This window comes from Lycium barbarum, chromosome 8, assembly GCF_019175385.1.
Source record: "Lycium barbarum isolate Lr01 chromosome 8, ASM1917538v2, whole genome shotgun sequence".
Taxonomy (NCBI): Eukaryota; Viridiplantae; Streptophyta; class Magnoliopsida; order Solanales; family Solanaceae; genus Lycium; species Lycium barbarum.
The window spans coordinates 103111714-103183802 of record NC_083344.1 but is presented as its reverse complement, the minus strand read 5'-3'; the positions used below and the strand labels follow the sequence as shown (position 1 = coordinate 103183802).

Here is a 72089-nt window from a genome sequence, read left to right as displayed (position 1 = left end):
TAGGGGCATAACCCCGTAACATAATATGTCATATCAGATGGCCATAGTAAATCATATCAGAACAAACGTACATGGCACAGCATACTCCACAAACCCATGTACGCATATACCTGCCCCCTCACATCGAGGCACGGCGAACAATGCAGGGGATTACGCTTGACAACATATCCTGGCCCGGGCTCAGTGTGGGAAACATTTGGGGCATCCACGAATAGAGTCGTGAGAAACTAATGCAAGTAAAATATCATAAATGTTTCCATAGACTCGATGAGGCATATCAAAGACAAACCGATCCGATGAAGTCGGAAGGAATCATAGTAAATGAGTTTCGAGTATCAAAACAATTTATCAAACTTAATGGAATATTTAAAACCATATTAGTTAGGTAATTAAAAGGGTAGTCGAAACATTTCTTTCAAAAATCGTTCAAAAAGGGGACTTTAGTACATTAAGGGCAAAACCGGGAATAGCGGGCCCACCTCGGAACAAGCAAGGCGGTGAGCTCAAATTACGCCCTTTAAGCTTATGGGGTCACCTATAAAGGTTCTACGGACATTCTATAGCTTTTCAAGGAGTTTAGAGAAAGTTTGCATAATTTCAGGAAAAGCATATCAAAATGGTTCAATTCTACTGAAGGAAAAACTGAGATTTTCTCTTACGGATTCCGATGGCCAAGAAGGTCTTTTGAGGCCCGAATCCGATCCTAAAACACTTAGACATGCCAAAAGAAGGATCGGGGTAGCTCTACATACCTTTCAAGCTCCTTACGCCTTTCCAAACTCACTTCCCGTTTCGTCAAAAATCTGCAAATGGTCAAGTTTACCAATTGTAAGTTATAGATGCTACAAATTCAATTCAACTCTTATTTGTCTACCGAAATTTCGGCAGCACTTCCCCTATACATATAGCACCCCCGAGAATTCAACTCGGCTCACAATCATCAACAACAACCCAAACAACAACATCAACATCAACAACAAACACTAGAAACACAATATGGCACAACTAGTTCTACTTGCCGACATAATGCCATAACCTTCATTTCAACTTCAATTTCCAACCAATTTCAATGATTTCACATACATTACCAAACTAGACCATCCCAACATAGATTAGAAGCGTTTCATATGGTTTCCTTAAATTATACACATGATATACATAATATACAAACTTTCCGCCAAAATCCTAACTCGTCCGAAACTTCTAATCTTTGGCATACATATTCATAACATGTTTCCATCTTCCAAATTCATCAACACCCATCATAATTTGCAACCTAATAACTTCATTTTCATAATGTCGTAAAATCATACTTAAGCGACATAAGTTTCTACATTCCATTTCAAAGCAAACTCATATCGTTTTACTTTCATTTACATTGCAAGAATCATAATAACACAACTAACACATTACACAAACTTGATCCATTTCATTCCATACAACTCCATACCACACGGCCAAATACTCTCTTTGCCAATTCATCCAATTTTATTCAACTTTCATTCTCAATATGAATTCCATCACATTCACAATTAGAATACAACATAATTTCAATTCATCATTGGCATATCATGCAAGCATACACACGGCCATACATATATACCATACGCCCACTTTGCAAACTTCTATTCCTTCATAAAATCAACACATTTCTACATACTACAACACAAACAAGACTTCATAACACAAGAATAAGGGATAGATTCTTACCTTTTTACTCACTCTTCTTCACTTGAATATATGGTCACTTTGATGAAATAAGGCCTCCTTTCTCCAAAACAACTACACCAAGTTAAAGAGGCTACTCAATTTAGTAGGAAAACCACAAAAGAAAATTTTTAGGAGCAAGATTTTTGGTGGTGAAATTTCCACACCAAACCCGAAACCCTCTTCTCTTGTTTTGCTTTGGTTTTTTTTTTCTTTCTTCAATCTTCTAAAGGATGAAGATGATATAATAAGTATACTATGGTCCCCTTAGTTAATTTATCACATGGAAAATTTATTTGGGCCTTGGGTTTGGGCCATAGTTGGCCGGCCACCCCATCTCTTCTTGGGCCTCATTTCATTTCCCATTTTGAGTCCAATGACTTGTGAATCAAATTTTGTAATTCCCGAAACTAATTTTCAAAATTCCAAAGTTGCCCTTAGTCTCCCTCGACACTTCCACATTAATATTCTTTCACAAACAACCCATGTGCTAAATGCAATCAATTATGACTTTATTTCATACAAGTCAAGATTATTTCTAATTTTTCCAAAGGTGTGAAGACACGGGATATAACACCTGCGAACCACCGTGGCCTGTCTGAGCACCGCCCCTAGATGAAACACCGCCACGGCCATCACACAGTGCTAGAGTCCTCAGAGACTGAATATCTTACCTGGGTCGAGTGCACTTTCTAGCAAAGTGGCCAGGCTCCCTACATGCATATCAGATCCTCAAAGGCTGAACCTGACGAACAGGAAGTGCAGACTTAGATAGAACCACACTACCACCAGATTGGAGATGAGATCTCACCGGAACACCCTGCTCAGAGGGCCCACTAGATGAAGCCTGTAAAACTGACTGCACGGTATTGTCGGTATAAGGCTGATACGGCCTAGAAGACTGACTGTCGCCCTGAGAACCACCATAGCTCCTAATATATCGCTGCCTCTTCTCATTATCCCCTCAAAATGCAGGGGCCTTAGCGGCCTCAACTAAAGAAGTATGCTCAACGATGGACTAGAAGGAAGCCTCCATGGCGTCCATCTGAAGGCAAGGAATCTGAAGAGAACCGACTAACCCACTAACGAAACACCTAATCCTGTCAGGCTCAGTAGGGATCAAGGGGATGGAATAACGGGCCAGATACAGGTAACAAGTCATATAGGCCTCCACAGATATGCCTCTCTACTCAAGATGTTAAAACTCCTCCCTACGTGTCTCTCTCAAAGACCGCGACACATATTTCTCAAGGAAAGCCCGGTAAAATTGAGTCCAAGTCAGAGGAGGGGAACCTTCAGGTCTGTAAACCACGAAATACCTTCACCAAGTCTTCGCGTCGCCGTAAAACTGGTAGGACACATAGTCAACCCCATGGGTCTCCACGATCCCCATCTAGTGCAGCAACTCATACATATCTAGAATAAACTCATAAGCATTCTCAGAAGAGGTACCCAAAAACCTAAGCGGCTCTAACTTCTTGAATCGCCCAACAAGATCCTGATCCGACACGATCATAACAACGGCCTTCATGGGTCTAATATCATCACCAGGAGCAGATATCACATCAATGCAGGGAGCCATAGCTGCAGCGGGGTGTGCTACCCGAGTAAGTCCCTGTCAAGGATCTGCGCCCCGACTCTGGTTTGTGAACCTTCACCAGGAGTCGTAACCCCAGCTGCCGCCTGCTGGGCATCAAGATGACGTAAAATCCTAGCCATAATGTCATGAGTAGCTGGATCAGAAGTAACCTCAGGCTGTGCTCGCACTGGGGCCACACCATCCCCTGCGGCCTGGACTTGATCCGACTGATACTCAGGCTCGAGAGACGGAGATCTCTCATGCCACTGTCCTACTGCAAGAGCCCTGCCCCTGGCTGGGGTAGCCCCGCAGCCTCTCACTCTGTCGCGCCCTCTGGCTATCACTCGCCCTTGTGCCATCGTAGCTCGAGTCCTCACCATCTGTGAAAGAAGAGATAAGAGTCAGATACCAATCTGACCTTTCCAGATACCAATTTGAATAGAGTAGCATGAAAGAATGAAAGAATTCGAAGTTTCCTAAATGTCTTATAACCTCTCGCAGATAAGTACAGAGCTCATCGTACCGATCCACGAGACTCTACTAGACACACTTTTGTAATATAGACCGGGTAACCTAGCGCTCTGATACCAATTTGTCACGACCCAATTTCACAAAGTCAAGCGGGCACCTACCTATCCCACCTCGGTAGGCGAACCCTTAATTCGACATTCACAAACCTAGTATATATACAGTGGAAGAAAATAAAGCAACGAAGCCTATCATTTGAATATATAATATATGCGAAAGTAATCATAAACCAACCCAGTATCTGGTCTGGTGTCACGCCCCAAAACCCACCCTAGACGTTGTTGACACCCAATTTTGCCCCTTCTCTATTCTAATTAATAAATCAATATCTTATTTTTACCTTTACTTTATTATAATTTCTACTACTATATTAATAGTGTTAAGTATTAATACGTCGTACATCGCTACTTACTTATTATATATAAGATATAACTTAGGTAATATTTTACTCTATTATCGCTTCGTTTATATTTTATGTATTAATGATAAGATTACTATATTAACGCTAAATTATGAAATCTATTATTATTATTATTATTATTATTATTATTATTATTATTATTATTATTACTACATAATATATTTGATCTAATTTAGAAGCCAAAAGAAATACAAGGAAAAGGATATTTCAATCCCAAAATTCGGACCAAACGGACCAGCCCATTTCATCACTTAACCGACCAGCCCAAATCATCATCCACTACCCAATTTACCCAGATCGGCCCACCAATGTACCCGACCCGATTGGCCCAATCGTTTATTTTCCTAAACCTTGGTCTTCATTTTGAACAAAGACCAAGCAAATGATGCTCTAATCTCTTTCTCCTTTCCACAGCCGCACCTCATCACTCTTTCTCCTTCTCTCTTATCCCTCTCTCATCACCCCTTCACTCGTCCCTTTCCTCATTTTAGCAAACTTTGACCATTCTTTCAACCATGGCAGTTTTTCCTACCCATTTCCACACAAGAAAACGTCCAAACGTCTACTTTATCTAAGTTCTGTCGTTCACAGAGAAAGAGATCCCTCTTCTAGCTTCAAACATGAGTTGATCCTCACAGATCACAAATGGTCGAACCATTTTCGGTAACACCGAATCGAATCACATGAATCAAGCCCAACGTTCTGATTTTGGAATGAATTTGATTTCAAATCCCGCCTAAAATTCGAACAAAACGAATCCCTAGACTTATCCTATAAATACATCTTTAAGTCATAGCCGACGGGGGAGAAAAAAGAAGGAGAACACGGATTGAGAAGCTTTTTCGGATAAGCAAAAACCACCCAGAAATCCATTTTTTTTTACGACTTTCATTTTGTTGGATTACCATTATAACTTTAAGATTGCTTAAACATTCTGTCTTGGTGGACTTTGGCCACGACAGAAATCTTCGAATCCATTTGTGCGAGGTTCGGTCTGTTCGGAACGAAGTGTAGATTCGAGGCCTCGAAACCCGTTCACTGCATGAAAAAAAGGTAAACCTTGATATATTTATTGCTTTTTAGTCTTAATTTCTGCCTTAGTTAAAATTTTAGATTATTTCCACTATTTTTGGTACTCGTTATGTAGTTTCTTTGTTGTTCTTGTTTATTTGTGTGAGGTTTGAGAGCTGTTAAGATAGGATATTAATCGCTAAATGATTAGGATTGATATTGGTTTACTAGTAGAGATGCTGAATTTCTCTTGAATGCTTTGAAATTGAACGTATGGTTCAATGGACCATTTAATTGCCTTTAGTTGATTCAGAAATAAGGTTGTATCGATGGCATTTAGTCTTTCACCTGTTTGCCTATTTGATTTGCATTTGCAATGTGAAGCTTATGTGGGATCATGGGAGTGGGGTGCAAATCTGTCTCACTAATGCATCAATATGGTTAAAATGCTGAATTTGGTTTGCTATATCTCATTTTATAGTGAAGAAGCTAAGTGTAAATATAGTTGTTACTCCTAGTCCTCTCTTCTTTGCTTAGTTATAAATTTGGGTCCGTCTATAAGAATCAAACTTGGTATAAACGTAAGCCTGGCTCTGAAATGATAAGATAAGGTCTATGTCCTTACTCAGTTGTAGCTCTCTAGTTTTTTTTTTAATATCACGTATACCTTTGTTTCTATTGTGTGTGGACTGTACCTGATTCTGTTCTGAGGCTCATTGATCATGTTTGACCTTTCTCGGATCTTGGTTAGTGCCAATCTGACCATATCATGCCTTTATCTGGTCGTTGTGCTTGAAAATAATTGCTATAATAAACAAAAATGCACTATGCCTAGATAACGCACTTCTTCTTGAACTTGCCAAATTTTCAAATGCCTAAATACTGATGTCTTGTCCCTTGAATTGTTATGGTTTGCCTGCTTTGTGTCCAGAAAGTGTGATGGATATCCTTCCCCTGTAGTCATAGGTTGGTGTGTGAAAGTGTATATTGGTTTGTTTAGTTTTTTTTTTCTGCAGTACAACTTGTAGTTAATGCCTGGTCTCTTTGAGTCTCACAGTGCATATTCTTACTCGTCTTTTCCCTGAAAATCTTGTTTCTCCGGTGAAAGGTGGCCTGCATATAAGAGTATAGTATGATAATTGACTTTGAAGTTTGCTGGTTTGTGTTTTTTTAGTATTCTATGTCAAATTATAGGATGATATACTCAGATATACCTGGAGTATACAGCCTTGTGGTGCCCTCGGGTACATTGGGACCTGTATATTTAAGGTATACTGAGGTATACTAGTTCTAGGATGCCTTTCAGATTGTTTCTATGTTCCATATGAACGTGTACATATAGAATATACTAGGTATACATAGTATGTATATGAGTTATTAATCTGTCCTCCTTTTGAATTTACATTATGCATGTTTGGTCTTATTTATAGAATATACTAGGTATACATAGTATGTATATGAGTTATTAATCTGTCCTCCTTTTGAATTTACATTATGCATGTTTGGTCTTATTTATTGGTTATATATTAATCCTTTTCTTTTCATTTTTATGCATGACATCTCGCATACGAGTCCAAGCAACTCGTCATCCTCCTCCGCATTCGGTGTTGGGCTAAAAGCCCAACAAAATCCTATCGTGTCCAGCCCCCTGTCTGCAGCCGAACAAGAAAAAAATAAAATCTAGGCCGAAGCCCAATAGGTGATGAACAGTTCGCAGCAACATATTAAGGCTACTGGGCTGAAGCCCAACAGTCAACAGACCACAGCAGTTTTGGAAAGTGGGCTGAGCCCATTTAAATCATGTTACTCCTCCATTTTATTTTTTGCTTATGCATTTAACTCTTATTGTGTGATTGACACTTTGTTTGTTAATTTAGACGCCTTAGTAAAATTAGTGGAGTCTAGTATTAGTAATGGGTAGTTAATTTAAGGAGACAACAAGAATTAGTTCCATAGGTTCCGTTTTTTCCTTTATGTTAAAACTATTTATAGTATCATACTGTTATTCTTTCTATTATTAGAATAATTGATTTTCAAAAAATAGCACAACTATATATTTTGAGTTAAGGTAATCATGATTTACTCTTACTATCTTGAAAAACTTCAAACGTCATTAATACGCAAATATAAACTTAAGTGTATTCTATAAACATTCTCATAAGCTTCATCCAATTGTACGTATTTTTCTTAGTCAAATAATGCTAAATAAAAGTGATAAAAAGGGAAAGAAAATTCATGCCCTTCTCATCATATTTAAAAAATAAGTCTAGGCTTTTCTGCATCGCAATATTTATACAATATAATTTTTATTTAAAGTTCACGTTTATTGAATCTCCTCTACAAGTATTATTTTAAACAACACTATTATACTTTCGTTTAAAGCCTTAATAATATTTATAAGTTGTATTTTTAAAATAGCATTAGAAGTACTCTTTTATACAAATAATTTCTACAAGTCCTATTTTAAATAGTATTCTTACAGGTCTATCTATAACTTTAGTCACATTTACAAAGCTACGTTCTTTTCTATAATACTACATTTACACTTAGCCTAATTAAATTTTAGTTCGGTCGGTTAACCATTGTTAATGGATCTTAGAGGATGCCTAATACCTTCCCTCTAGATTAGTTGAACCCTTACCTAGAATTTTGGTTTCGTAGATTTAAAAAACAGAGTTAACTTTAGATATTTACTTTAACTAAATTTAGGTGTCCTAATTCACCAAAATAATTAGGTGGCGACTCCTGTACTTTAAATAACCCCGGAATTACCGGAATGTTATAAACTATTTTGACCCCGGTTAAAATAGGGTATAACAGACGTGACCGGCATTCGACGTCATGAACAACATCGGAAGAACCTAAAAGATGCAATAACAACACTTGAACCCGCCAGGTTCAATATTCACCTCCAACAGTTTATAAAATAAATACAATCAAATCATGATATATGAATTAAATCAGCGGAGGTCTTTAATATCATAAAACTTAATCAAAACGTGACGAACGCCCAATAGTTAAACAAAACTCAACAATTACCCACAAGAATGTATACTAAGGATCTTCTAAGATAAATGAATAATTTGTCTGACACATCGGGACGCAGCCTGAAAAAATTAGAATAGTAAATAAATATGATAAGAGCTGTCCTACGAATGAACATGTGGGCTCACCAAGTCAGCAGCAACAACAAGTCCTTCTTAAGCGTTTTGAGTATCAAGAACCTGCTCTTCTCCGTTACCTAACATACCATAAAAAACAACAATGGTATGCCTGAGTACTTCGTACTCAGTGAGTGTCTAAGGGGCAATATTTAACAAAACAAGATATGATGAATAAAATTAATAAAATGATATCAATGAAGATCACAATTCAAACCCAGGAATAACGTAAATCAGCAACATTAAAGAGTCATCAGAGAATCCAAAAACGAAAGACACATTAACTTAACTCCTTACCATTTACCATGCAATGTATTTCACTTACGAATTTAATATCACCACAAGCCACTCACAGGAAACAAGATACGAAACAAGCCACTCACAGGCTAATCAAAGTACGAAACAAGCCACTCACAGGCAGATCAGTCAATCGATACTCCGAGTTAGGAAACCACGGAGGCTAATCGTCCTCTGGACTAGCACAACAATAGATACTCTGGGCTAGGAAGCAACGAAGGCTAATCATCCTCTGGACTAGCACAACTATAGATACTCCGGTCTAGGAAGATACGGAGGCTAATCGTCCTCTGGACTAGCACAGCAATAGATACTCCAGGCTAGGAAGCAACGGAGGTCAATCATCCTCTGGACTGAGACAACAATACTCATATCGATACGTTAGGATCCATAACGGCTAATCGTCCTCTGGATTAGCACAGCTTGCCCATACAGGCCCAAACACCAACAAAATACAATTCATGGCATATTACCGAATCATCAATCATGGCTTAGAGCCGAATCTCACTTCTCAAATCATCATCTCAAAATAGAGGCATTTCAAGTTATAACCGATTTAGAATCTTATTCAAATCTCTTATTCAATTTCAAGTTCAAGAAACCCATTCAACAACAAAACCAGTTTAAGGTCCAACCTTTAGAAAAATAAGTTCAATCATCCAATAATGGGAAAAACGAGTTTCACAAAGTAGTATGGTTCGTATAAGGTTCGATGCGGGCTTGACCCTACACACGCATGACCTTGTCTAAAAGAAATAATCTTTAATTCCAGAATAAGTTCCACCAAACAAGAGTTATAACTTATACAAACAATCAAGGAAGGATTCTCAAATACAATTCATGCTTTCACAATTTAAACGTACTTCATAAGTAGACTTAGTTGAAAAGATGATTTTTGGAATATAGACATACTTGAAGAAAGATTTTTGGAAAAATCTAGACATACCTCAAATCCCGCTCAAACATACTTTCCAAGGTTCAATAATCACTCTATAATGGTTTTAGATGATAAAGATTAGAACTTGAATAGTTTCTTGAAGTTTTCTTGGAATTTCGAAAACTAGGGTTTTTCGCAAGCCTAAAATCTTGTTCTTGAAGCTTATGGAAATCATTGGTGGATCCTAACCTCTTTGTTCATTCTATACTAGTTCAAACAACAATAATAATCTCATAAAATCAAGAGTCTTACCTTTTGATGGAATCCCACACGCCTCTCTTCTTCCTCTTCTTGAATATACAAGAACTTTGGGTTTTAGAGAGATGATTTTCTATCAAGAGGGGATGGATATGATGTGGGAGTGATCAATATTGAGTGAGAATTCACCTTAGGGTTAGAGAGACTTTTCTGGGGTTCTTTTCCTCAGAAATATTGATTTGAAACGAAGTGGGAAATAACACAATGAATTAGGACTTAAAGGAAATTCGAAATCAGAAAATAACTCCCGATCCGTACTGAGTCCGCGTCACTGGTTCAGCACCTGATCACGTTTTTATTTTGGTCTGCAGCAGATTTTTCCGTGCTGGGTCCGCGACACGGGCCCAACACTTTTTTTTTCATTTTCGACAATTGACCTTCGCTTAGTAAAACGATCATAACTTTTTGTACGTAACTTTGCTTTGGCTGGGCGACCTAACATTGGAAATATATTTCGAAGATCTACAACTTTCATCAAGGAAGTTTTTCCAAATTGGCAACAAAATTTCATGAAAATCGCCCAGAAGACAGACCTATTAAAACTTAGGCGAATTTAAGAGCCTAAGAACTTCAATTGTTGGTTTGACTTCAAAACGACCATCTTCCACCCGAATTCATCAAGAATGGATTCATATAGATATAATATCATCTTAACACTAGATTTTACATATTCACACCTAAGTTGAATTTACGGAGTGTTACATCTGGTCATACAAAAGCACTAACTAAATACTACAAGTCTAAAGATGAAAAAGTCTCACAATACAATTGTCTCGAAATAAGAGTAAGACAAGTAAGCAAGGGAAAGAACATCCGGGCAGCGACCGTCATCGTGCTCACCCTGGAATGTCTCTATAGCAGCCTCGTCGATCAACCGCGAGGGAAAAGAATAAACCTGTCTAATACTCTGCATCCATAAAAGAATGCAGCAACCGTAGGTCAGTACAAAACAATGGTACTGGTAGGTATCATAGGCCAACTAAGACTAGTTGACATATATAAAGACAATAAGGTAAAAGAAAACAAGTAAACGATAGAGTACAAGTCATGCTTTTCCACATAATCACCGTTCATATACAACCTTGTGTTATAGCAACAAATCTCAATTGTCCCAACTATTCACATATATCAAACAAGTCTACTAGTATGATCCAACCAACGTAGTCTAACTCATAAACAACCAAGAAAATATAACCAACACCATAACCAAGTCATAATCAACTAAGAAGTATAATCAAAGAAATGCAATATGAGGTATGAATGCGATGTGATGCAATGCAATGCTTGTACTCTCGTACTCCGACGGCGGAATACCGCCACGCCTCGGCAACACAACCTATGGGGGACCCACGAAGTTCGGCAACACAACCTATGGGGGACCCACGAAGTTCAAGCACCGTCACTCCGTACACAGCTCAGAGGACCAAATATTTGAAAGTCTCATAATATCAGTGTTACATATCAGTCACTCCGCACACAACCCAGAGATGACTCAATATCAAATATGTCTCACAAGAATATCGGTCACTCTGCACACAACCTAGAGATGACTCAGTATCCAATACAATAATGTATGCAGTATGAATATGATGCAAGTACAATATCAATGAATCATATCAACCAACCGTGCCATGCAGGGGCGCACAAATAATATCATCATCAAGCCAACAAAATCAACCACAATGGAGTCACTACTCTCAATTCTACTAATAAGAAAGCCTCACCATATCATAGTCATCAATGTGTCGTTCTCATTTCCATGATCAACACCAATCACAAAGCCTAACAATTTATTATCAGTATTTCCATCTAGGCCATTCCGTATCACACAGCTTAGAATGACCTGTTATCCCGTGTCACAAGCCTAGGATGACTCAATAATCTATATGCTATGAATATGAGTATGAATACGGTACCATGCAAGTAAAATCCGTGAATAATATCAAGTTCAAGCCGTGCCAAACATAGTGCATCAATATCACAATGATACACAACTGTGCCATACAAAGCGCACCAATATCATCAACAATGATCCACCGAGCAATCATAATGAATCTCCAATTTTCATAACAATAAAGATCAAATACCCCCAAGATTTCTATACCAATAATAAGGCGTAAACTATGTACTAATATCAATATCAAGGAATTTTGTCCTTTCATTTGACTCCCAATTCACAAACAATCCACCAATTTATACACAACGTACCAAACAAGGTCCTATGGAGTCTACAGGCCACAAGCCCGATCAAACAAGTCACAAGCAATACCAAACCCTAAGGCAACATCCAACCTAAACTCCATACCCGAAGGTTTACATGAATCTCCGACAATATTATCTAAATATACGATTCGCTAGTCGAAGTCTCACCACAACGGTAAGCCATAACCTACCTGGAATGTCGAATAGGAAATCACGGACCACGAACTAATTCCTTGCCCTCGCGATGAATCTCCACACAAACAACCTCTAGTCAAATAAATATTCTATATAAGAATACTAGAAAAACAATACCCATATTGGTTATATTCTATTCGGGTCAAACCCGCTCTTTAATTTAGGAAAACGGAACTTAAGGGCAAAATGGAAATTTTATGATCAAAATACTAATTTCAACACAAATTAATCCAAACCCATCATTAAAATCAAAGGACTGTTCAACTCATCCTCAAAATCCTTTTTATATGAAGAACCCCCAATTTGGGTCTGAGAACCCTAATTTTTGATTCAAGAATTTCTATCAAATAATCATGGGTTATTGATTACTAAGCATGGAAACATGATAATCTATTGATTACTAAGCATGGAAACATGATAATCTATTGATTACTAAGCATGGAAACATGATAATCTATCCTATCCATCAACAATTTCATAATTTAATTCCATCTATTCATCAATTTCGTTTTTAACACTTTTTCTTCCAAGACCCATGAAAACCCTCTTTAATTCTAGCAATTACTAGGTTAGAATCACGCAATAATAAATTCTAGTCATCAAATCCATGCTTAATAGAGCTAACCCAACCAACAAATCAAGATTTAAAAGCCTAGAAGGAATGCTCATTAAACCCTTTCATTCTTCAAGTTCTATGGATTTTCTACCATGGATTCTTACAAGGGAAGGTAAAAGAAAGAGATTAAGATTAGGGAACTTACCCTCATGCAAAATCTGACCAAACCCCCTTCAAATCGCCTCCAAGATGTTATGGAAATGTAATTTTTGGAATGGGAGGAAGAAGGGTTTCATAAGGCATTTAAATGAAAAATCTGGCCTGTCGACCGCTTCGGCAGTTCGGCCTTCGTTTTCGTGCATCGTTTTGGCGCTTACCGCTTCGGCAGTTCGGCCATCGTTTTAGAGCGTCGATTCGGCGGATCGGCCACCGCTTCGGCAGTCACCGGACACCAAAAAATTCTGGTGTCTTCAAAACTTTAAATCGACCCTCGGAACCATCCCGGAACCTCCCGAACACAAGCCAAATATGTAGATATATATAAAAATGCGCTACAAACGTACTCGTGGCCTCGAAATTCCCATTGGAGGTCTCGTTGACTGAGTCAACCCCCGATACCTCAAAACTAACTTTCCAACCCTAGTATCAAAATGCACCCGAGTGTATCGGGAACCAAACTAATTATGCACACAAATTCTAAATGACCATCCGGACCTCTTGGAATCAACGGATTTTCGAAAAAGGTCCGTTTACCCAAAAATCAACTTTGAGTCAACCATTTATCGCTTTAAGCCTAATTTTCACAAAAAGTCACCCGAATCAAATCTAAACACTCCGGGAAGCATTTCAACAGTCCCCTCGGGTCAAAAGTGAGCTAACCAAGCTCGAGAAAGGGTCAAAAGTGTCGGAGATGCAATAACAACCAAACGGGTCATTACAAAGATGAAAATAATTTACCCCAAGTCTTGCTTTTATATTCTCCAATTTCTCCAATCAAAATAAGACCAAAATAGCCCCATATTTTCAGATTTACAAATCTGTCCACTTTTTGCACTTCTAACCGTTTTTCTCATTTCTTCAATTTGGCCTCTTTTTTTTTTTGAGTATTTGTTTTTTATTTGATTTCTTCCCGGTCACTGCTAAATCACATAAAACCTGTAAAATGGAAGTAAACGACATTAAATGCACTATCTTCTCAATTAAACATAGCAATAATCGAAGATTAAAGAAGAGATAAGTTGAAAAAATACCAACTTATCACATTGCCACATTATTATTTTGCCTCTATCGACATGCCGTGTGATAAATTCTTTATTAAAAAAAATCATATTGATATAACCTATATTTTAATAATAAAAAGTTCAAAAAATATTAAACCTATATTTGCAAAGTGTATTCTCTTTAACCATAGGGACATTTCAAAAAAATTGGGAGACCTAAAGCCACATGTTAACGGAAGGCCTTTAGCTTTTCTTAGAAAAATGATAGAAACTTTGTATATTGTTTTTATTTGAAGTCTATTTCCTATCTTTTTAAGATGCAAAGTTATTAATATTTCTTATAATGAATTCTTATAACAATTCTATTTCAATTGACAAATAGTTAATTTATAATTAAATCTTTGTTAAGAGATTGTTGATCTTAGGTAAGATTTTATCAAATTTAGTTTCGAAAACTTCTTTCTATAGAGAAAACTGTTATACGGATTGTTAACACTATTTTATACGCAATATAGATATTTGCAAAATAATAAAGTCCTTTATCTTATTGAGTTTATTGATTAGAGATTTTTTTTCTACTAACACTTTTAATTTAGAAATGTGTCTAAACCATCAATATTAGAGTGCCTACATATTGTTGTGGTTTAAGAAATTTTCAAGCAATGTTTTCAGAGGCTTTTTTTTGGGGGCAAGTCCCGAGGCGGAGTGTACCAAAAACGCTCCAGGGCACAAATGAAAGGCATAGATCCATAGGGCGTAAGTTCCGGGTGCAAAGCGTAAGCCTCGGGCGTAAAGGCGTATGCCCGGGGCGTTAAATTTGATTTTTACTGTTTTAAAAGTATTTTTGCTCTAAATTATGATTTTTATTATTGATATAATGATATTTATACTTCATGTTCTCATGTTGCAATGATTCTTCCTAAAATATATAAATAAAGAAAACAACTTTCATACAAAATAACTCTGCCATAAATAGTTTTTTTTAATGATTATGCCTGAAATTGATATGATAGATATTTCATAGCACTATGTTCCTGATGCAACTTTATTCATATTTTGTCATTGCTCTTACACTTTTTTCCCTTCTCCTTCTTTGAATATATAAATAAAAGTCAGTGCAAATATTAGTTGAGGTTGGGAAGGACTAATAGACCTGGAGATTGAAGATGAAGTGGATGAAGATTTCATTTTAAAGATTATCTAGGCTATTATCATTTTTTGTGTTGTTACCTTTCTCAAATAATATTTATAATAATTTATTTTTATATTATTGTGATTTATTTGAATTTATTTTTAGAATTTTAATGAAAACTTTCCTTTTGCTTATTGTTTTAGTAATAAAATTACAAAATTGAAGATACGAGAGACATATGCCCCGTAGATCTATAGGACTTACGCCCGGTGTCTCGAGGCTGATGCCTCGCCCCCTGCTGCTTAAAACGCCTTGTCCCACGCCCCCGCCTCTTAAAACACTGCTTTCAACGCTAGGACAATAATTTTTCAGATTCTCATCATCTAATATCTCTATTCTTTTACCACTTAATAGAAAATCGAAAATATTTTCATATGCTTCGAATTATTCAAATATATTTTTACTAAACAACAAACTTTTTTACATTAAATACTCAACTTTTTAAAAGAACAATCACACTCTCTCTCTCACACACACACACACACACACACACACACACACACACACACACACACATATATATATATATATATATATATATAATAGGACAAAGGCCCGCTGACATGGCATCACATAATCACAAGATTTGTATTTATCTATTTTATCATTTTGTTTTAGATTCTCCTTTACATTTTAATACGTTTAATGAAAGAGAAACTCACCACCCTCTTGCCAAAACGTAACCACTTTAAAACTTATTCCTGAAATGTTGCCACATTAACAGAAAGGTTCTAATTCAACCTCTTACCTCTTTATTACACATTTATTACTCTTCCAATTCCCCAAAAAAACTACCTCCTTTGCTGAAACGGTTCACTTCTTTCTTTGTGCATTAATTTTCTTCTCTCTCTTCTTTTAAGTTCCATTTTCCCTTCCGTTACTCTCTTTATACGTGACTATCTTTTAATTATTCTTTATCCCTCATTGGCTCACTCTTTTATGTGATGGTTTGCATACACAAGCATAATATTCTCTCTGTTAATCTAACTTAATTCTTGCATTTGTTTTTAAAAATCCAAACATTTGTATTGTATGATAGAACAAGTGTTGCATAGATTTCACAAACACATGCTAACATTTACTTGGTTGCTTTTCAGGTTATAAAGGCAGAAATTCGGGCGCTAGGAAAAAGCGGATAAGACAACTGAAGAAGGTGAGATAGAGATGCTCTAGATATAAACGGCATAAATTTATGTATTTAATTATATTAGATAGTATATTTATTTATATGTTATCAAAAATTGTTATAAAGGAAAATTAAAAGAAGAAAAGGGAGAATTTATCTTAGTGATAGGGGAAGTAACAAGTTAGGGGGGGAGAAGAAAAGAGGAACACAAGAAAAAGGGGGGAAAATAAGTTACGTACAATTCTTTCTCTTTTTCATCTAATTTGTCAAAACAAAGGACATTCTCTCAGTGACCGAGAAACCAGAGGGAGAGAAAGGAGAAAAAAAAGAAAGAGAGAGAAATAAATTGGGAAAAAAGTTTTTTTTTTTAAGAAATTCCACTAGGCTTTGGGGCCTAGGGCTATTTTATTAAATTTTCAAAAACACAAGCAAAATTCTTTACAAATGTGGCCAAAATGGCTTAAAAATGCAAAAAACTAAACTAATAGGCATCCTAGGGTAAACAGACCCAACATGCTACTATCTAATGTCAAAGATATAAATAAGACTAAACTACAACTCATGCAGCCTTGTCCTCTCTACATGCCTTGTGTATATCAAAACTGCATGGTGTATATTCGTGGTATATTCTGGTATATCTGCCTGGGAAATCCTGAATATAGGCCACTCTTCATTGCTGAACCTTGTATATGACATGAGAATCAAAATGGGATGAAGAATCATGCAATATGCAGCTGATATACCACAGCATATATGAAGTACACTGCAGTCTATCTGATGGCTGCTTATTACACAATTATATAGTGTCCCATCAGTCTTTCCAGCTCTAACTTTGTGTTCCTGTATGATGTGTCTCTCTTATACTTATCACTACAAGATCCATATATTAACAAATTCTCTGCAGTTTGAGCACAAAGTGCTAATACCACTGCATAAAAACCTGTCAACATACAGATCTTGAATGATGTACCACATTCTAACAAAGACACCTGATAATTGTTGATGACCTGCACTTGTTTGAATAACTTTGCTTTTGAGGTGCAACAATTTGACTATCTCAATATCATTTCCTGTGCCTATAGGATCAATGAAACAGGTGAAAAATAGTTTTTGAACCAAGCAGGTATCATCTCCTCTCTATGGCCAGGATCAATGATACACAACCAGTCTGTATATGTTGTGATCCTGGTGCAGACCATGTCCCATAAATGCAACCTCCAAGTGAACTTGTAACCTGCAAAATAGAACACAAAATTAGTAGAAAAAAAAGTCCTTATACTCTCTTCCATGTGGATTTGAGTATAAAGACCACCATTTCTCCATTTGACCACACTAGCCTCCATACTCCTCAGTACCTCCTTTTTGTTCTGATCCTTAAGTAGGGGCATAACAACTTATCACTATTAAGAATCTTCCTCCCTTTTGTGTCAAGTTCTGCAAATCGATTAGCTGTCACCTTACCAAAATCAAGAGCAACATTGGCTAGATGATCTGCAAGCTGATTGCCTTCCCTCATTATATGCAAAACTTCAACTTCAACATTGTCTATAATCTCAAGCAATTCTTCTACCACATATGCAATGTTCATGGTGGCCTCCATTCCCAATCCACTATCTTCTTCATCATCATTGAGTATGTTTCCAATATAAAGGAATACATATGCTTGGAAAGACAGAATTTAGCAGCTTCCAACAGTGCTATGGCTTCAGATTCTATGTTAGTAGCCTCTCCTATTTCCTTTGTTCTAGCATACACCAAGTCAACTAGACTATCTCTAACACAAAAAGCATAGCTACTTCTACCAGGATTGCCCCTGGTTACACCATCAGAGTTACATTTCCACCACCCTTCATGAGGCAGTTTTCACCAAACCTGAGTGACCTGAAGTTTTGGCTTAAATTGCTCCAAAATTCTGAGAATATCTGGCCACTTTAGTGGCACATTCTTAATGCCAGTTTTCCTAATTTTCACTAACTTCTGAATGTCAGTTGATGCTTGATATAACACCCTTGCATTTGATACCTTGTTCTTGTGTTTGTCTCCATTTCTTTTCTTCCATAGCTGCCACATAATGATAGAAGGCACTGCATAGTACAGCTGTTTCATCCTTGAAATAACATCTGTTGTCCACCATGTCATAATGACTTGATGCAGTTGCATTCCTACAATGTTCAGACCTGCAGCATATGAAAAATAAGTCTAAAGAGTTTGTGCAATCTCACACCTTAAGAAGATATGTGGAACAGTCTCTTATTTAGGATCAGTAAGACAGCATAAACACTTTGATGGGAGATTATAACCCCAACTCTTCACCACATCATCCAATGGTACTTTTAGATGCCAAACTCTCCACATTGTAAAAGCAATTTTGACAGGAAACCCCTTGACCCATATTTTATTATACACCTCCTGCTTTTGACCCCTACTCCTCACAAGATCCCATGCAGATTTAACTGTGAATTCTCCATTTGACTCTAGCATCCACCAAGGTGTATCCAGTACACCCTCTCTAGCAGGTGGTTTGATGTCATTAATGATGAAATCTGCTAGTTCCTCAGGTAAATGATTTCTCAATGCAGCTTCATCCCATCTTCCTTGAATAACCACATCACTCACATTCTGAATATCTTCATTGTAATAAAAATCAGGTGAGGTTAGAAAGTATAATGGCCCTTCTCCAGTCCAATTGTCAAACCAAAACAATGAGGAACCCATCATCAATTGCCACCATATGTGATGATCCATGTGATCTCTAGCTTCAAGCATTTTCCTCCACAGCAATGAACCTTGTTTCCATGGTACCAACACCTGATTATTCTTCTTAAGATATTTGTTTCCCATATATGCACTCCATAGTGATGGCTTGGTTCTGAAGTTCCACCATAGCTTGGTAAATAATGCCAATGACATGTCATACAAGGATCTAAAACCAAGGTCATCTTCATCTTGAGGTAGACAAACTGTATGCCATTTAGTCCAATGCCTTCTCCTTTCCTCCTCAAAATTGCTCCAAAAGAATTGAGCAAAGATCTTATGTAGTTTTTCAACCACAAAAGATGGAGTATATATGGCAGACAGTAAGTACATGGGCATAGCCTGCAATACATGTTTCAACAAGACTGCTTTACCACCAAAAGAGAGCATTCTCCCTTTCCATCCTTGCAGCTTGTCCCTTATTCTTTTAAGAAGTTCTGAATAAGATGACATCTTAGCCTTGTTATAATATATAGGACAACCAAGGTATATAATAGGAAATGCTTGCCTATTAATACCAGCTATCCATTCCACCCTCACAAACCATGATTCATCAACCCTGTCATGCAAGTACACATCACTTTTACCTCTATTAATCAGTTGTCCTGATGCAGTCTCATAATCAACCAGTACCTTCATAATCATTCTCAAGGACATATCACAAGCTGATGCAAATATAATAGTGTCATCTGCATAACATAAGTGATTTATCCTTGGACTCCACTTTGGCAAACCAAATCCACAAAAACCAAGATCATGATGCAATGAATTCAAAGCCCTGGAAAGAACTTCTGCAGCTAGAATGAACAAAGTAGGTGATAGAGGATCACCTTGTTTAACCCCCTTACTAGAGTGGAAAAATCCATGTGGTTGTCCATTGATCAATACAGAATACCAATTGTTGGCAACCAACTCCCAGATGTGTCCAATGAATTTCTCAGCAAATCCCATTTTCCTCAGTACAGCAGTCAAAAAGCCCCATGACAGCCTATCATAGGCTTTTGTCATGTCCAATTTCATTACTACATTAGGCACAAACTGCTTGTTACTTCTTTTAGTTCTCATCCTCATATCTGTGATAATCTCCTGAGCCAATAGAATGTTCTCAACTATACTTCTTCCCTTTACAAAACCTGCTTGATTTGGAGATATCAAGTCAGGTAATAGGGTGGCAAGCCTGTTATGAACCACTCTTGAAAACACCTTGTTGATGAAGTTACTAAGGCTGATTGGCCTCATATCACGAAAAGTCTGCTTATCTTTTTTCTTGGGCAACAATACCAGGTTAGTGTGAGTCACATACCTTGGTAGTTCTTTGCCTTGAAAAAAAAAACACTATCCTAAATATGTCTTCACCTACCACATCCCAACAGGTTTGGAAAACAAACCTGTATAACCATCAGGACCTCCAGCACTTGTAGGATTCAGACCTAATACAGCTTCCTTTACTTCTTGTTTGCATGGCATTTTGACCAACATCTGGTTTTGATCTACTATTATCATGGAATCAACATGTTGTAGGATATCAAATGATGTTGAATGTGTAGCCTCATGGAATTGATCCTGGTAGAATCTAACAGCCTCAGCAGTAATTTCTTGGTCATTTTCCAACCAGACCCCATTAACATCTTGAATTCTTGAGTTGCAGCAGCTTTCTTCTACCATTTACATGAGCATGAAAAAATTTGGAATTTTTGTCCCCATCCTGTAACCATGACATACCTGACTTTTGTTTCTAGTATTCTTCTTCAACTGCCAAAACATGTGTGTACTCAACATTGACTTTCATGAGCTTTTCCCTATGAACAAAGGAAGGATTTGCCTCAAACATAGCCTCATGAGCCTTAACTACCTCTTCCATGTTTTTCACCTTCTGGAAAAAATCTCCATAAGTTGATCTACTCCATGCAGACAGAACCTTTCTCATATTCTTCAGTCCTGTATTAAATCTCCAAAAAGAATTGCCTTCAACTTCAATATTCCAATTTGCCTTAATAATGTCCATGAAAGATTCATGTTTGGTCCAGAAATTCAGAAATTTGAATGTGGCACTTCTATATTAAAATCAAGGAGCATGGGAGAATGATGTGATCCATTCTTGATCAAGTGACTCACCTCCAAACCTGGATATGCTTCTTGCAATTCAAAACTTCCTAAACACCTATCCAACCTCTTAAAAATACAATCATCCCCACCTCTCCCATTCCACCATGTAAAAATGCTTCCTTTATAGCCCAAATCTGTCAAATTGCAACTCTGAATACAATACCTAAAATCCTCAACCTCAGCTAGTGATACTAGTAAGCCACCATACTTCTCCTCCTCATCAACCACTACATTGAAGTCACCTCCTACAAGCCATGGAGTTGTCATATCAGAAGCCAGATAAGTCAATGAGTCCCACAACTCTATTCTATCATTCCTGTCACACTTTGCATATACAAGTGTAACCACCAACTCAATGTCAAGATCCCAATTGAAAAGCCTCAAAGTAAGCTGTTGTACACTGTCAATGAGAACAGTAACCTCTCCTGTCACACTTTGCATATATAAGTGTAACCACCAACTCAATGTCAAGATCCCAATTGAAAAGCCTCAAAGTAAGCTGTTGTACACTGTCAATGAGAACAGTAACCTGATATTCTTCATCTACAAAAGCCCATATCTTGCTAGAGATATTTGCAATAGCAGTTTCAAGACCAATTCTTCACCTATATGATTCCATTTTATAAGCTTGTTAAAAAGGTTCCATCAAGCCAATAAGGAAAAAATGATGTTTGTTATGCATTGTTAAAAGCCTCCTAAAGGCTTTTTTTTAGTATTTACTGACCTTATATTCCAAATTAGTGCATTCATGATCACTAATTATTGGATTTAGATACAGTTCTCCTTGTACTCACCCCAGGAAACTGAGATGCAATATTTTCCTTTCCAGCCTTCTTCCTTCCTTTACCAATAACCTTTGCAACTTCTTTAGGTGATAGATCACCTTCCCTTGCTGCATTTATGAAATTCTGAGTTGTGGATTCCTCATCAAGATCAATTTTCCCTTCCTCAGCTCTACTACTTGGTACAGCCACCTAAAGTCCTCCTTTATCATTTTGTGAGTATACAACTTGAATTTGATTCTTTTTAGATGAATCAGCTTCATGCTGCACCACTTGTTGTTTGCTCTGCATCAATTTACCATCTGATCCAACTTGTCTTTTATCAGGAGGTTTATTATGCTTCTTAGAATCTGCCTGATTATCATTTTGAATTACATGACTAGCTGGCACATCATGCACTTCATTAGGAGTAACCATCCCATCTTCAACTCTATTTTCAATAGTTTTCTCTTTTGATGTATCGTCTACACCCAATGCTGAAGGTATAAAGTTTACCAATTCTTCATTATTCATCACTTTTTCAAACAACTGATTTATTTCCCGAGATGAAGTAATGGATGCAATAGAAGGGCTCTTCTTAGCAATTTTGTCATCTGATAGCACAACATCCTCTTCCATCTCATCACTCCACAACTTCTTTTCTCCACTATTGTTATATGTACATGGCGCAGTTACACCAGCTTGATAAACCATCATTGGCTTAGCAACTTCTACCCATTGTTGTGCCTTGATAGGTGATCTATTCTTTTTTGCTGGAGTATAAGTTGGTGCCTTGACATTGAGAGGCTTTATAGCCTGATTAAGTACCTCATCAAACTCCTTAGTTGTTGAAGCAATCATAGGTGCTAATTGTTGTACAGAAGTCGGATTTATCTCATTCACTCCCTTCTCCATTTGTCCATCATTACCCTGTTTAGCATTTGCTACTACCTGTTGATCTACAGATTGAACTGTATTACTACTTTGCACCATATTATCATGCTTTGTCCCATCTGCTAATACCATGTGTTTGTCTGCATCAATCTCCACATTGACCACCTCAATTACTTCTTCTTCCTCTCCAATCTCACCATCTTTTAATGCTGCAAACTTGTTGCTAGTTTCCACATCTTCAGCCATAATACCTTCTGAGTTTAGCACCTATTTTCTATTAGTTTTAGCAGTTGTTGTTGCAAGAGCTTGATTTTGCTCCTTATTTCCTTCATTCACATCATTCTTTTTTTATTCTTTCCTCTATACAGGTCACTAATATCACCAACAATTTTACCACTAGGCAGCACCTTGATCACATGCTTATATCTATGATTAGGTCTTGCATTCCTAGGGTTTGCATGATTTGCATGGCTAGGGTTTGGCTCCTGCACAGTTTTATTCTTCACATCTAACTCTTTATCTGTCTCCTGAATTTCCTGCACTTTGACGCCACTTTCTTCAACTTCATCATCTCCTTTTTTTTTCTGGTAATAACTTTGGGTGAATCTTCCAACAAGTATTTTCATCATGACCTTGTAACTTGCAATTCTTGCAATACTTAGGCATAAAATCATAGTTAATTTTCACCCATTTAGATTTCACAACACCAGTCTTTACATTAACAGCTTGCAATTGAACCCTATTAGGATGAGTAGCCAATAAGTCTACCTCCACTTTTACCCTTGCACAACTTAGCCTAGTCTTGTTCCTTGTAGCCAAATCTAACATTAAAGTCTTTCCCACAGATGATGCCATAGAAAATAACTGAGACTTTCCATAGTAGTTAGGTGCTAAGGGTGGAGACGATATCCATGCAATGGCAGTTGAAGTCTCTTCCTCAGGATCAAACCAAAGATCCCACTTCAATGTGCGCATGGGATGATACAATTGAGGTTCTTTAATACAAAAACTTGGCTTGGATAATAGATTAACATAATCTTCAAACAATGTACATCTAATCAAAATATGTCTATTGCACAGAAAACCTATAGTTGCTTCTGCCTTTAATTCACATTGTTTAGCCAAATTATCACGTAGAAATTGTAGTTCAGGCAAACCATACGTAAACTTGCCTATCACTGCATATTGAAGTCCCTCTTGTTTAATCATGCAATCAATTTACTTCATCATTTATTGAAGTGTAGGCTCCCCATGCACGTACACTATGTTTTTCATTGGAATATCTATAGCAGCCGAAGTAGAAGCCTCATTGGCATTCAAAGTAGTTGGTTTAAATATTTTGGCAAAATCCAAAGGCTGTTTTGGATCGTTGGTTGTTTGTGTGGTTTTTGTAGGTTGTTGTGGTGGTGGCACAGCCTTAGGATTAGGCTGCACAATGGCCTGGGAGGCCATTAATGGCCTTTGAAGCTCCAAACCCTAATCCAAGTCACCTGTCACCAGGAGAGAGAAGATTCACTCATGAAAGAGAAATTGTGTGCTTTTTCATTTTTATTTCTTGAAAATGTGAATGACTAATCTTTATTTGCGGAAAAAAGAAATTATTACTTACTTTCTTTCTCTTTTTTTACCTAATTTGTCAAAACTTTTTACTTATTCTCTTTTTCATTTTTAAAATCTCCTCCCTTTCCTTATTTAGAAAACAAAAAATGGACGATAAGGTTAGATGGAGATGCTCCGGGTGTAAACTGCATAAAATGGTGCATTTAATTATATGAGATACTTCATAATTCTCCGAAGATAATGGCTAACACAAATTTGTTAAGGATGAATAGGATCAAAGTTTTGTCATGTATGTGTTTCTTTATTAGTAATATTTGTTACTTTTATCAACAAAAATGTTTGTTACCAAATGATTGTATAATGTAAAAATATAAGTATTCATCGTTGTAGTCACAATATCATTTTTGTTTCTTCGGCCTTCAAACAAATATTTCTTGAAATTGATTAAGAAATCTTTAAATTATTAATTTATTTTTATGACTGCGCAAAGCGCGGGCATATTCACTGGTTGATAGATAAATATAACAATAGTAAAAAGTGAGGCCTCTGAAAATTTGGGACCTTAAGACCTTGCTTCACTCCGGGTTTTTTTTTTTTTTTTTTAATGTTTTTATGGAAAAGAAGGGTGAGGATGAGAATTAAATGTCTACAAACTGAGTTCATATAAATCAACTGCTCATATATATACAAAGAGAACAAATTTATCATCAAAGGCAATTCGATTTAAAATTTTCTGCTAATAAGGAGTATTTGTTAACTACTTAACAAGTAATCTAATAGTGTAAATATATCTTTTTTATGGAAAGAGGATTAATGATGGGAACTTTATCGATCAAGATTTGGAATGCAATTGTGAGAAGCGATACACCAAAACTAACAACTCTTCCACCAGTATTGCCTCAGGGCCTATCCGAAATAGCAGATTCAGAAGGTACAAGCGAGATATAATCGGGATTTCACCACTTAATACCATGTTTATAGCAATATTAGAGTTTTTCTCTTGCAACTTCCAACTTCCTGCTCTGAACATTCTATTAAATGGTGAAAATTTCGATAATGTCGCGCTTTTACCCTCTGAATTTACTGTACTTCCAGATGGGCCCTAAGGCAGTACTGGGGGAAGAATTGCTGGTTCTGGTGGATCTCTCCTCACTTTTGCATTCCAGATTTTGATCAAATAAATTTCCCTCTGTGAAGTTTTCTCTTGGATCGGTTGCTACCATCAACAATTTAATATCTCCATTCGTGATTAAATTGTCCTCTCTAGACTTCATTTGTGAGATTTCTTTAAGTATGTTGTTGTACTATCAATAAGATCAAGGCTTCTCTTTTATCTGATACTTCATTATTAATAGACTGTAAGTATATGATAGAGAGAGGAGAGAATGCAATGGAGGGGTGGAAAATTAGGGAACAAAGAAGGGGTTTTATAGTTGGTGTAAGATTTTCTTACAAGATAAATTGGGAATCTTGTAAACAACCTTCTATGTATATTGGATTACACTAGATTTGACAGAAATTTTGTTACACCCCGTACCTCGGAGAAGCACTGGTTAAATTTGAATGTAAGTATGTCGAGTTACGACTAGGTAAAACAACTTTGGAGTATGAGGAACGAGGCATTATTAAGTATATTGTTTAAGTAAAGGACGAATTACGATCTCGTAAGTCGTAATCGGGAAAAACTATTTTGAAACACAAGAATATGGCTATTATCATGTATAATAAATGATAAGCATCGTGTATGGAGAGTTTCGGAAGATTTCGAGACCAAGCAAGTTGAAGAAAATAAGTTCGACGAAAAATTGAGAAATGCTGGAAGGATTTTTAGTCAACTTTGGAGGCGCATATCTCCTAGTATATATGGAGTTTTAAGGTGTTTCAAAAGCCAAAAATAAAGTTCGTCGAGTCCAGTTTGTAATGCAACAAACCGCTCATTGATAGGACATCGGAGTAGAGAATTATAGACGTTACAAACTGAATTGTTGACGCAGAAACAGGGCGCTACAGTACTGCTACAGTATTGTAGCTACAGTGCCCGCCTCAGCCCCTATAAAAAGGGTTAAAACCCCATTTTTCCATCCAAAATGTTCCAAAAATTTCCAGAAATTTCAGCAAAGGAAAAGGGCTCTCATATCACCCAAAAGTGAGGATTTTGAGTAAAATTAAAGCTACGGAGTATTAATCGAGGTCCAAGCAACGTGTGGTGGTGATTGTAGTATTGTCTTGCGGCGGAATTTGGCTTGGATTCAAGGTGAAGGAGTGAAGATATAGTATTATTATCGAGATAAAGGTATGAATCTCTTGCTATTAACGTTAATATTGGTTTATTTATGGAAAAGGAGTTGTAAATTGTGTAAATTAAGTCTGTTGGTGGAAATATGGAACAAACACCATATGGGCTATTTGATGGAATAATTTGATATGGGAAATGATTTTATTGATGTTGGTATTGTTATTGTTGTGTTGGTTGTTGAATTGAGAATTCGGGCTGGGCATATAAACAGGGGAGATGCTGCCCGAATTTCGACAGAATCTAAAAGGATTTTAATTAACGTTTCGAGACGAGCGTATGACGATGATCCTAACGATATTATGAATGGTTATATATGTAGATTACGAGACTACGAATAATTCTTAAGAGAGTTGCAAGACGAGAAGTAAGTTGGAAGTTAAGAAATTATCCTTCAGGTATGTTAAGGCTAGTCCCCTTCTTTCTAAAGGCATGACCTTTTCGTTATAAACCTTTGTGTCGTATCCATAATATCATTGATTCTGCAAATGCTAGAAACCCATGAATTTCGTGATCCTTACGAGGTTATTGAATTTCCAAAAGCATGATTCTTTTCCTACCAAACTATTTATGGATTCTATAAAAAAATTCATTTCCAAGAATGTTAGGAATTTATGACTCTTAAAGTTTTATGATGACAAAGATGAATAATTTCTTTTATGATAACCATGATGATGATTATGAGGGATTATTTATCCAAGCTCCAAGGCATACGGATTTCATGTTATTATGAGATAATTTTTATTCACAGAGATTTCCATCTACATGAGCTTTACATTATTATGATGACTATGATGAGAACGATTTTTTGATCAAAGGTCTCAAGTTTATGATTTCAATGACGATATGAGAATATTGAGCTATCTTTTGAGCTTCCTTAATTTTATTCATTGTTGTTGGTCTCACCTTATAATAATTTTTCCTTCAAGGTGAGACAAAGCGACGATGATTATTGCATAATATAATCGGAGGTTACCGACCTTACGTCACTCCGATGTACTCATAGCTTTTATTTGGCTATCATGCATGCTTTATATATTTATGTATGTATTTTCTCACACCACGCCACGCTATAGTCGGCCGGGCAGGCACGTAGATGTGCACACCACTGCAGTGGGCATGTTATGATATTGCCCCGGACGCGGGAGGCCTGGACGCAGGCTAATGATGATAACACCGAGTCTTAATGGCCGGGCATGATATTATATATATGACACCGCGCCTTAATGGCCGGGCATGTTACTATGTATACGTATTGAAATGTTTTTTTTAAAAGGCTAAGCATGCATGACATCCGCCTTACGAGGCATCCAGATGTACAGGTTATCTCTCTTATTCCTTGTTACTTTTCATATCTATGTTATGTTGTTACTCATGCCTTACATACTCAGTACATTATTCGTACTGACGCCCCTTCTTGTGGGCGCTGCGTTTCATGCCACACAGGTGTATACAGATGAGTAGAGGATATTGCTAGAAGATGTTCCAGCGGGATTGGCGAGCTCCATTTCTTTCCAGAGTGTTGCCGAGTCAGAGTATGTGTGATATGGTATATTGATTTATGTTAGAGACTTTGCAGACAGAGTCACGTATATAGTATGCCATTCTTGTAAGCGGCTATTTAAGCCGATGTATCATTATGCATTATATTACAAATTTCATATGATTACAGATTTTATTTGATTCGAGAAAGACGAAAAGAATGTTTTCGAAAAACTTCCATTATGCATTTCACTTCATGACTTAAGAGTCCTGTGAGATTATGAGTATAACGAGAACCAGCGGGTTCGCTCGGCTCTAAGTAAGGGTCGGGTGCCCATCATGCCCTATCAGGATTGGGGTGTGACAAATTTAACTTTATACCAAAAACTATCAATTTTAAAAACCTACCAAAAATGTAATCTTAGTAACAAAATAAATATCACATAGGTAAATAAATTATTATTATTATTATTATTAGTTTTTTTATATTAGTATTTTTGTTTAGATGTTCATACATTGCATTTGAAAATGCGCTAAATAGCTTAATGAGTCTATTAGGAACTAGTAGTATTTATTATGAAGTGCTTCTACATTCCCACGTAATTAGTCCTTGTGAACTTAAATAACTTAATAAATTTATTAGGAATTAATAGTATTTAATTACTATGAAGTGCTTTTACATTTCAGTACATTAATGCTAAAGGGACCATTTATTCTTAGGGTATAAAAATCCATCAACATTACATGAGTCTATTTGTTTATCAACTCTTAATCTTAATTAGGTCTTTCCCGCTTTGACATTTTTTTGCTGAATAAGAATACATTAAATTAAAGACTGAAATTTACATGTAATGATCGAAAAGATGCAATCCCTAAATTATCCTAGAGTAAAATAAAAGAAATGAAAGGTGGAGGATAGTTCCAAAAGAAGTCTGTTTCTTCAGTTGGTAATTGTGGTGCATGTTCCCTTGCAAATTGTACTAGCTGGTTTGTGACATAATTTCCACTTTAACTTATAGATAGGTAGAGACATAATAATTTGTTATATTTACATTCAACAAGTGTTTAACACACTTGCTTTCCTAATTTGAATATTTACTTTATATCTCTGCATAATCAGTGAATTTTAATTGTACACATATTTTAATCAGACCTTAGTCAACTTATTAGTCAATTATCTATGGATAAGTCGATTATAAAAATTTAATTAGGTCATAATTCAAAAGTTGGAGTTCAATCTTACTAGATTAGCAATATAACTTAGGCATGCATGAATCCATGACTTCACAACAAAAGAGTGATATACAAGCCAAGTAGATCATGGTCCTTGTAAACGCAATGCCCAACTAGAATAGAAAATATAACCAATTTAAAATATATTAATGGCGCAGATATAAAAGTGTGCGATCATCTCATCTAAAAGCTTAAGCTGTTAGACAGTGGGTACTTTTAATACTTGATTATACTCTCAATACACCCCTCACGTCAAACACGTGGGACTTCTTTTTAATAAGGGTGGCGGTGAGATTCGATCCTAGAAATCTTTGTCTACTCTAATCCATATGAAGAAATAGATCTTGAGCCTAACTCAACTCTAAAAGCTAGCTCTCATCTAAAACTTTAAGTTGTTAGAGAAATCACACTTATAATACTTGATTATATTCTTAACAATAAATACAGTGAAAAACATACAAAATATAACCATGTCGTAGCAAGCCAGCAACAGTTGTCCTTACAATTAAAATGTGTGATAGGCTTGGATTCCGACAACTGAAAGAGAAGTTGGCATTTGATTCCTTCGTACAGAAAGTTTAAGCAAGTCCTGAGACACTGGAAATCTTTTTCTCTTTTTTCTTTTGATAAAAAAAAAAAAAAAAAAAACACTTGTACCTGACAACATAAAGGTGGATGAAAAAAAGTTTAACTTCAATACATCGAAAACTTCATTTTCTAACATTATCAAGTCATTTAAAAGGTAAATTAAGGTAATTAACTTTTATAGTAATAAGTGGAATTAGAAAAATAAAACATATTAACATTCTATTTCAAGTTAATTATAACACGGATAGCGATTACACTTACAGTTCTACTAGAAACAGAGGTCCCTCCATTCAGTGAAAAATTTGTGCTATAAAATATAATTTTTCCATCTCATTTTCAATGAACCAGTTCACTAAAAAATGCATGATGGGAAACAAGTTCCCATTGAAATGATGAGAAACTTTCTGATTTTTTCTTGTAAACGCTACTCCCTCCGGATCAAAAAGTGTATCCACTTAGCTTTTTTTTCTTGGGTAAAAAAAAAGTATCTACTTATCAAATTAACAAAGAATTAACCTTGTTTTTTCAAATTTGCCCCTATTAAGTGTAATGTGATCAAATCTAAATACCTATTTAATGACGTGCAGTTTAGCCAAATTACCTATTTTTTCTAGGAGTTATTATTTTCTTAAGGGGGGTATAAATGGCTAAGTCGACACTCTTTTTGATCGGAAGGGAGTACTATTTAGGTTTTTCCCATCAATATTCAGTAGAAAATAGCCAATGAACATTTTTCAGTGGAAAAATACAGATTTTAGTAGTGTGACAATGAATATAAGTTAAACTAGTAAATACGCCCGCGCTACGCGCGCGTTGCATTTGTCATTTTGCAAATCGCAGTTGTTAATAATTTTTCCATTTCTATGTCTAACTCCCGAAAAAAAGTTAGCTTGTCGCTATTTCAATAGTTCCTTCATTGTAATTTTGTAAGTAGCTATTACCATAAGCAAACTCTTTTCAAAGTTATCTCATCAAGTGTAAAAAAATAGAAACAAAAGATATCATATTCAGTTTCGGGTGTACTACATTCAGTAATGAGTAAAACATACAAGGATGTGAAGAAACACTCACAATTTGTCTTCCTTGACCAATAAAAAAAGCACTATGTTTGTAGATCAGATATGAAAAACTACGATCTGAACTATATAAATTAAACAGAAAAACTGTATCTTTTTTAACCGCCATCCCAAATACACCACAAGGAAGATATAACAACAACCAGATCAATCGGCTGCAGAACAAATTAGCACGGCCATGATTATGAAATGGCGCAAAGAGATGTGCTAATACATAAAATAAACAAAGATAACTCAAATCTTAAGTTTGGAGTTCTATAATCAATGAAAAAGCATAGACATGAAAACAGTAGCCTTCAAAAATGAGACTGAAACCTCCATAACTTTGATTGCTTCTTACAATTTCTAATCTTGAATCAACAGGTAAATTATCATTGAGATTGGAGTCTCTTCTTTCATGAATTTTAAGGCAAGTGGATATTCTTGAAGAGAATGAGCAAATCTCAGGAGCATATCTGTATAACCCATGTCTCTCTTGTAAAGAATACATGTAGACCACCATAATCAATTATATTTTCTGACCACCCATGGATATCTCTTGATATAAGATCCTGTGCACTAAAATCGGATTAACAACAACCATTATACATAGCAGCCATAAGCATTAGAAAGTAAAAAAATAGATATTCAGGGGTTGTATAGCTCGTACATGCATAAAATAATTCTTTAGAGAAATCACCTATTATAAATTCAACAAATTGTTGGGCATTATATGAGCTCAAGCTTGCACGATGTAAATGGAACCTCATGGCACATCAGAAGGAAAATGTATCAAGATCTTATCAAATATCATCATCAACCAAAGATGAAACCTGCAATTCAAGCACCAAAAGAAATATCCACAGAAGAAAATATAAATATTTAAAATTACACTCTCAAGATTCAAGAGGAAATACAAAAATATCAAACTTAAAAACATTCAACAGAACTACTCGCAGCTATATATGTGAGTTTAGGAAAGATATTGTCACACTAAATAACACAGAACATCAATTATGATAAAAACACCGATTCTTTTCACCAACTTATGTAACCCAAAAAGCCTCTATGAAATATTGAGTTATTCCCATTCCATATAATGAAATGTTTAGTAATATGTGATTGTGTACATGCTGATTGAAATTTAGATTATTCTAATATAGGACGTCATTCACTTAACATATTAAGAACGTACTGATTTGAAGACAGTCACGAAACTCAATCCCACGACTTGTGAAGTTATGGGTCTTTCCTACTGGAAGGTGGATAGCTGAAGTTACTAGATAAATAGAAGGTGCATGTTCATTTTATTTGAACTTTCTAAGCTGCTATTTCTTCATAGAAACTAATCCAAGTGATGTGTACCTGAAATACCAACCAAAGACTTGCTATTAGATAGAGTACACATACAAGTTTTTAAAGAACTAATTTCCCTGAGGAACACTATGATCGTACCCAATTTTTATTTTTATATAGAGATATGCCGGAGAAATAGAGTAGCTATGTGAGTAATATAATAGATACATGTACAGATCCCATATTCAGGAGTAAGTGGTCCATATATATACGTTGTAATTAACAGTAGTACATTCATATATCATTATAGTGCAGCTAGAAATGTCATTGCAATATAAACCCCATAAAAGCATTAATAGTGTGGAGTCTCGACACTACGCTTCTAAAATAGCTGCTAAAGGAAAGCAACACTTTCTTAGCAAAGCAGAAAGTATACCAGCACCTGATTCAGTATCACGACCCTAATTACCGATCGTGCGGGCACCTACCTTATTATCACTAGTAGGCGAACCCTTACCCGTTAACCTATTAATCATTAGCCAATTTTAACTTCTTTAATCATTTATTAACAGTCGATAGATAAGTGAATGAATGAATAAATAAAACAAGTCATAATTAATGGATAATATAAGTGCGGAAGTCTAACTATTACACCCCCAAAATATGAAAGCCATCGTATAAGAACTCTAACCAACAATGTCTAAAGAATGAAGTATATCTCAAATATAATAACAAATAATGTCTGGAGTGAAAATAGACAACTGAAAAGAGAGATCTTCAGGTGGCATGGATGGATAGAAGCTCACCCTCAGATCCGATCAAGCTAACTAGCTTCAAGCTAGAGAGGTGGTGTGGATGAAATCTCTGGAACACAATCTGCACTCAAAAAGGGTGCAGCAAGGTAGTATCAGTACATACACTATGTACCGGTGAGCATCATAGGCCAACTAAGATTAGTTCACGCATATAAGCATACAATCAACAAGATAAACATATAGGCACTTAACACTCAAATCCAAGTCACAAAATGTCCAATAACAGAGTCACAGCCTAAGATGAAGCTTCTAAACCACAAGTCTGTCAAGTTTCAATAATCACACCTGATAGAGTCACTAATCCACAATTTAACTCAATCAATGACCATCATTATATCACAATAGGCATTCAACATCCATACCAAAATCAGAAACAACGAGCATATAATAATGTAGAATAAAATGTAATGAAGTGCAATGCAAAATATGATGATGTCCAATGAATGCAATGTCATGCACTGGCCAATCACTCGAACTGTACACACATGCTAACTGATGTCATTGCTCAGTAGTCATGACCTGCAGGGGACCCATGGTTTCCATGTACCACTCATTCCGGATACTCATCGGACCCGAGCCATAAATCCTGCGCTCCAGGAAGAACCTCGGACGCGGATCCACATCATGTACCACTCATTTCAAGAATGAACCTCGGACCACGAGCTCACAACTAGGCCACATCCTCACCCCCGATCAAATGTGCCTTTTCATATGTATGGTAACACTGTCATATCACTTTCAATGATCAATTCATCAAGTACCATGTATCAAATAGTACCACAAGTTCAACAAGAAGATTATATTAACTTCTTGACTAATTTCACATCACAATGTATATCCCAACGTATTCCATTTCATCAGTATGTATAGACTATGAACAATTAGCAATATCAATGTCAAACACAAGGCATCATGCCACAAGTCTTCATGAATCATTTCCGAACCATTTCCATCATATATGAGTGTATGAATGCATAAATGAGTGTAAACATGGTAAATCAATGCAAACCAATAAAGCAATAGTGAAGGTACAAGTCACAAAGCCACAAGTCATATCAAGACTTGGATCAAATCAACCATGAAATGAATCATACAACCCGTCTCAACCAACATAAGAGTCGTTGTCCCTCTTTACTTCCAGATATAACAAGTACTCCTCCCAACTAAGTCTTGTATAACCAAGATGCTCCATTTTTCAATATATTATCCTCAACTGTAAATCATACATCAAGTGTTCATCTACGTACTATCATAAATATATAAATCACAATTCAGGTCTAAACTCAGTATCATTCATTTCTCCGATGATATGTGCCACAATGAGAGAGAATTGAATACAACACGACAATTTAAATCATAAGTCTAATCACAATAACAAGGCAACGAGCCACAATCAACAACAATCAACCTAATAGAAATTCATCCCAAATCGCCACAGTATGAATACAACTACACCTCATATTTCAGTACATAAAATAATGGCGACGAACCCACAAAATCAGAAGTCATACCAACCTAGCTAATATCCAACCAAAACACCATGTCCAAAGACCTAATCATGCTTTCTCCCGTCAATTTTACACAATACATACGTTTCACTAATCAAAATCTAACGAAAGTAAGTTGTAACCTACCTTGAATGCAGAACAGGAGCCACGAACTACTCCACACGAGTCTTCTATTTCCGAAGCACCTTATAACGGTCAAAGTCTAACAGTATGATGCTATTTAAGAAACAAACCATGTATTTAAACAAGAGCAACAATTTAGGGAAGAAGACCCACTTACTTCTACCCTTTTCAATTGGTGAAACCATCCTTTAATGGTGAATTTATCATGACTTCTATCTCTACATGCATTAACTTTCAATTCATGGGTTTCTAATCAATTTACCCTTTCAAACAGATTTAGGACAAAATTTCCATTTTTATTAGAACCCTAAGTCTCAACATGCAATTTCAACCATAAGAAATCAAATTCCCTTCCCAGAAAGTGATAATCTATACTCCTAGATGATTAATCAACAACCCACTAATTATTTAAGGGTTTACTAATTGTAGGGTTCTAGAATTTTCACCCACCGTTGATGGACCTTAAACTAATCATGGAACTTGAAGAAGAAAGGAAAAGGAACAAATAAAGGTGGAGACTTACCCTCCAAGGTGCTTTCACCGATGAACGGAATGAAGTTTGCTTCTTTATCTCTTGAAAACTGACTTTGGGATCTTTTGATCAATCTGTAGCCATTTCTATCCATAGACCTATGGTGAAAATATCAAATAGGAGCGCGACAAAATCCAGACCCATCTGAAACTCTTCGTAACCTCACAAAACTTGTGGAAAAGTTCAAAATCATCATAATAACATGTTTGAACTTCCAAACCATTGACACGAGGTCATCCTAACCTGACGTTGATCGTGGTCAACTCTAACTCGCTAACTTAACTAACTTCTCTATCAATGACTCAATTTACACTTTAACCTTACGGAATCCAACCCAATGACTTCATTACGTCATAGATCATGCTAACGGGACTTGGGGAAGGGTCAACAAGGTTAATAGGTCAAAACACTATAACGACTAAACTGGTTGTTACATCATATTCCAATTTATCCATCGTTCGTCCTTGAACGAAGAAGGGGAGTACGAAGGTTGACGATAACCCAAGGACATGCATTATAACCACACGAAAGACTCCACGGCACCAAGTGCGCCCTAACCACTATCCGTTCATCTTATCAGTCAAAGCTTCTTATAGTTTGGGTAAAAGACCCAGTTTCCGTATTTCTGTACTCGAAACTGCCATAGGAATTGCTACAACACATATGCGTCATCTAATATATCGAAGTTGATCATACTAATCCCAATTTATACCTCTAATGATTACAACTTCTCTAGACCCTTATGATCACTGATGCAATCAACAAATCTTTCTTAGATCAGTAAACAAAGCTTTCATGTCTCAACACGCTTTTTCTACTCCACCAACTCATTTACCCTTTTTCCTCGAGACTAATTCATTAGGACACTCTTCATAACATCTCGTCCTATTGAAACTGTTTAACATCCCTATATTTCTGACATTATGACAAATTTACTATTTATCAAGAAGTCACAACAGTATATCAACTGTTTGACAAATCTCAACTACTATCAATTATTAATTATTCCTCATATCTATCTCAATCAACCAGGACTCAAACACCTACTTCACTAAGTTCACACTTAACCCTTTTCTGACTTAGACAACTAATCTAACTAAGATCACCATTACTTTAATATAATAGAATTTAACTCAGAGATCGCAGAAATAAGTATTACCTTAGCAAGATTCCCTACAACTCGGGAACACCAACCAACAAACATATAAGTAAGCTCAATAACCACATAGGTAAATACAAAAATATAGTACAATAAATAATATAATCTCTCACCAGCCATAAGTAACACAATCACCACTAAAGTCTTCATTTCTGTTATCCAATCAATGTCCCTTATAGCCTATGACATACTAGAACTTACCAATTCATGCATAGCCCTCGAGTCGACTTCACATTGTACAACATCAACATAACTCTCAAATTATTATCTCTTGTTTCGAACGATCCCCCTTTTTATCCTTAATCAATCTTAGTCTAGATTAGCGATTCAAGCTTATGATTTACGACTTCATAAAATCCCATCTTACTATTGGCAAGACTCACCAATTAAACTAATATTTAAAGCCTATTATTCAATCCTCAATGCTAAGGTAGAAACTCATCTTCTCCAACTAGTCCCCATACATTTGCACTATTAATTCAAGCCTAAGATGATAGATAATCATAAGATAAAGCAAGGGAACTCGCCCCCAGAAGAAACAAATTCAAGTTAAAAACACGGCTTACTGTAACCATTGACCGCTGCGGCGGTCAATCTATCGCTGCAGTCTCGCTATAGCGAGCGAGTGCCCGCTGTAGCAGACATTCCCCAAAAGTCATCCTCTACTGTGGCGGGCATAGTTTCGCCATAGTGCCCTCACTACAGCGGTCCAGTGCCTGCCATAGCGAACACACCCAATTTCGTATTACCGCGGCGGCGAGAGGACCGCCGCAACCGTACTTCACCGCTACAGCGGCCCCACTGAGGTAGTAAGCTTGCTAATTCTCACAGTTTTTCACTCTACTACCCAACACTTCATCCGAGGCCTCACACGCACAAACAAAATATGCACATTAATGTAAAAACACCATACGAACTCACCTGTGGCCCCGAAATCCCCAACGGAGGTCTAATTTCCTATGTCACCCCCCAAATGGACTCTATACAATTTAACAATAATCACAAACAAGCCAAGTTTTCAGTTCTTGGACTTCTACATTTGAGTTTCGATTAGCTCATTCTACTCTCGGAGAGGTGTTACCGGCTAAAGTGGTCAAGATTTCTATAATGACCGAGAGGGTCGTTACAGTCAAATACCAATTATTCCCTTCCTCATAGTGGAGATTAATCTATCAAATGTTCTTCTTCTTTACAAGATTATGCGAACACAATTAACGAGTCTAAATTACAACCCATACAACTAAACTTCAAGTCACAACTGGAAACTGAACTTGGATCATGCGTTCGAATCAGGAAGACACATTTAGTACCATACTGGGCCATGTCATAACATAAACCGCTCGCATAAGAGTTTAGGGAGGGGTTTCAACCATTTGTGGAAGAATAAGACAAGGAAGTGCGAATACCAATGGGAATCATCTAGATACCAATTTGAATGAAGTAGCACGAAAGAATGAAAGAAGTGAAAGTTTCCTAAAAGTCTCATAGCCTCTCGCAGATAGGTACTGAGCTCTTGGTACCGATCCGCAAGACTCTACTAGACAAGTCCTTGTACAACGAGATTCACTAACTTAGGCTCTGATACCAACTGTCACGACCCTAATTAACGATCGTGCGGGCACCTACCTTATTATCACTAGTAGGCTAACCCCTACACGTTAACCCATTAATCATTAGCCAATTTCAACTTCTTTAATAATTTATTAACAATCGATAGATAAGTGAATGAATGGATAAATAAAACAAGTAATAAAAATAGATAATATAAGTGCGGAAGTCTAACTATTACACCCCCAAAATCTAAAAGTCATTGTACAAGGACTCTAACCAACAATGTCTAAAGAATGAAGTATATCTCAAATATAATAACAAATAATACCTGCAGTGAAAATAGACATCTGGAAAGAGAGATCTTTAGGTGGCATGGATGGATAGAAGTTACCCTCGGATCCGATCAAGCTAACTAGCTTCAAGCTAGAGATGTAGTCTGGATGAAATCTCGGGAACACAATCTGCACTCAAAAAGGTTGCACCAAGGTAGTATCAGTACAGAAAAGTATATAAGTATAAAATCAACAAGATAAATAGATAGGCACTTAACACTCAAATTCAAGTCACAGAATATCCCATAACGGAGTCACAACCTATGATGAAGCTTCTAAACGACAAGTCTGTCAAGTTTCAATAATCTCACCTGATAATCATAAGTCCAAGTTCCCTCCCTAGGTAGTCACTAATCCACAATTTAACTCAGTCAATGGCCATCATTAAATCATAATAGGCATTCAACAACCATACCAAAATCAGAAACAACGAGCATATAATAATGTAGAATAAAATTTAATGAAGTGCAATGCAAAATATGATGATGTGCAATGAATACAATGCCATGCACTGGCCAATCACTCGAACTGTACACACATGCTAACTGATGTCATTGCTCAGTAGTCATGACCTGCAGGGGACTCATGGTGTCCGTGTACCACTCATTCCGGATACTCATCGGACCCGAGCCATAAATCCTCCGCTCCGAAAAGAACCTCAGACGCAGATCCACATCATGTACCACTCGTTTTGGGAACGAACCACGGACCACGAGCTCACAACTAGGCCACATCCTCACCCCCGATCAAATGTGCCTTTTCATATGTATGGTAACACTGTCATATCACTTTCAATGATCAATTCATCAAGTACCATGTATCAAATAGTACCACAAGTTCAACAAGAAGATTATATTAACTTCTTGACTAATTTCACATCACAATGTATATCCCAACGTATTCCATTTCATCAGTATGTATAGACTATGAACAATTAGCAATATCAATGTCAAACACAAGGCATCATGCCACAAGTCTTCATGAATCGTTTCCGAACCATTTCCATCATATATGAGTGTATGAATGCATAAATGAGTGTAAACATGGTAAATCAATGCAAACCAATAAAGCAATAGTGAAGGTACAAGTCACAAAGCCACAAGTCATATCAAGACTTGGATCAAATCAACCATGAAATGAATCATACAACCCGTCTCAACCAACATAAGAGTCGTTGTCCCTCTTTACTTCCAGATATAACAAGTACTCCTCCCAACTAAGTCTTGTATAACCAAGATGCTCCATTTTTCAATATATTATCCTCAACTGTAAATCATACATCAAGTGTTCATCTACGTACTATCATAAATATATAAATCACAATTCAGGTCTAAACTCAGTATCATTCATTTCTCCGATGATATGTGCCACAATGAGAGAGAATTGAATACAACACGACAATTTAAATCATAAGTCTAATCACAATAACAAGGCAACGAGCCACAATCAACAACAATCAACCTAATAGAAATTCATCCCAAATCGCCACAGTATGAATACAACTACACCTCACATTTCAGTACATAACATAATGGCGACGAGCCCACAAAATCAGAAGTCATACCAACCTAGCTAATATCCAACCAAAACACCATGTCCAAAGACCTAATCATGCTTTCTCCCATCAATTTTACACAATACATACGTTTCACTAATCAAAATCTAACGAAAGTAAGTTGTAACCTACCTTGAATGCAGAACAGGAGCCACGAACTACTCCACACGAGTCTTCTATTTCCGAAGCACCTTATAACGGTCAAAGTCTAACAGTATGATGCTATTTAAGAAACAAACCATGTATTTAAACAAGAGCAACAATTTAGGGAAGAAGACCCACTTACTTCTACCCTTTTCAATTGGTGAAACCATCCTTTAATGGTGAATTTATCATGACTTCTATCTCTACATGCATTAACTTTCAATTCATGGGTTTCTAATCAATTTACCCTTTCAAACAGATTTAGGACAAAATTTCCATTTTTATTAGAACCCTAAGTCTCAACATGCAATTTCAACCATAAGAAATCAAATTCCCTTCCCAGAAAGTGATAATCTATACTCCTAGATGATTAATCAACAACCCACTAATTATTTAAGGGTTTACTAATTGTAGGGTTCTAGAATTTTCACCCACCGTTGATGGACCTTAAACTAATCATGGAACTTGAAGAAGAAAGGAAAAGGAACAAATAAAGGTGGAGACTTACCCTCCAAGGTGATTTCACCAATGAATGGAATGAAGTTTGCTTCTTTCTCTCCTGAAAACTGACTTTGGGGTCTTGGGGGTAATGGGTAGGAGTTGGGGTATTAAAATAGGGCTTTCTGCCCCCTGTCGGTCGCTGCGGCGGCCAGTTGGTCACTGCAGCAGACCCGCTGGCTGGAACTACGCGAACGAAAAAGGGCATAACTGTTGACACCCAATTTTGTTCCACCTTTCTTTCAAATATTTATTTTTTTGATAGATTAAGAATAGTTGTTTACACTTTACCACAAATTTTATCAGTTTTCTATTAATATTGTCGCTTTTCTCATTATTATTATTATTACCTCTATTATTATTATTATTATTATTTAATTCGTATTTTATCATTTTTAGCATTTTTACCAGCTTATGCATGCGCATCGCATTTATTTTGCAATAGCGTTTATTTATTGTTGAACTTTCAAATATTGTCGCACGTCTATTACGACGTCATAGCCATGTTTTATTTTATTATCTGAGCACTAATAATTATATTTTTTATATTAGATAATATTTTAGCACACGTTACCATATCATTGGTTGAAGGTCGTTTATTCAAATTTAGAAAGCCCATATTTTAATCCACAAACCTTTTTGGACCAGTCCATTAATGACCAGCCCATATTTTAATCAGCAACCCGGCTGGCCCAGTTTTAAAATTAATTCGCCCAGCCCAATACCCTATTCATTTACCCGACCAACCCATTTTAATACCCAGCCCATACCCGCAACCCGCCCCGACCCGACTCGGTCAACAATTTGAAACCACTAGGTTTCTTTTCCTCTTCACGCCGCTCACTTCCCCTCCTCTCTCCTCCTCTTTCTCTTCTCTCACTCGTCAACGACGAAAATGGCAAGATCACAGTTGCCTTTCACCCTTCACAGGCCATGCGTGGCCAAATATGGGAAAGAATTAATGTTTGTACCCCCCCCCCCCCCCCCCGCGTCAGTTTTCAAACGTTGAAGTTTTGTCTTCTTCGTTCCTTCTCCGCTTGCGATCTGAAAGCTGTAACGGTTTTCGTCCCTTTGTGAAGGTAAACCTGTTTTCTTCATCAGCCTTTTCATATTTAGGGTACAAGATTTTAATTGATTTTTTTCTCTTCTTCTGGTTTTCTGATCGATGACAGAGATTTCTAACGTTTTGTGTTTGAAAAGGATTTTTGAAACGAAAATCAGAGATGGTGAAATCCCGCCCAAATTTTAAAACCGTATCCCAAACCCTAATTTAAATCCTATAAATAATCATCTCTGGGTTCGTTTTTGAACAAGTTTTGGAATCGCCTAAAAACCCTTCCCTGAAAATAGAGTCTTTTTAGTCGAGAAATTCCCCTAAAAATTGAAACAAGTTTTTTTTCCTTTCCTTTTCAACCGCAAAATCTCCTCTAAACAGAGCATAAGTTTAAGCCACCTGAAAATTCCCTAGAACGATTAGTTTATTTTAGCAGTGGTGGCATTGTTTGATATCGAAAAAAAAATCTAAATCATTTTCTTTGTTTCAGCATTTGGTTCTGTTTGGGTTCGAGGAAATAATAACTCGGCGGGTTCGAAGTGTTTCGAGTGTATATCGGAGACCCGTACCCACTTCGCTGCACCCGAAGAAGGTAATCCTCCTTTCTCTCTTTTTTGCATTTTAAGACTTATCTATTCTGTATTAGTGTAGTTTACGGCTTTATATGATTTGTGTGCGAAGTTTAATGTCTATAATGTGTTAGAATGGTCTGATTCCATGAGTAGTCGTTATTTGGTTAAGCGGGATTTGATATGTTATGTTAATCAATGCTATGTTTATAGACCTGTTCAGTTGGAGTGTTGTTAAGCTATAGGGCTATTAGATACTAAGTTAGTAGATGGTTTGAATATTCTTGGGTTATGCTTCATCAGGCCTTTCCGTGTGTCAGGCATGTTTAAATCTCTGCTTGTTCATGTGCCTATCAGTTTAAACCTAAGTCTGTCTATGTATGCAACTGTTGTTATTTGTTTCTGATGTTTGATTATTGGTAGGTTCATCAGATTGTTAGTTTTGGATGCTTTATGTGGTATAATTCATCATCTGTATGCTAGATGATTTAAACATTTGAATAGAGACATGCTTAAAAGTCTACTTGCTATGTGATTCATTCTTTAAGGGGTCATGAGAAGTCTAGATTTAGCAAAAGGGCTTAAAAGGGTTTCAAATTAGTTGTATGAAATCCCTACATGTAAAATAAACTTGAAGTATTATTTAAAGATTCCAATATGATTATTCAAGCTTATGTTCCCTCAACTTGATACAGAAATGCCTTGAATTGCTTTACATCGAGATAATATGCCTTAGCCCCCTTAACGAAGCATTCTTTATCTATTCTGTCAATCTGAAGTTAAGCGTGCAAAATGCCTCAAACCCAAATGATCCACCAATGTCTGTGCACTTATCTGATTTCTTTTGTGGTATATGGTGCATCAATGATAGTCTAAGATATTGGTTTGTTCCTATGTGTTGTTTGAACTCCCTTATAGTTGCTTTGATTCTTCAGTAACCTATTTGAGAATAAAGCATGTCTTACATATGGTATTGATCAGTGATGCGTTTTTTATGCTTTCCTGATGTTAGTCTGTTAATCCAAGTAAGCTAATTGGTATAATATCGTAATTTGGATCAAACAAGCTAAGTATGCTAATGCACTTGAATAATCATGTCTTATATGCTATTTATAGCTTAAACAGTCTTATATGAACATGACTGCACTGTGGACTCAACTAGTGTGATTAAGCAAGTTTCCTGCGGGCCTGTGTCATTTAAATTTATGTTAAAAAATGGGTTGAGACCATACATATATGTCGTAGCATTGGACTTAGGCTTATGTGTTAATTAGTACCTTAAGGAATGTTTAAGTTCAGTGTTTAAGGTCCATCCCTGTTAGTTTTTTTTTTTTTTTTTGCATGTTTGGTTTTCCCTTATGGAATTTTGTGGTTTACATTTCAGCTTAGACACACTTAGCGATTGAGAGCATTCACTCTATCACTGTTGATTCTATCATCCTGTGTCATACCAAGCCTATTTCATCAATATCGTGAGACGACCTGCATGTGATTGTGTTATGTCTATGATAATTATCAGCCCTGCTTCGACTAGTTTCAGTTAAATAGGATCAAAATGCTTTATGTTAGGCATCAAATCCGTAGCTATGCTCTGTCCAGTGTACTCCTATGTGAGATTAGGTGATTTATAAGTTTGGTCATAATCTGAAATCTTTGTTTGCTGCTGCTGTTACGCAGCCTCAGCACATGTTTTTAATTGTTTTTCTTTTTGCGATATTCAGTGACTTGTTGTATGGTTGAAATATTTTCCCATATACTTACTTATAAGTGATGTTACTGCTGTGAGGTATATTTAAAATATATATAGTATGTACATAATCTACCGAGCTGTTTTGAGTTTATATTTTCACATGTTTAATATTATTCATTGGTCGTATACTAATTATTTTCTTTTATTTTATGCATGACCTTCGCATACGAGTCCGAGAGACTCGTCTTCCGCATTTGAGGTTGGGCCAAGGCCCAACGAAACATCATTTCCCCCCTTTCTGTCCAGTTATATCCGCAGCAAAGAAAACAAAATATTGGGCTGTGGCCCATACAAACAGCAACAGATTGCAACAACCCTTTTTAAAAAAATGGGCTGAACCATTCCAGCAGCAATATGGCTATCAGTCCGAAAATGGGTTGAGCCCATTTGACAGCACCCGCCCCTCTGTTTTATTTTGTTTATGCCTTAATTTTGTATTGCACGATTAATACTTCAATTTGTTTATTTGTTTCCTTAGATAAAATGAACCTTAGCAAATTAGTAGGTTTAGTTTTAGTGATGGGTAGTTAGGAAGACTAACAATTAATTCTCCAAATTTCATTCTCTTTCATTCTACGTTAAAATTATTTATAATACCTATAATATTTATCTTTTCTTAGAATAATTGATTTATAAAATAGTATAATTATATATTTAAGCTAAAGGGAATTATGATTTATACTTACTATCTTAAAAATTTCAAGACGTCACTAATATGCAAATAATAACTTAAGTATATTTTATAACATTGTTTCCAAGATTCATTCAACCATACATATTTTAGCCGAACCTAGTTAAATAAAGTTAGGAAAATAGAAAGAAAATTCATCACCCTTTGCATTCTATTTATAAAAAATAAGTTTAGATTAAACAAAGCATATCTAATCAATAGAATTTTAAAGCTTTATTTACATTATTTTAAAATCTTTTTGCATTCTATTTATAACAAGTCTAGATTTTCTACATATAATGTAATTTTATTTCAAGTTTAAATTGGTTAGGTCTTCTCTTAAAAGCTTTTATTTACATGCAAACCGTCATATTTTTCAAGCTTCATTTTTTATTAAAGCATAGCAATATTTATAGTTTATAGCATTTAAAATCTTCTTTTATGCAAATCATCAGATTTTCTACAAGTATTATTTTAAATAGCATCATTATTACTTTCATTTAAAGTCTTAGCGACATTTATAAGTCCTATTTTAAAATGGCACTTAAAGTTTTCTTTTATATTATGTTTTTCTGTAAATCTTATTTTCACTAACATTATTTCCCTCTTGAAATTTTAGCAACATTTGTGAACCATTTTAAAATTCAAGCATTATATTAATTAACTTAAGTTTGGCCGGTAAACCGTAGTTAACGGATCCTAGAGGATGCCTAACCCCTTCCCTTTAGGATAATTAGAACCCTTACCTAGAATTAAAATTGAGCAAACCATTAACGGGGTTTAGTTAGTTTTACCTTAGTTAATAAATTAGGTGCCCTAATTCACCTTTAAAATCAATTAGGTGGCGACTCCTTAAAACAAGCAATATAGGAATCTCCAATGTGTTGTACTCTACTTTAACCCGATTAAAATGGGGTATAACAATAACTCCATCATCCGGAGGTGAAAAGAGACGATTCTTTTTGCTATAGCTTTGTAATTATGATACTGATCTAATGGTTCAAATCTCATTAAAAAAAAAAAGGCCGTTTGATCAATCTGTAGCCGTTTCTATCCATAGACCTACGGCGAAAACATCGAATTGGAGCGCGACAAAACCCAAACCTATCTGAAACTCTTCGAAACCTCACAAAACTTGTGGGCAAGTTCAAAATCATCATATTAACATGTTGGAACTTCCAAACCATTGACACGAGGTCATCCTAACCCGACGTTGACCGTGGTCAACTCTAACTCGCTAATTTAACTAGCTTATCCATCAATGACTCAATTTCCACTCGAACCTTGCAGAAACCAACCCAATGACTTCATTAAGTCATAGATCATGATAACGGGACTTGTGGAAGGGTCAACAAGGTTAAATGGGTCAAAACACTATGATGACTAAACGAGTCGTTACATTCAGTGTAGTTTTTGCTCAAGTTATAGTGAAGCTGTACCTAGGGGTGTTCATGGTTCGGTTTGGGTCGGTTATTGATTAAAACCATAACCAAACCAATTTAGTCAATTTTTAAAGGTCTAAAACCATAACCAAACCAAATAAAATAATAACCACCGGTTTGGTTATTGTCGGTTTGGTTCGGTTTGGTTGAATTTTTCGGTTTATGACTAGCAGCCATGAGACTTATCAGTAAAACATTAAAAAGTTGAAAAAGACATGTCTTTTTTTTTGTTCAAACGATAACTTTTATTTATCGTTTAAGGTGGAACATACATCATATAAATATTTTCACTATTAGTGATAGTGTCATACTCAAGTTACCCAAAGTTGCTAAACTATTACATATAGAGCTAAAAACTAAATAAGTAGTGGCTGCACCATTTTTGTCATCTTAATACACATACCTGGAAATAAAGTAGAGCATAGGAGCTTTTAGTTGTTGTTACAAACATACATATTAATTAAACATAAAGACTACCTAAAATTAAAATGAAAATATATGAAATAAAAAAACTGTGTAATGATCCCAAACTTTGGGGCAATACTTGCATTTTGTCCTCAATTCTCCCATTTTATTAAAAACATCTTGTGTAATGATCCAAACTTCAAATGTTTTTCTATCATTATCCCCAGGGCTAGGGTCTCGATTACAAAGAGTTGTTCTTTTCTGCCTTTTAGGAAGATTACCCACGGAAGAAGTATTAGGGCATTACCATGTGCTTGAGTTGCAGCAAATGCTGATGTTACTGAAGTATCTTTTATAGGAACCTCCAAATCTACAACCGCTATCCTTTTCATATGAAAAATATTAAAAGTTTAGGACCCATTCAGACAAGAAAAAAGAAAGGTATAAATTCGGGAAAAAAAAGAAGAAACAACCTAAAATCAAATGGTTGACAAAGAAAGGATAAAAATTTAAGTTAAAGACATTAGACTCTAACGTGAGCTTCTGTTAGTAGGTTTACACTTAACACTTAAAGAGTTAAAAGACTTAAAGACATGGGCTTGGACATATTCTTAAAAACATGAGCCTTAAACAATCATGTGAAATAAGTAGATCAAAAATCAAATTAATGATTAAAAGGTATAAAATATTTATAGTTATTTATGAAAAACTAATATTATAAATACAAATAATTATAAAATTTATGTATATAATTTATCGGTTTGGTTCGGTTATTTATTCGGTTATTTTTTAATATAACCATAATCAAACCAAATATTATTGGTTTTTAAAATTTAAAACCAAATCAAACCAAACCAAACCAAATGTCGGTTTTTTTTATTCGATTTGGTTAAATTTTTGGTTAAAACCGTTAACAGCCCTAGCTGTACCATCCCATATAAATTTCAGAGAAAACTTCGGAGAGCACCCTAAAGGGAAAGATATTCTAAAGAAGCATATATCAAACCTGACAAAATGAGCGGCAAAATAACCAAAAAGATGTGAGCTTTGTTAGGATAACATACCCAAAATCAAGCAAGAGCTATTTATACCCAAATACAAGGATATATGAGACACCAATAAAGCATGAAAGAGAGTTTTTGTACATTGTTAAACCAACTCACCATCTCTTAGGTAAGTTGATATAAAAAAGTATGGAGAAAACATTGAAAACATTTCAAATGTTTTCTTAAGCCGACAATAGTTGCAAATAATTACAATATAAAAGATCTTCAATTAAGCAAAATAAATATGAGATATCCGGAAGTAATGTTGCATCTTCCACGTTACTTTTCTTTAACTCTATGTAAGGTGGCAATTGTTTTTCATGTTTTGGCCATGCATACAAGTTGAATGACGAATAATACTTACATCTTGGTGCATATTAACTGGAGTTCTAGTTTCTTCTCGCTTCGCTCTATTATATCTTCTTCTTTTTTTCTCAATCTTTGTTGTTTGTGCATTAGTTTGTTCTCTTTTCGATCAAAATTTCAAATCACTGCATAATAATGATGTAGCATACTTACGAAAAAAAATTGGAAAAAAAAAAAACCCGGAGCTTTTAGTTAAAGTCAGGAAAAAAGTTACACAAGAAGAAAAGAACAAAACACATTCTTGAAGGAATTTACCGCATCAAATCACATCGAACAATTTTATCAAATCACATTGAACAACTTTATCGATTTTCTCATACTTTATTCCAGACTCCATTCCCATTATAGTGAGAATAAACTCTGGAATACTTTAAATGAAGTAATTAAAGTATATGCTCGGCATTTATATTTTTTAACTTTATGCTCACCTGTGCATATCCCATAGTGATTACACAGTAGAATTAAAGTTAGAATCTTCTAAAGCACCATTGGTTTCTAATCCAATTGAGCAAGTGGCTCATGTGTAGGAAATTGAAGAACAAAACAAACAGAAAATGTGAAGAACGGAAGGGAAAAGAAGTAAAATAGCACCATCTTTGAGAAATTTGTTGACAGCCTTCTGATTCATCTGTTCCGAATTTTGTTGACGCATAATGAGAGTAGGAAAAAGTTGGGTAAGAAAGGGAGGCATTAATTAGAGGAAGGAAGTAACGTTTGAACAGGGAAAAGACAACCGGTCGTAAGGCAGAGAAAGAATAGAAGCGATGCTTGGTAAAAATTTGAGGCGAGTGTTGAATTCTAATGTAGATGGGACAAATTTTTTTTTACTTTTAAAGTTTTTAAAAAGGCTAAAATTTGTCACAAAAGATAAATAGGAATGCTGGGTTTTTAGGCTGCCACATCACTGGACCTAAGTCCTGGCTTTATATAGATATATAGATCCCATAAAATTTGTTGGTTGATTGTATGTTAAATTCTTGTCATCTTTAAAGAATATTACATGTTCTTGATGTACTAATCAAATCGACAATTTTATTGCCTCACGAAGCAGTACCTTAATATCCTCTCTATCTCAGAATGAATGTCTTTATCACATGCTAATTATTCGAAGAGAAATATTTAGCCATGTTACGTTCATGCATGCATTAACAACCACTGATCTGCCAGAATAAACAAATTGCAGATAGTAGTATATGGGAAACAGGGAAATTAACTTTCATTTTTCATCTATCGTTGCTTTTGAATATTTTCCCAACTTTAATGAAAACCTTCATACTCGATATATAGAATCTAATTCTTCTTGGACATATGTAACACCTATATATAGTTTGTCAACTCTCCTGTTTATTATATATATATATTTCATAAAGCCCTAAAAACACTACGTTACTACAAGATCTAGATCTAGTTTCCTTTCATCAACCCGAGTCATATATGGCTGCAGCTGGAATCACTAGGCTTCCCCTGAGATCACCTCCAATTAGGTTATGTTATTTCTGATTAGATGCTAATTAATTAGAGGTGCTTTTTTTCTGTATAATTCTATATCACTTGCAAATGCTCGTTAAGGATGCATATAGCATTTACATGTGTATTTACTTGACTTTACAGAACTGCTAAAGGTGTGGCATGTATATCCTTTCCTTTTAGTTCGTCTCAAAAGGAATGTTATACTTCTTTATTTAAAAGTAACTTATCTTTAATTTAGACCTCTTATTTTACCTTAATAAGACGATTTATCGTCACACAGATGTCCGACTTGTTTTAGACTACAAGATTCAAAATTTTATTTTAAAATATGTGTCTAATCAAACACTGGCACATAAAATGGGATATGGGGAGTATATAATTCAGGTTTTTTCACATATTTACACAGAGGGTTCAAGCCAAAACCATCATATAGAAACCATGTGAATAAGGCACCACGGGAAATAGAGGGTGGCACTAATTATAGGTAGTGGCGGAGCTACAAATGATAGATACTTCTCGTTTTTTAAGTGTTGCGGATAGTCTCTTTTACACATATGGATGAAGTGAGGATTCTATCCTAAAGTCCGGGTTTAATTAAATCTCAACGCTTCATCAGAAAATTAAATTGTGCAAATAGGATAACAATAAAACTATATATTTGTATTGGTACAAAATTGTTTAAGTAATACTCTTTATATAAGGGATGCTTTTAGTGTAACGACAAAATGACGCAAACTAATATTAGGTCGCAAGTTTAAATCGAAAATGTGTCATTCTTGCATTATAAATCTTGTTTTGGAAGAATTTCTGACTCTGCCACTTATTAGACATGTCCAATCTTTTAATTGATGACCTGATCACGGGATCTGAGTTCTCATATGATTAAAGCACGTTGCCTAAAATTTACATTAGTTTGTATATGCAGGTTGCAACAGATGCGACAAGTGGGACGTTGGATGAGCAAGGTTGCTGCAGGGTTAAAACAGAAGGATGAATCTAAAACATCGGCGAACGAGAAGAAAAAAGCATGTTGCTGGATACCTGATAATAAGACAGGGATATATTTCCCAGAAGGTCATGAAAAAGTGATTAATGACTTACCAAATGGTGCAGCCTCTCTTACTCGGACATACTGGCTGAGGAGCGAAGATGGTGTCGACAAACCTGATCCTGATTTTCCCAAAGGCCATACCGTTACTTATATAGGGAAATATTATTAATACTAATGAAATGCATATATATATATAATAATAGCTGTTATTTTGTATTGAAGGTTTGACATTAAATTGTCTTAAACTAGATTATAGGAACGCTGACGTTTGGAGTCGTTCACTTGTAACAACCGGCTGCTCTAGTGCTCTTGGTCTTAATTATTTACTAGTAAATTCACCGGTGCTTAGCACGGTTATGAAAGACACAATGAATTTTAATAAAAAAATCAGTTGAGATAAAAGAGATAATCTTCTTTTATTAAATGAATAAAAGTCAATTCTAATATTGAAATCAAACGCATATATATATATATATATATATATATATATATATATATATATATATATATATATATATATATATATATATATATATATATATATATATATATGACGCCACCTGCAGTGTGAGGGATTAGGCCGGACCCCTACCTTGTATATTAATAACTAGAAGAAGAATTCATGCGCTCGAGGTATGAAATACCTAACCTCATATACAGTTTGTAAAGCAAAGAACATTCATTCCTTGCTAACCAAGGCCTAGTTTTAAAAAGTTCACAAAAATTAGGATCAAAGGTCACTATAACCTCATATACAGTTTGTAAAGCAAAGAACATTCAATCCTTGCTAACCAAGGCCTAGTTTTAAAAAGTTCACAAAAATTAGGATCAAAGGTCACTATACAGAGGATTAGAGTATATATGACTCTCTTGATCGTAGTTAAGCTTCCAAAAGTATAAGATTAGACTATACATCAGGAACTACATCAGAGTATTTGATGTCCTTGATCTTTTGTTCCTTATCCTAAAATTAGGAAATCTCCATTTATCCATATTGACAAGTCCTTTCACTTGTCTTGGAAGTTCTTCAAAGCTGGTGTAGACGCTCTGTCCTTGTAAGTATTATGACTCATAGTTATGAGCAAATCTGCCACCTTGTTGGCCTCACGAAAAAACAGTGTTGGATAGACCAAGAGATACCTTCCAGGGATATTCTAATATCTCGAATGATTTTATCAACATGCCAAGGGATTTTAGCATCCTTGATCCATGAGATGATGAGAAGAATAGAATCCGTAGGCATTTGGGCATGAAAACCAAATACTTTTCACTTTATTTGGAGCATTTGAAGTTGAAGATGGAGTTGTTTTTGTTATAATTTTTGCAAATAATATTTGGTTGTTTGAATGTATTGAAACTGACAAAAGTGAAAATAAGATTATAGGTATTTTTCAAATTTCAAATACAACTTAGATTTTCAAATAAAGTAAAATAATTTTCCAGAAAAAAGTGAAAAATTGTTATGGCAAATGGGTCCTCTGTTTCCAGCTCCAGATTTGTAATATTATGATGATACACCATTTGACCCTAAACAAGGGTGCTTTAGCTTCGGCAATGTTGATCGGGCCAGGTTCAAGTTATCATCTTTCCTTGTGAGTTTCTTATTACTGCTCCTCCTCCACTTGAATTGTTTTTATGGCTCCTATCACTGTTGATCTTGAAGAAGTTGCTAGTTGGCTTGTTCTAGTAGACAGTCCTGCACATTTTAAAAGCAATCTTCTTGTCTAGAAGATGAGTTAGTTCCTTTCAAGACAAATTATACTTAAAATTCAAGAATTGGAGTCTAATAATAGAGGTAATAGAATGAGAAATATGATAAAGGAGTTTGAGGACAATTCTTACCACTATAGCTGAAATAGGATTGCATGGAGTAATGAGACCACCAAGTGTTTAAAGCCTACTGAATGGAGTTGAAACTACCTGAGATACCAAAGAAGCCTCTGAAATGCCTCCATGATGCCAAGGCCAGGGGACCATTAACAAAGATATGGAGAACGTTTTCAGGTTCAGCAATTCTATGACAGTGGCATTTAAGATCACTTCTAATACCCAACTTGAGGATCAAGTCATCAGTTGGAATCTATCTATGCAAAAAGTAACAAAGGACATTTTGAATGGTAAAGCTTTATGTCACACCTTACTAATGAACATATTCTCATTTCTAGAGCATCTCAGTAGGTTCCATGCGCCGCCAACAGTGAAGGTGTAATTGTTACGTTGCTCAATTTTCTAAATTGGTTTGTCTTGCGAAAGGGTGATTTGCATATTTAGGATGTGATCCTTAATTTGATTACAAACCCTTTCACATAACTCCCAATCTATATATAATATAAAGCTAGGCATAGACAAAGTGATGTGACACTTCTCTATGACCTCTATTTCTATTTATCTTTTTTCTCCTTTTTTTGGTTTTTTCTCAATTAAAAAATTTATGTTCTGGGTTAAAAAAAATTAAAAGTCACGTCTCTTGATTCCAGCAACTAAGAATTACATTGGCTAATAGTTGATTTATATAAAATGAGTAACGTATGACACGTCCTTTAGCCATGAATCAAATTAATGCTCTTAATACTCATATTTTACTCCATATTTTAGAATGAAGAAATGGGCACGTTCTTATAGACCTGAATCAAATTGAGGATATATCCTTAAATGTGATGATAATGGAGGATTAATTATTCAACTCATCCTCATATTTTTCCTTTACATAAATAAGCTTCATGCCCTCTCTTTGGATAACATATTCTATCAAACTTTTGAGTTTCTTTTATATTTTTAAAACTTTTTTATCAAGTTTTAGTCATTTTTTGGCAATACAAAAACTAAATAAGTCGACGCTAAATCTGTGGCGAACTTCCCGCTGGACAACAAAAAAAGGAAAGAAGGGGCGACAATATTAGAATAGAGAGATGGACAGGAAATATCTTTATAGAGATTTCATTGTTGGTTAGTTTAAATATTGATATGAGTTGCTTCTTTATGTTTCACTTTCATTTCAAAGGTGATTAACTAATATACAAGTTATGATTCAAAGTCACTTTTGTAAGTTTGTAGTCTTGATGTGTGAGAATTATGATTATGAGACTTTGCACTTTGTGGTGTGGATATATAAACGGTATTCTCAATTTGGTCGGATGAATTAGCTTCCTCGGATATTGCAGTTAAATGACTTTATTCATAATCTACCTTCTGAAGCAGGTACAACACCATTAAGTGGGTTAAGGAAAGATTCCAAGACACCAGAGATGAATTTCCGAGAATGAGGAAGGTGATGAGGCACCTCTCTTTGGCCAAGAAACGTAATTCTTTTTAATTTTTAAAAAGGCCTTTTTTTCCTTATTCCTCTAATTAGAAATGTCTAATACCAATCTCATGAGATTTTAAGTCTTCATTTAAGTCTCTTGAGTTTACTGTCTTTATTATGATCTTTAAAAGAAAATACAAGCTTTTAAATACTTACAATTTTTTTTTACTTCTCTTCCATTCTTTATTATGATCTTTAAAAGAAAATACAAGCTCTTAAATACTTACAAAATTTTTACTTCTCTTCCGTTCATACAAATAATATTTATCAATTCATCAAATGTCTATCAATTATTTTTCTGCAGCATTCTGTAATGAGATATGATGAAATCATCCCACAGATTCAAGGTTCTTGCAGGAATTCAAAGAAATCACTATTTTTCCCATTCTTTCCAACTACTGATTTTCACACTCTCTTGATGTTAAATAAGATGACTTCTATATCTTTTTTTTTTGCAGCTACTTCTTATTCTTCAAAAGGGTAATAATACCCAAACGATTAGACGCTTTAAAATCATCCCTAAAGCAACTTTAATCGTCTTCCCTCAAACATTCAGGCATAAGAAATAGCCAACAATTCTCGATGTCTCTCAATGCTAAAGTTAAGATTTTGAATTGATGTCCTTTTATTGATTTATCCTAAATTACATTGATCTGTTCTGAAGATTTAATATAATCCGATTAATTTGCAGATGTTCCTATGAGAAATACTTATGATATTAGAATTCATGTCCTATCGAGCATCTTATTCCTTTTTGAAAATGGTTTATTTTATAGCTTTGTAAGATTAATCCACTAAAAATTACTTCTGTGAAATTTTCCTTACCGAATATTCCTTTTTAGAAGTATTAGTTCATCCTAGACGAATTTGTATTGCAATAAATTTGCAAAATTTAGTTTGCTTTGAAATGATTACTTTAACAAGCGAAGAGAGTTTGAAAATTGTTTTTCTATAGAATTCATTTCTTTATTTAATATTTTTATGAATCTTTATTTATTTTTTCTTATCATATATATTGCATTAAAATTTTAATATTGTTACATGCAATTTTTTTTATCACATAATATTTTCTCATTTTATGTGAACTCCTCTTATTATGACGTGTTCTACTCCACTAAAATAATGTTGAATCTTTATTTATGATTTTCTCATTCAAACCTTTATTGAGTTAGATTGATTTTTCATACTTAACCTATAATATTTTTCACAATTTTTTTCTGTCAAATAATTTTATACATAATTTTATGATTTGAATCATATTTTTAAAAAATTATAACCGTGCGAAGCGCGGACAAGTATACTAGTTTCCAATAATCATCAAAGAAGATATCCTTAATGCACAGCCTGTTAAGAGCGGATTCAGGAGGAAGAAATTTGTATATAGGACCCAAAAAGGTCCAATTATCAAATAAGAAAGAGATATTACCCTTCCTACTGACCAGCAAATATTCTCCTCCACAATATCTTTATTTATGCACCTGGTTTTCCAATTGTGAGATTGCCCTGCTCTCCACTTCACTTCAACAGGATGAGACTTTCGACTGTATTTAGCTTTCAAAAAATGAAATATATATACTAAAGCAAGTGCGTGAAATACTTACTAAATGTAAATATAATACATAACTATATCTCTACCTACCAATATGTTAAAGTGGGAAAGACATAATTAAGATGAAAATTGATAGACAATTATTGACTCATGTAATGATGATAAATTTTTATGCCCTTAAAAATAAAGGATCCCTTTAGCATTAATGTACAGAAATGTAAAAGCACTTCATATATAATTAAGTACTATTAATTCCTAATAAATTTATTAGGTTATTTAAGGTATGTGAAATTGAAACACAAGGACTAATAGAACTACGTGGGAATGTAGAAGTACTTCATAATCATAATAAATACTAATTATCAATAAATTTATTAAGCTATTTAGCGTATTTTCAAATGCATGTATATGAGCGTTTAAACAAAAATACAAATAGAATAAAATAATAATAATAATAATAATAATAATAATAATAATAATTTGTTTACCCGTTCTATGATATTGATTTGTTACTATGATTATGTTTTTGGTAGGTTTTTAATTTTTTTTTTTTTTTTTTTTTTTTGTAAATTTCTGTCAAATCTAGTGTAAACCAATATACATAGAAGGTTATTTACAAGATTCCAAAATTTTATCTTGTAGAAACATCTCACACCAACTATGAAAACCCTTCTTTGTTCCTAATATTCTACCCTCAATTGTATTATCTCCCAAGTGAATTGGCTTATTCGAAAAAGGCCTTGTTCTTTAGAAGATCTATCTCGTGTCTAGTACTACATGGTTTTACTCTGCAAGAACCCCTAATCATTCTCTTGAAGCGCATCCTCTTCATCATAAATGATCCGCTTGCCCTGAAATGACCTGGACCAATAGGGAAATCCCAATTCATTGGGCTTTACGATACAATCAAATAGAAAGCCCCAAGGGTGCCATATTCCTATCTCTCTCTCTATGATATACTTACAGTCTATTAATCATGGGGTATCAAATAAAAGAGAAGCCTTGATTTTATTGACAGTACAACGACAACATACTCAAAGAAATCTCACAAATTCAAATTCCTTACATGGCTATATTATTTTCAAATTCAAATTCTTTACATGGCTATATTATTTTCTTTCTTTATTTTGCCAATCAAGATTATATAAACCTTAAAGTTATTTCATTATATCCATATGAATTCATTTATTAACCAAACTCGATTACTACTTTCTATTCTAGTATAACGATCTTAATAGATTAAATTTTCTTGACTCACTATTTTCATCAACGATTACTATTAGAAACTTTTATACAATCGTATCATCTAATCTTCTTTAATACAAGGATTTTATATTAAATGTTAAATTATGACAAGCAAATACTAAAACTAATTTAGTATTAGACAATTACTATGGTAAAACTAGCGTCGATTGGTCACTTTTCGAATTTGCAATTAAAAATATTTACCATTAACAAAGTAGTTGCAAAATGATCATGTTTTATGAAGAAACAATCTGGATAAAATTATTCCTAGCTAAAATGCTGAAAAACTCCGACATAATGTCTTAAATTTGAACTTATACAAGTAAAAAATAAAAAAATAAAAAGAAAAAAAGATATCCTGATTTAAATTGTAAAAACTGAGTTCAGGACACTAGCTTTTGTAACTTAAAACTTGTGGACTTCTGAAACATAAAACATCATAGCTAAAAGGAGAATGTTGCCTACTTCGAAGATTATATATATACACAATGTTGCCTATTTCACACACACACATATATATATATATGGATTTCAATATTTTCACACCCTAATATTCCACAAGTTCAACAGTATCCCTTAAAGAACTTATGCTCCGCTAAGCATATACATTCAATTCTGAAGGGCAAAAATAAAGACCAACCCATTTGATGGACAAGAATTAAAGACCAGCCCATTTGAAGGGCAAAGCATTTCTTCCACTAAACTATTTATTTGCAACACTAAAATCACAAAGCTAAATTTTAATAGTAAAGTCACTAAACTGTGTTAGTTGCCCAAAAAGTTCAAATCACCAAAACGTTAAATTTTCAGCGTTGAAAAATGACATGTCATTTGCCACATCATTATTTTGCCTGGATCGACATGCCGTGTGAGAAATCTTTGTTAAGAAAATCATATTGATATAACCTATATTTTATAATAAGAAGTTCAAAAAATATTAAACCTATATTTATGAAGTGTATCGTCTTTAAACTAACTATAGGGACATCTCAACTAAATTGGGGGATCTAAAGCCACATCTTAATGAAAGACCTTATGCTTTTCTTAGAAAAATGATAGAAACTTCGTATATTATTTTTATTTGAAGTCTACTTCTTATCGTTTTAAGATGCAAAGTTATTAATATTTCTTATAATCAATTATTATAACAATTCTATTTCAATTGATAAATAGTTAATTCATAATTAAATCTCTGTTAAGAGATTGCCGATCTTAGGCAAGATTTTATCAAGTTTAATTTCAAAAATTTCTTTTCGTAGTGACAACTGCTATATGGATTGTTAACACTATTTTATATGCAATATAGATATTTGCAAAATAATAATGTCTTTTACCTTATTGAATTTATTGATTAGAGATCTTCTTCTACTTGTACTATTTTTCTTAACACTTTTAATTCAGAAAATAAGTCTAAACCATCAATATTAGAGTTTCTAGATATTATTGTGTTTTAAGAAAGTTTTAAGGCTAAGACAATATTTTTTCAGAGTCTCATCATGTAATATCTCAATTCTTTTACCACTTAATAGAAAATCGAAAATACTTTCATATGCTTCGAATTGTTCAAATATAGTTTTATTAAACAATAAACGTTTTTACATTAATTACTCAACTTTTTAAAACAACAATTTTATAGATAAATCTAACACTAGTAAAAAGTGAGGCGTCTGAAAATTTGGTTGCTTAAGACTTTGCTTCATTAACTTTACTCTTTAGCCGATTTTTTTTAATCTTTTTATGGAAGAGAGGAGTAAGGATTAGAATTGAATGTCTAAAAACTAAGTTCATATAAATCAACTGCTCACAAAAAAAAAAAAAAAAAAAAAAAAAAAACAAATTTACCATCAAAGGCAATTCAATTCGAAATTTTCTGCTAATAAGAAGTATTTCTTAACTACTTAACAATTAATCTAATAGTGTAGATATATATTTTTTATGGAAAAGAGGAGTAAGGATGGGAACTTTGTTGATCAAGATTTGGAGTGCAATTGTGAGAAGCGATACATCAGAACTAACAAATGTTCCGCCAGTACTGCCTCAGGGCCTATCCGAAATAGCAGATCCAGAAGGTACAAGCGAGACATAATCGGAATTTCCACAACTTAGTGTCGTGTTTATAGCAGTGTTAGTGTTTTTATCTTGCAACTGCCGACTTCCTGCTACGAACATACTATTAAATTGTAAAAATCCTGATATTATTGTCGCACTTCTACCCACTAAACTTGCTATACTTCCAGATGCCTAAGGCAGTACTGGCGGAAGAATTGCTGGTTCTGGTGGATCTCACCTCACTATTGCATTCAAGATTTTGATCAAATAAAGTTCTCAGCGTGAAAAGCTTTAACTTGGATCTGATAGCCCATGATTAATTAATAGATTGTAAATATATGATAGAAAGAGGAGAGAATGCAATTGAGTGGTGGAAAATTAAGGAACAAATAATGGACTTTATAGTTGGTGTAAGATTTTCTTACCAAATAAAATTCGGAAATCTTATAAATAACCTTCTATGTATATTGGTTTACATTAGATTTGACGAAAGTTTAAATTTATAACAAAACTATCAATTTTAAAAACCAACCAAAAACATAAACTTAGTAACTAAACACATATCAAAGAATAGGTAAATAAATTATTGTTGTTGTTATTATTATTATTCATATCATTATTATTATTAATTTTATTCTATTAGTATTTGTGTTAAATGGTTCATACATTGCATTTGATAATCCGCTAAATAGCTTAATGAATTTATTAGGAACTAGTGGTATTTATTATGTAGTGCTTCTACATTCCCACGTAATTCTATTAGTCTTTGTGTCTCAAATTTCACATACCTTAAATAACTTAATAAATTTATTAGGAATTAATAGTATTTAATTACTATAAAGTGCTTTTACATTTTTGTGCATATTGCTAAAGGGCATAAAAATCCATCAACATTACAAGAGTCTATTTGTCTATCAACTTGTCATCTTAATTAGGTATTTCCAACTTGACATTTTCTTTGCCGAACAAAAATGCATTAAATTAATGAAGGAAATTCAAATGTAATTATAAATTAGGATTGATCAAAAAGATGCAATCCCTAATAGCAACACAAAGAAGAAGCCCCATTAGACTCATGCAACAACCAACGCTAAAGTTCAGGAGACAACCAGCAGCACAGAAACAGGAATAACAAACCTTTTAAAGTTTTTTCAAGGAGGAAAGTAGTTGGAAACTTACAAAATTTGAATGCTAAGAAGGATAGGAGAAATAGTGCTGAGGAAGGAAAAAAAGGGAAGGAGACCGACACAAAAGGATCTCAAACAAGTAAAACCATTCAAACTCATAACAAGTTTGATGCTTTCACTACTGAGTGGGTAGAGGAGAACAAGAAAGAATATGATGAAAACAATGAGGCAATAGAGAAAGAATCTAGAAACACCAACAACAAAGCAGGGAATACAACAAATGAAAGTGAAAGTAAAAAGGGAGAGAAGCAAGGGGAAAGAGCAGGAGACAAAAGGTGCAAAGATGTGGGTGGAAAATACTTTTGGGAAGGTCCTTGAGACGGTAAAAGAGACTGGGGAGCAGAAAACTAAATGGGGTGATAGGGTGGAAGGGCATGAAGGTTCTGGTTCAGAAGAACAAACAGAGGGTAAAACTTTACAAGAAGATCTTTCGGTTCTGAAGGAAAAAAGGGGAATTACATGTGGAGGGGGGGGGGGGGGGGGGGGGGGGCAGAGATAGAGAGCAAACAACATGGAGTGGAAATCACACAGGAGATATCCTCATGCATATCTTCTTCCAAAGAATCAGATAGCATAGAGGGTCAGCCTATAGACACAAAGGAACACAATCCACTTGAAGCCACCAAATGATGAAATAGAGCAGCAGTTCAGTAATTCAGAGGCAGTAAGAGCAGGTGATAATAAAAATACAGATGCTAACCTACAACAGAGCAGTCAGGTAGAAGACACACTAGAGATAAATAATCATGATGAAGTATCTAGTAGAAAATTTACTGAAGAGGATATACATACAAACATAGTTGATGAAGTATAAGAGCATATGATGATTGATTTAAATGAAAAGGTGCAAGAAAGTTTTTCAACCCCCACTGGATCACAACTGCTGATTGATAGTGTTAAAAAGAAGAATCTGGTGCCTGTAGTCAAGAACATAAATCAGAGACATTTAACAGCTGATGTGATGGGAAATTATGGCACATTCGATACCTTTTTATGAGAGGTTTTACTTGTTTTTAGGCAAGTAGGTGCTGTTTTGATGTGTTTTGTTGTGTTTCAGGTAAATCGTAAAGTTCAAGTTCAGAAACTGAAAGTTGCAGAAAATTTCACTGAAAGTTGACTTTCATGGTCCGTACAATATTATATGGACCGTGTCTGTGGTCGTATAAAAGAGGGCAAGGCAACAGAATGTCAAGGTTGGAAGAAGATACGAGCAACTTATACGGACGGTATAATATTATACGGGCCTTATAGTTGGATGTGTTGAAGAATTTAAGACAAGACAGAAAGTTGTGTTGGAAGAAGGAGTTTCACGAGCGAGTTATACGAGCCGTGTAATACCAGTTCGTGTTTTCCTCTAAAGAAGTGAAGACTGAAGGTCGTGTAATTTTTATACAGTTTGTGTAATGTTATACAGACCGTATAAGTGGCCGCCTGGGACTTAAGTGCGAATTTTGTAATTTTCATTTTTGAAACCTATAAATAGTCCAATGTAGGGTTTTATTGATTACCAGTTGTTATATTTTTGACTCTTGACTTACAGCATTGAATATTCCTTAGTTCTTGGAGCTTTCAAACATCAATTCAAGTGTTACTAATTTCTCTTTTCATCAAAAGTAAGCAATTATGAATTCTTCAATCTTTTATTTCTTGCTCTTTGTCATGAGTAGCTAAACGCTATTACTAAGGGTGTGAACCATAGGATGGGTGTTTTGTGATTTGGAATTGAGATTGATATACGCATAATGAATTGTTAGGGTTTATATGTTCTTTGTTTTAATCATATAGTTAGTTGTTGCAAACATTAGCTAACGCCATAAACTTTGATTTATTTGGGAAAATAACTAGCGCTTGGTAAGAACAAATAACAAGAACTCGAGGCTTTAAACCTTGTTTAATAAATTCACTTAGGAATAAGAGGAATTTACTTGGCATAATTAACCGCTCTTCATGCACACTTTCTTATCTTTGGGAAAAGCATAGAAAGAAATAATCTTTTCTTATTGGGAAATAGTCTAGATTCACATAGAGGTTAAGTGCATCCATACAATGATCCATTAGAAGTATATCAAGATCAAGACCATGATCATACACTTTATCTGACAGGAACACGACCTTGGTTCTTTTTACCCATATATTTACAAATTTAAATATCTAGTCACTCTAAATTAGTCCACAAACCAAAACTCTTATAAAACCCTTTTTTCTGGAATACACCAAAACCGCAAGATTAGTATAATACTCGTTTAGTAAACTTTTCACATCATATTCTCTATGGGATTCTGTCACGATCCATTTTACTAGGCCGTGCGGGCACCTATTATTCCCACCGCGATAGGCGAACCCTTATCCCAATATAATCAATTTAAGTAAAGTCGGAAGAAATAAATATAGAATAAGTGTCAAATCATCCACATCAGATAAAGTGCGGAAATACTAATACAACCCTATAGATCTGGTCTGGTCATACAAGAGCACTAACTACATACTACGAGTCTGAAAGATGATAAAGTCTCATAATACAACTATCTCGAAATAAGAGTAAGACAAGTAAGTAAAAGAGAGAACATCCAGGCAGCGGCCGTCATCGTGCTCACCCTGTAATGACTCTACAGCAGCCTCGCCAATTATCCCCGAGGGAAAAAAGTGGACCCTGTCTAATAGTCTACATCCATAAAAGAATACAACAAGCATAAGTCAGTACAAAACATCGGTACTGGCAGATATCATTGGCGACTACACATAACTGACATAATTCAGACAATAAAACAGGATAGGCAAATAAATCAATAAGTATAAGTCATACACAAGCCAGAATCAAGTACACGTCATCACATAAGTTGAAGCATCTACTCCCCAAATGTGCCAAGTCTCAAATACTCAGTCTGAATCCATATATCATAAGTACATCACAAGAATATCAAGTACATCACAAGGATATCACAACAGAAACCAAGTTTAATGCAATGTAATAAAGTATAAAATGTATATGCAATGCAATGATGTGTACACATGTACTCCGGACAGAAATATCAACGTCTCGGTAGCATAACTCATGGAGGACCAGCAAAGTCCATGTACTATGTCGCTCCGTATCACACAGCATAGAATGGTCGCGCAATTAGTATAAAACCTCCCAAGTATTTCAAAACACATAGGCCAAATTATCACCGCCTTGTCAAATGTGCCTTATAGATATATATGCAAGATGAGTGCTCAATGTATGATTCAAGTATGCAGATGACAAAAACAAGATCCCTTATCACACTCATTTCCCTCTGGTACATGACCTAGGATCACAAGCTCTCATCTCTCTTTCATACAATCCATGATTTCGGAACAACCATCGTACATCGAACTACTCACATCACTTGCATGCAAACTCAGCTCAGTGTTTCATCAAGTACCAACAATGTATCAACAGTATATCATGAGAATGCGTGCAATGCATGTGCCAACATCAAGAATTAGGTCCATATCACAAATACTGACATGGGTACGCCAACAACATATCAGTTCACAAGTACCAACATGTATGCCAATAACATATCAGTGTCACAAGTACTAGCATGGGTACGCCAACAATATCATGAGAGACTACACAAGTTATATAGAACTCTATCCTCGTATTAACATCCACCTGTAAGATACTATAATATCACAATCAAGATGGAATAACAATTCTCAATATCTACTAACAACACATATCAAACCAACACAATAAAATAATTAAGTCACAACACAACAGGGTGGCTAGCCCAATCGCACATCAGGGCCCAACCTAAGGCAATATACAACCCAACTTCATACCCGAAGGTTTACATGCTTTCTCTGACAATATAATCTAAATATATGCTTCACTACACGAAGTCTCACTAAGGGTAAGCCATAACCTACCTAGATGGCTGAACGGCAAACACCAACAACTCACTCCTTAGCTTTCCCTTTCCACTGAGCCTCAGAATCAAAGTAGTGTAGGCATATTAGAAATCTAGATTAGAAATCATAAAGATTGATACTAATATTGCTACTATTCAATTTAGGTCAAACTAACCCTAGAAATTGGGAAAACGGGCTCACAAAGGCAAAACGAAAAATTCGGAAGCAAAATATCAAAAGTAAGCACTAGGCGATCATAACCCAACCACTAATTGCTAAATTAACCCATAATTTTACCGAATTTCGAATTTGAAGCAAATCCCCCAATTTGGGTATAAACCCTAACTCTTTGATTCCAAAATTCAATACTAGAAATGGAAAATATATGATTATCAAACTTAGATTCATCAAAATCTTGCATAAACACCACCAATTTCATCATTAATAGGTCTAGGGAAAAGTTCATCAAAACCCACTTCCATCTTCCATTACTAAGAGGTTATTAAAGGAGAGGGGAAACCAATGATGATTAGGATCAATGGAATAGTAAAGAAATTAGCAAGATTTACCTCTAAGAATTTTCTCCATATATCTCAAAGAAAAGTCCCCAAAGCTATAATTTCGAAGTGGAAATAAATGAGAGTCTAAAGGCTTATTTAAATCACACTTAATGAAATAACAGGCCAGTTACCGTCACAACAGCAACGGGACCGAAACAGCGGCGCCGCTATAGCCCCCCCAAACCGTCCTAGCGGGCACCAGGTAACAGAATCCCCTAATTTTTTTCTAAGTTCCAACCAAAGTCCCAAACCATTCCCGAAGCCATGTACTCACCAACCACATATATATACCCACACAAAAATACGCTATGAAGGCGCTCGTGGCCTTGAAATTTCCAACAGAGGTCTCATTGGCCAAATCAACCCCCGATACCTCAAAAATAACTTTCCATCCCAAGTCTCAAAATGCATCTAAGTGCGTTGGGAACCGAACCAAATATGCACACAGGTTCTAAAAGACCATCCGGACCTCTCGGAATCGATAGATTTTCGAAAAAGGTCAGTTTACCCAAAAGTCAACTTTATGTCAATTATTTTTTACTTAAGCCTAATTTTCACCAAAGAGTCACCTGAATCAAATCTAAACACCTTAGGAAGCGTGTCAATGGTCCCCTCGGTCAAAAGTGAGCTAACCAAGCTCGGGAAAGAGTCAAAAGTGTTGGAGATGCAATAACAACCAAACGGGTCGTTACATCGAAAACCAATTAAACAATCGCTTGTCCTCGAGTGACAAGGAAGAGAGGAAGAAAAAAATGCTCGAATTGGCAATAACTGAAGATATCGACTACACATGTCGGACTTCTCCTTACAGGAAAGATTCTCATCGAACAAAATTGAATCCCAACGAACTATACCAAGACCACCAGACCGGTACTTCTCCAACACAGAACCATGGAAAATCGGATGAATGTTCGACAGATCTGGTGAAAAACTAACTCATGGAACAAGGGGTCCAACAACAGGTAATTTCAAACAGGACAAAGCACCTCGGCACATGTACTAGTCACAACTCCCTAAGCTTAACTCAAGCTTCAATTCTCATTTGTCCATATTCGGCTTTCCCTCGCAACTGATCCTAGAATAAACGAATCGTTTTGCTCGAATTCTCTGGTTTGGATAAAACTGTAACTCTGAACGCAATTAATAGACCCCACAAACACTTTCCCAAACCAACGCAATCCTCTGAAACATGGTCACAAAAGGTAGCCGATTCCGAACCCATGAAATACTCTGATCCCGCCAACCTTTCTTTCGCACTTACTAGAGTCATTTGTCATACCGCGATTCCTTAGAAATATATGAACACACATACCAAAATTTTGAACCTATTGTTATACCCCATTTTAACCGGGTTGAAGCGGAGTACAACATATTGGAGATTCCTATTTTGCTTTATTTTAAGGAGACGCCACCTAATTAATTTAACGGTGAATTAGGACACCTAATTATTAACTAAAGTAAAGCTAACTAGACCTCCGTTAATAGCCTGCTTAATCAGTATGATTCTAGGTAAGGGTTCTATATTATCCTAAAGGGAAGGGGTTAGGCATCCTTTAGAATCCGTTAAACTACGGTTATCCAGCCAAACTTAGATTAATTAATTAAGGTTCAAAAACTTAAGAAAGTAGCCTTGAAGAGAAAAAAAAAGATAACTTATAACTAACAAAATTTAAGGTGTCATTATATGAATAATGCACTCTATATGGTGAAAATAAGTACTTAATGTTCAGAGCGGTGATCCTAAACGGTAAATTCTACCCCTTTCTAATCCTACGTGAATCATAGATTCTGCACCTAATTTTAAACCGCACACAATCCAAAACACAGACAAATTAGCAATCATAAAGGTGGATGAAAGGAAATGAATGATAAGAAAAGAAAAGAATAAAATGTTGCAGGGAATCTCTGACGAGTTTCGCCTGCCCGAGGTGATTTAGAAATTGCAACACGAGATGACTATATGGAGGGATGTGCCGAGTCTCATCTTGAGACTTTGTTTTGATAGAGTCCCGAATTAAGACTCCGTTTGCTCCGATGTGTACATGTAAAAACAATGAGAGAAATAACAATTAGCAAATGATCTTCACATAAAGTTATGTTTTGCAAAGAATATATAATAATTAAAACATACGTTCTTCATTTTTGAATATTTTTGGAATTCAAAAACCTCTTCCACATAGCAACTAAGAGTGCACACACTATTCTTTGATTACGAGAATTGACAGATATGGCAATGATGTAGGCATGAACAATTTTTCTTTTGGATCTTATTTATCATTTAAGATCCTAATTCTAGCACATTTGAGGTTAGACACAAAGGTTGAGGATAAGAACCAATCAAACTAAACTAAGAAGAACACAGCTTTAAGGATTTCTGCAAATCTGCCAATGAGTTTTACAAGTAATAACTTCCAAATTTAAGAGTTTATTCAAGATCACCCTAACGTTTATAAACTAATCCTCTTGGAATATTTGAACCAGTTTCTAGACTCAGTTGATACCCTACTGACTTTAAGGAGTAGATCAAATTAATTTACCAAGCAAAACACAATCAAACAAATCTATGTATCTCTGAGCTTTCTGAAACAGTTTCAGACTAACTGTTTCAATAATCAAGATGAACAACAAATTAAAAATAACCAGCAGCTCAGGTAGACTTTAACTTAGAGGAACTAAAATACTGGCAAATAATGGCAATTTCACAGGAATGAGGCAACACCATAACACAATGGTTTGAATAACTTATATGCTGGTACAACTTCGAACTCGAGGACAAGCATTCAAAAGCTTCGAACTTGATTCAAATGGGACTAAAACAGAACCAAAAATTGTATTTGAATGTTCATACTAATAAATTAAAAGGAAAACTAATCTTTTTCATTTCAAGCGGGGTGGGAAAGAAACTAGCATTTAAACCCGTAAAACTCAATCAAGCTAATTATTTTTTTTTGATAAGGTAACACAGGGCTGGAACTTGAACCATATGTGTAAACGAAAACTGAAATTAATCTAACCTTTACCACATAATGGCTGAACCAAACAACAACACAAAACGCACTTAATCATAAAAATATGCCGATACAATACATCATTAACTACATATAACTACAGAAACCGAACGAAATGCAAACGATAAAAGGAAGGGGGATCACCTTCTTCGGGCGCAGCGAAGTGAGGCTTCGAGGTTTCGATATCCGCTCGAACACTTTTAAACTCAATATCCAGAAGTAAACAAGACTGCTAAAATTAAAATTTTTGCTTAAGGGATTTTTTTTAGCGACAAAACGAAAGCTTTCAATTTCTATGGAATTCAGGCTAAAGGACTCAATTTTTAGGGGATTTTGTGCGGCTGAGAACTTAGTTCTTGGGGAATTTCATGAAAAAATCTCCAGGTTCTTGGGGGTTTTCACTAATCCGAAAAATCCTCCTTCTTTCCAATCTCTCCCCTTTCTTTATAGTTGTTTGAAGGAAGCGAGAGAGGGAAAAGCGTGGGGAACAAGGGTAGTGGATGGTGTGGCGAAGTGGGGAACAGGAGATGATGGAGACGACAGCGGCGTGGGGGGCAGGAAAGGATGGGGGTGGCAGTGGTGATGAAGGAGTGGGGGTAACGTGGGGTGACAGAGGTGACGATGAAAGAGAGGAGAGGTGAGGCGAGAAGGAAAAGGGGGAAGGGAGGCGCGGCGGAGAAGGGGAAAGGAAATGAAGGGGAAACCCTAAAAGGGTTTCCCTTATTTTGAACGAAGGGGAAAGGACTGGGTCAATTTTGGACCGGGCATTAAAAGAATGGGCTAGTGAATTAAAACCTGGACTGGTTTAAAAATTGGGATCAAAATATGGGCTGGTCAAGAAATATTTATGAGTTGATTGGGCTTTGATTTGGGATTCGATAAATCAAAAATACGGACTGAGTGCATGAAATAGTTTGGCTTCTAAATTTAAATAAAAGGCCTGTATAAATAACTTGTGTTAAAATATTGCTCAATATGAAATATGCAATCATTAATGCTCAGATAAAAAATGGCGTTGTAATAGCCGTGTAATAATATTTCAAAAATCCACAGTAAAATAAATACTATTATTTAATTATGCAAAGATAAATGCGATGCGTGTGCGTAAGCTGGTAAAATGTCGAAAATGATAAAAACTGTGAATTATAATAATAGTAATAAATAATAATAATAATAATAATAATAATAATAATAATAATAATAATAATAATAATAATAATAATGATGATAATGATGGCTAGTAACTGTAATAGAATAATGAAACGCCGGTATTGATAAGAGGCTAGTAATTATAGTAAAATATAAATATATATGTTTTTTTTATTAATTTTTTTCCAAAAATATTAGAAGCATAAATAGGTATTTCGGAGGAGAGGCGGGACAAAATTGGGTGTCAACACCTCTAACTTACCCTTGCCAGAAAGAATCCTTGATTCATCTGTGATCTCTACGCAATTCCACCAAAAACTGATCTTCCGGCAGCTAACTCGGCCAGTTCCAAATCTTCTTAAACCTTCAAATAACGATACGAAAACCATACCACTGAATATCTCATCAAGTAAACAACTGATCACCATAGAGACCTTTCGCACAACAGTTCCTCCTCAAATCTGTACTAGGCCATTGTATACCATTATTCTTTCCAACTAACTGTTCTCAGAAAATATCTTCAAATCCATTAGGAAATCCTAACAAAGCTCGGTAAGCCTATCTTACCTCGAATCTGAGCCGAACGCATCGATTCTTTAAATATCTTCCTGGAAATATAACCATAGACCATTGAGCTTAACTCGAACCATGCTGACCCTGAATGAATGCACAACTCTCGAAAATCACAAATAATCACTAGATTTGACTCAGAATTTCGAAACCAATCACAACTATACCACGCATAACAAATCCTAGCCATCACTTTTGCCTCCAAAAGTAGGGTCCTATCCCAGTTATCAACTTAGTACCGAAGAGCTATACCGTACGATTTCAATCTTCATATTTCTCGACCTTTACCCGATACGCAATTCTGATACAACCCGAACCCTTCGACGCAAAACCTGAAGCCTCATATAGTAATTATATAGCTATCAAACCTCTCATAGTATTACCTCGATAATATAACTCTAGTCCTCACATGATAGGAATTCCACAATCCTCTCTCTTAAGGCATGCCAACTCATCCATTGTGGAATGTCACGAAACTTATCTGACGGTGTACCACTAAGCCACTTCTTATAAACCTCACATGTCGATTCACTAAATCTTACTCCTCACTAGTCGCTGATAACGAACCTCACAGAACTCTGTCATACCATATAGTCCATTCGTGTAGATTTTTTTCCTAAGCTCACGCGACAATCACATCTCAATTGAAATATGCAGAAAACGACACCACAATCCATACTGACCCAAGAAATCCCCAAGATGTACCTTTTCCTTATCGATTCACAATTATATAACTTTTCTCAACTCGTCAATTCCCAATTTTCTAATTACTTCACGATGATTGACATCGTAATCAATCCTCGAATCCAATTCATCGAATACCACATAATCATAAATCTTGCAACTAGCCGAATTAATCTGGGGATAGGATCGTACCACACACTCTGCACATTAGCATTTCCTTAACGCTTACCACTCTGAACTGAACAGTCTCTAAATTCGGTGTATCACACAACAGTACCACTAATATTCTTATGTATCCCACTGCAGTGTCCTTGCCCGAGTTAGTTACTCAATTCCCAAAATGTATACCGAACTTAACTTAGTTAACCCATCGTCGTCTATTCTATCATTTCAAGTACCCATGCTTATTAACCCCTTACTCAATTCTTTAATATCACTAGTCCTCGAAGATTCGTCTCTTACCTTAATTATCGAATATGAACATCTCTAACCACTCATACGCCAATCCTTTTTATTTAATCACATAAGCCATGTAGTAACACCATTAGTAGCGGGATCTAGCCTTTTTTTTTACACAATAGATACAAGGTTCCCAACCTTAGTCCACCACTAAACCTTATTAGTCTATGATATAAATGAACATTCCAACTCATCCATAACTCTCCAACCCACTCTATACTGTGCAATCGCAACCGAACTTCCACATTACTAACTCTTGTTTCAACAATTTCCTTTTTGCTCTTGATCTCGAAGACATCAATCAACCTCATCGGCCACCCTTTTACTGAACGTCATGATATAATGCCCTCGCAACCCAAACACAACTCACGTAACCATGTTATCTCACCTCAAATCTTAAGAGCCTTAATCTCCTAAATAGCAAGATGCCTCACTGTAATCCTACAGTTCCCGTATTTCATTTTGAATCACCTTTATCACTATTAACCAACAAACGCTCAAATCCACTCGATCCTCTAAACTAAGCATTCATTAAGCATAACAAACCACAAAACAATATCAATGTTTCTCCCCCCATCTAAGTGAACAAGCAACAACTCCTCATGTCATTAACTTATTGCATACACTCATAATCGAAGTCATTTCCATCAGTCGATTACTAACTCCTCAATTTCTACAACCCAATCAAATGATGTGCCCATAGCATTCACTTAATAACCAAGTAGTCCATTAACATCAACTAACTTATATCAAGAATAACCTTTAGCACCAGACAACCATGCCAGGTACCAATTTTTCCTTTCTAATCTCTTGAAAAGTACTCATGCCTAAGATATCCTACGAAGTCTCACTTCATATCCTTATTGTCAACTTGTTTCCTCTATTACACGCAATCACAAAATATTACCCACATTTGATGGTCATCACCGAACTTACACTTGTTTTCACATACCTAAGTCTAATATTCTACCATTGTTGAATCATCGACCCGCCATTGGTTCACCGGTGTCACGCGCACCATCATAAATCCTTGACGAAGCTAAAGTTAAACCGATCACATCATCGAGCAACCGGCTATTATGAAGCCATAACTGCACTTTGTTACATCCGAGAAACCCAATACTGGAACATGGAACCCTCTGAACTATCTCTCAATTTCTCACGAACTTAAAAAATAAACGATTCTAATCGTGACTCCACACAGCAACCGAGTCTAGTCGCGACTCCACACAATCGAAATCTCAGGCCATAACCAGTGACTGAACTAAATCACGCGACTAAATATGGATACCATATCTCATACCATTCCACAACACGCCATAGACCGATCGTTTGCATAATAATTACGAACGAGTTTCCACCCTCCATGGGTGATTGAGATAAGAAAGTTCAGATACCAATTGGAGTCGACTAGATACCAATTTGAGTAAAGTCACATGAGAGAATGAAAGAATTGGAAGTTTCCTAAATGTCTTATAGCCTCTCGCAGATAAGTACGGAGCTCATCGTATCGATTCACGAGACTCTACTAGACACGCTCTTGTATTATAGACCGGGTAACCTAAGGCTCCGATACCAACTTGTCACGACCCATTTTACTAGGCCATGCGGGCACCTATCATTCCCACCGCGAGAGGTGAACCCTTATCCTAATATAACCAATTTAAGTAAAGTCGGAAGAAATAAATTTAGAATAAGTCTCAAATCATCTACATAAGATAAAGTGCGAATATACTAATACAACCCCATAGATCTAGTCTGGACATACAAGAGCACTAACTACATATTACGAGTCTGAAAGATGATAAAGTCTCAAAATACATCTGTCTCAAAATACGTGTAAGATAAGTAAGTCACAACTAAAAAAACAGCATTTAGTGACGGACGTATTCCGTCGCTAATCAGCATATATCTGTTGCTAAACATGTGTTGCGACGGAATGTCGTCTGTTACGATTTTGCGCGTTGCTAACCTATTAGCGACGGAAAAATGAAATT

At 35.4% G+C, this 72089-nt stretch overlaps 1 protein-coding gene across 1 annotated transcript; it reads left to right on the top strand.

Moving 5' to 3' along the window:
- Window positions 1–49302: 49302 nt before the first annotated feature.
- On the top strand, window positions 49303–50842 carry LOC132605206 (uncharacterized). Its single transcript, XM_060318424.1, has 2 exons — window positions 49303–49415; window positions 50327–50842. Exons 1-2 carry the CDS (start codon window positions 49366–49368, stop codon window positions 50619–50621), a joined length of 345 nt encoding a protein of 114 aa, XP_060174407.1. The 5' UTR covers window positions 49303–49365; the 3' UTR covers window positions 50622–50842.
- The last annotated feature ends 21247 nt before the right edge of the window (window positions 50843–72089 follow it).

Bases quoted from the DNA above. Each gene is read 5' to 3' on its own strand.
- LOC132605206 (XM_060318424.1), top strand. From the start codon at position 49,366: ATGGCTGCAGCTGGAATCACTAGGCTTCCCCTGAGATCACCTCCAATT. The intron at 49,416-50,326 runs GTTATGTTATTT...TTGTATATGCAG, and splicing joins CTGAGATCACCTCCAATTAG to GTTGCAACAGATGCGACAAG.